The sequence below is a fragment of the Malus sylvestris genome, chromosome 12, assembly GCF_916048215.2.
Source record: "Malus sylvestris chromosome 12, drMalSylv7.2, whole genome shotgun sequence".
Lineage (NCBI taxonomy): Eukaryota > Viridiplantae > Streptophyta > Magnoliopsida > Rosales > Rosaceae > Malus > Malus sylvestris.
Genome location: NC_062271.1, coordinates 4,787,396 through 4,859,484, shown reverse-complemented (window position 1 = coordinate 4,859,484; position 72,089 = coordinate 4,787,396). Strand labels below are relative to the sequence as shown.

At 36.9% G+C, this 72,089-nt stretch overlaps 5 protein-coding genes and 1 long non-coding RNA gene across 6 annotated transcripts in view; 3 read left to right on the top strand and 3 right to left on the bottom strand.

Moving 5' to 3' along the window:
* The first annotated feature begins 18,001 nt into the window (after nucleotides 1–18,001).
* LOC126593914 (myosin-binding protein 7) lies at nucleotides 18,002–21,304 on the top strand. The gene is made up of 4 exons (XM_050260086.1): nucleotides 18,002–18,446; nucleotides 18,715–20,300; nucleotides 20,470–20,516; nucleotides 20,831–21,304. The coding sequence occupies exons 2-4, from the start codon at nucleotides 18,930–18,932 to the stop codon at nucleotides 20,928–20,930; spliced, it is 1,518 nt and encodes a 505-aa protein (XP_050116043.1). The 5' UTR covers nucleotides 18,002–18,446; nucleotides 18,715–18,929; the 3' UTR covers nucleotides 20,931–21,304.
* A 2,063-nt stretch (nucleotides 21,305–23,367) lies between these two features.
* LOC126593842 (arginine-specific demethylase JMJ22) lies at nucleotides 23,368–26,116 on the top strand. Its single transcript, XM_050259984.1, has 2 exons — nucleotides 23,368–24,760; nucleotides 25,702–26,116. The coding sequence occupies exons 1-2, from the start codon at nucleotides 23,451–23,453 to the stop codon at nucleotides 25,940–25,942; spliced, it is 1,551 nt and encodes a 516-aa protein (XP_050115941.1). The 5' UTR covers nucleotides 23,368–23,450; the 3' UTR covers nucleotides 25,943–26,116.
* Nucleotides 26,117–26,363: 247 nt separating this feature from the next.
* LOC126593841 (uncharacterized) lies at nucleotides 26,364–32,581 on the bottom strand. Its single transcript, XM_050259983.1, has 15 exons — nucleotides 32,373–32,581; nucleotides 31,903–32,017; nucleotides 31,326–31,393; nucleotides 31,122–31,251; nucleotides 30,917–31,005; nucleotides 30,680–30,830; nucleotides 30,418–30,602; nucleotides 29,402–29,616; nucleotides 29,217–29,315; nucleotides 28,650–28,771; nucleotides 28,101–28,202; nucleotides 27,720–27,829; nucleotides 27,525–27,612; nucleotides 26,970–27,166; nucleotides 26,364–26,734 (listed from the first exon to the last, which is right to left on the bottom strand). The coding sequence occupies exons 2-15, from the start codon at nucleotides 31,999–32,001 to the stop codon at nucleotides 26,506–26,508; spliced, it is 1,884 nt and encodes a 627-aa protein (XP_050115940.1). The 5' UTR covers nucleotides 32,002–32,017; nucleotides 32,373–32,581; the 3' UTR covers nucleotides 26,364–26,505.
* Nucleotides 32,582–47,450: 14,869 nt separating this feature from the next.
* On the bottom strand, nucleotides 47,451–49,575 carry LOC126594304 (uncharacterized). The gene is made up of 3 exons (XR_007613204.1): nucleotides 49,360–49,575; nucleotides 49,172–49,283; nucleotides 47,451–47,829 (listed from the first exon to the last, which is right to left on the bottom strand). It is a non-coding gene; the product is annotated as an uncharacterized LOC126594304 (long non-coding RNA).
* Nucleotides 49,576–54,397: 4,822 nt separating this feature from the next.
* Nucleotides 54,398–54,805, bottom strand: LOC126592887 (VQ motif-containing protein 8, chloroplastic-like). The gene has a single exon (XM_050258682.1). It carries the CDS (start codon nucleotides 54,803–54,805, stop codon nucleotides 54,398–54,400), a length of 408 nt encoding a protein of 135 aa, XP_050114639.1.
* A 10,503-nt stretch (nucleotides 54,806–65,308) lies between these two features.
* Nucleotides 65,309–72,089, top strand: part of LOC126591914 (calcium-dependent protein kinase 20-like) — a 7,616-nt gene continuing 835 nt past the window's right edge. Inside the window, exons 1-5 of the mRNA XM_050257624.1 lie at nucleotides 65,309–66,953; nucleotides 68,958–69,101; nucleotides 69,201–69,353; nucleotides 69,952–70,067; nucleotides 71,195–71,362. Coding sequence (XP_050113581.1) covers nucleotides 66,041–66,953; nucleotides 68,958–69,101; nucleotides 69,201–69,353; nucleotides 69,952–70,067; nucleotides 71,195–71,362 — 1,494 coding nt within the window. The 5' untranslated portion in view covers nucleotides 65,309–66,040. The remainder of the gene's footprint in view (nucleotides 66,954–68,957; nucleotides 69,102–69,200; nucleotides 69,354–69,951; nucleotides 70,068–71,194; nucleotides 71,363–72,089) is intronic.

Sequence of the window (72,089 nt, the reverse complement as noted above, 5' to 3'; positions counted from 1 at the left end):
ATATGGCAAAACCCAAGATGGGACAAAAGCCCATAGTCAAAGGAGAAAAGTGAAAAATTGCATTAAGTCAAAATTATACGTCTTCGTGACACAAGTAGAACGTACACAAAGGTATAACCAACCCAGGATGGCTGCCTCGTCAAAACCTAGTCAGTAGTAAATACCCAGTGGGAAAAATGCTCCTAATCGTAGGAAAAATAGTACATTAAGGTCAAGTGAGTATACTTCTGGATACTCCCCCTGAGTTTTACAAAACTTCCAAATGAAACCACAAGCATTGCAAGTGAGAAAGTTACGCATACCAATTCTTTGGACAAGCTTATGGAAGATAGACTTCGGCAATGACGTCGTGTAGACGTCGGCAAGGTTGTCTGGGATCGGACTACTTGACTTCAATCTTCTGATGCTCATGCTGATGTAGACATAATATTTTTGGCATTGCCTTGTTGGATGTATCATGATCTGGTTAATACATACTACGTTGTCTTCATGCATCGTTATTGGGACTTAACGATAGATGAAAAGTGCAGGGATTTTTAATATGCTCAACAAGAGTTCTCGACTACATCTCTCAGGTGATGAGATACAGTAAGTCTTGGAATGATTCAAAATGTTTTGCAACAAAGGTGACCTCCAAGATATTATGGTGTTCCTTAATGGTAAAGAGATAACCATTCGGGAATGTACCTTGTGCGGTCAGATAGTTAGTCTGATTCAATGAATCCCACAAGGTAGGCATCATTCCAAATATCAAGGGGGTGTGATCTATTATGAGATGCATAGGGATAGATAAGCCCAAATCCGTAGTAACGGAAAAACGTCTTTTACACCAAATTTGGCGGTGGTGTATAGGCGCAATGCTGCTTTATGCTAAAAGATTATCAGCACATAAGATGTCCGCTTTTAGTGTATTGAACTAAGTACAACAAATGTCAATGGTACTTAGATATGGTTGCCTCACGTTCCAATATGGAACCTTATGCTTCATACCTTCCGTAAAGGTCTATTTGTATCTAGCATACAGATGATCAGGGTATACTTAGATGTAACATCTTCTGGGTCTAGTTCGAGAGGTGGACTAGAATACCATCAAAACTAGCTTGAAACTTCAGGTCGATGTAATGTCGAGTTTTCCCAAGATCATTCATCTTAAAGTCCGACTTTAGGTGCGAGTCAGTTTTCTCAACTTTAGCAATTTCGAATTTTGTACACATAAGGGCATATATCCCTAACTGATCAAATATTCACTTAGACGAGTATACCATATCCGCCCAGATAGTTATGCATCCATAAAGTGAAGTCCTCATCTAAACCAAAAGGGTGTTCTTGTGGTCTAGAACTATTTGAATCAGTACATGTAAATCCTTTGGAAACTTTATGTAGTTTTCGTATCAGGATCCTAAAGATACTACAACCACATTTGTAATGCTGCAACCAATTACATGGTGTATGAGAGAAACCTTGCGCCACAAGACATCATTTATTTCATTCATCTCATTCGTCATTAATTGATTCTTCTAGTTGACCAATCAGTTCTATGTTGATATTAATCAACAGAACACGGTTTGTTATCGTCGTTTTTCATTTATGTCAGTAGTTACCATATAAATGAAACATCATCTATGATATTCTCATTCCAATTCCATATCTTATCCAAACTAGTATCATGGACCAAGAACTTCAGGTCTCGGGAGTAATCCGAATTTAATCTCATGAGATAAAAAGGATTAAGACAGCGACCATTTGTTCGTGCCACGTTCCTCCACTTTTAGGGGAAGTGAATACTTGAACCGAGTGATCTTCCATGCTTCTGGCGTAGGGCAAATTGATTGGCTAACCATCAATGTACGAGGGTCGGCCACAATAGCGGTGTTCCTGCTTTTGGGATGAAGGTTCATCGTACATTCGGTACATTTATCTTTGTAAGCACATTTGCAGCTGGTATATGTGATCTCATCACTTTTGCTAGAGCAGAGGAAGTGTCTGTTTATACTTTGACGATCTAGATTGGGATTGAGATGAGATATAGTAGGGATGTCCACGATAATTCGTGTTGTTCTTTTAGGAATGTTGACGTTCTTATCTCCCCCTAACGACCGGAAGACTATTTCATAAAAATGATAATCCACAAAATGAACAGTAAAGAGATCGCCTGTCAAAGGTTCTAAGTATCAAATATTAGAAGGAGAATCATAACCGACATAGATTTCCATCCTTCCCTGATGACCCATTTTTTTCTTTTGTACGTAACGGTGATGCAAAATGGCACATAGACCGCACAACCAAAGATGCGCAGATGTGATATGTCAGGTTCGTATCTGGTAACCAGCTAACATACGCTTTATAAGGTTCGATCGTGACGGGCCTCAGGCGAACCAACATGGTTGCTTGTAATATTGCATAGCCCCAAGCAGAGATCGGGAACTTGGTACGTATGACCAATCGATCGCGTAATCATTTGAAGGTGTTTAATGAATGTTTTTGCTGGGTCGTTCTGGGTATGAACATAGGGTACTAAATGTTCGGCTTCAAAACCCAACCGACATGCAATATCCATCAAAAGTTTTCAATGTAAATTCTTCAACTTATCTAATCAAATAGAGTTGATCAGATAATCAGGGTGGTGAGCCTTGAGCTTGTTAATTTAAGCCACCAGTGTGGAGAATGCAGTTTGTGGACAACAACCACACGTGTGACCAATGTGTAGAAGCATCAACCAATACCATAAAGTACATAAATAGTCCGCAGGGTGGTTAAATCAGTCCACAAATGTCCCATTTGAATCCTTTGTAGAAAATATGAAATGTGCTAAGGTATAGTAAGCGTCCAAGTATGATGTCTTTCCTTCTGGTAAAAGGATGCCCAAAACGGTGCATCATGAATCATCCTAGATATCCTAAACGTACATCCATAGCGAAAATTTCTTTGGAATCGTGGGCTTCTGGCCGGCCACATGGTAGGCCTAAATGGGTGTAATCCACTCGTTAAACGTTCCATCTTCTCTACAATATGCTTTTGGCAATATTTGTAGGAAGTGCAATATGGTAATATGCCAAGGAATTTTACTCCATTTTCTACATTGGTTTCAATATGGTAATAATACTCTCGAATATCCTTGAAACTCAAAAAGAGCGTTCCTCATAAACGAAGTGAGTATAAGGTTTCCCTTTATGGTAAATTAGTACCATTGGACAATATAGGGCAGTGCCATGCCCCACAATCAGGTTGAATAAGCTTGAAAGGTTGTCAGATGATGATTAGGTATGAAGTTAGCATAGAACCAGACTGCTAACTTCCCAAGAAAACATACCTAAGCATGAGTTAATTGTAGTCGCATGTGGTAATTTTGGCTAATTAACTCTTATTCGAGAATAATAGTGACATCCAAACACCAATCTTAAATCCAAGAACAAAAGAAATTATTCACAAATTAAACCAAATATACAAGGAGGTTCAGCTAATACAGTCTTCCATGTCAAATTTCACTTTTCCAAATATGTTAGGTGGAGCAAAATTAGTCTCACAGATCGACTATGGGAATGGTACTCCTGAACAACATTGGTAAAAGCACATAAAAGTGCATAACCAATGATCTATTCCGTCAAAATGGAGTTAGATTCTGCAAGGTTGAGGTTCGGGAATACTATCCCTTATTCTTGAACTTTTAGGTGTCAATGATCATACTTTAAGCATGATACCACCTCTTGGCAGGCTTGATTTTACCATATGTTGTAAAACAAACTCAAAATAGGATTATGAGAGAGAGACAGACCCAGACTTGGGTTTGGTAGGTTCCAGCCGAAATTGGAGGGGTATGTTCGGTAGCCTCTACCAAAGCAGAGCAGTACTGTTCGGTGCACTTCTGCCAAAGTAGAGCATGCTCTTCGGTGCACCTATGCCGAAGCAGAGCATGCATGTTGGTGTATCCCTATTGAAGTAGGGCACCACCATTCTGTATACTCCAACCGAAACTGTGTTTATACCGTTCGGTAGCTTCCAACCGAATTGTTGGGGTACCTTTCTCTCACAGGTATGGTAGTAATCAAATCCGAGAATTTGGTAAACTATGGTTCTCTATATTGCTACCTCAAGAGCAATTTAGATATAGAAGGACAAGAAAGATTTTCTTCCAGTCAAAATTCGATCGGATATAAACTTCAGAATTGTACCTATTCATGGACGTAAAAGTTTCAATCATATTTTGCTTTGAGCAAGAATTCATCTTTGCATGATTTGAAACGGTCCATAGTAAGTCAAAGAGCCATGAAGTCCTCAGCAGTGAGGTGCTTCTATTTGATATGCTTCAGGCATAAGTGTTCGAATGAAGATCATGACGGAGGCATATTCAGCTCTTCCACACCATAACTAGCTACAATGATTTCGCAACTAGTCGTAGTCAAGCAGGGTGTCACGTCTTGTATCCACATACAGTAGTTTCTTATTTGAAACTTCCAAATCAGTGAAATCAAACTTGTTACGGTTCGATAATACGCTGAATGGCGGAAACAAGAATGTGCTTGGTGTTTTAGGAAATAAAATTTCCATAAACATCAAAGTTAGAACATTCGGGTTCTAAGACATGGTTTGGTTTAAATGGATTTAAGCATAGAGAACTTCTGTTCTTAACATGAGTGTTGCACGTTAAGAAACTACAGGTTTCTATGGCAGTTTTCCAAAACTTCAGGTTCGGAAGTATGAACTTCAAGTTCATAATATCTGCAAACAAGCTCAAAATATACAAAAATATACAACAAGAAAATAAGCAAATATGTATAGAATTTATAATATAATTATTTGTAATTCAGGGCAAAATTAAAAGGTGGGAAAATAAAGCCTAAAAAAAATAGGCAATATAATTGGTGGCCTAAGGTATTGGACCAAAGCCCTAATAGCCTTTTTTTTAATTTATAAATAAATAAAAAATAAAGCCATGAATGAGATTTAAGCCCAAAAAATTGGGTAGGAAAAGCTTAGTCCATGTGCACAGATATGGGTTGCAGAAGCAAGCCCAAATAGAGCACAATCCTGTGTGTCACGGACACAGATGGACCAGCACAGAGGCTAGGATCCAGTGTGTCGTGGACATAGGAACTGTGACAACCCATCCCTAATTTTAATTTTTATAAATTTTAAAAGCGTGAATTGACGAAAATTCCCTAGAGGCAAGGATTTTGACTTTCGTTGGCCATTGTTTAGAGAGACGTATGGGTCATTCTTTTGGAGTATTTGAGTAGTAATCATTTCCACGAACGGACGTTTGAAATCGTTCTACTAAATTATAGGTTTTGAATTAATTAAACTCCCACTATGTGGGAATGAGAACCAATTAGAGGCTTGGTTTCGGCCCAATCAGGTATGTGTTGTTGAAGGGACCAATCAAATTAAAAGAGTAATGGACCAATCAGAAATTAGGGAGGAAATAAGGACTAATCAGGAAAATGAGAGAAAGCTCTCAGCTTTCCCTTCGACCTGTACACCCGCACAGTAACCCAGTTCGACCCGGAGTGATTCCGGCCACCTCCATCATTTTTTCAGGCCAACCACACCCATCCATCACCTGCAGCCTCTTTCACAACCTCTCGTCTACCATTTCCGACCAAGATCAAAGGATTTTAGGTCCTATTTCGTGTAGAACTCCACCAGAACACTGTAGGTGCTCGACGGCGATTCCTTCATTCCGGCGAGTTGCACCACCCACCACCACCCTTAATCAACTTCCTTTGGACCTAAGAACAAGACCCAACCAATGGTAGGGGCGTTGGAACACCAAGGAATGAGAATCGAAGAACACCCACCTTAGGGTTTCCAGCAGGATCGAGCTAAATTGGGGCTTTTCCTGACCAAATTGAACTTGGCCACAGGTATAAAACTTGCTTTACTTATTGAGATCTTCATTTTTATGGAATTTGAGAATTTTTAGAAATAGTTGATTTTTCCGGTGAGTAAGGGCAGCTGACCGCTGTGTGCGGTGGTGGCGTGTGGGTTGAGACCCCACCTACCCATACCCATCCTAGGCTAATTTGGATGCCCTAATTCCATATGTGAAGTCCAATTAACGAAATTCCATTGTTTGGGTACAATTTTGCTAAGGTCCGCCATTTGGTGATTATTTGAATCGACAATCTGACCGTTGGATCGTCACCAAACTTTAGTAAGTTATTATTCATAATATTTGAGGACCTTGGAAACTTACAAATCAATAATCCAATATATGGATCTTCCCGAATTGGATTTGTAAGTTCGCAAAATAAAACGTTGACCGCCACTTGAATTTGCAATTGGCAGAGATCTAACTGTTGGATTTAGTATGATGTTTTAGAAGCATAATGTGGATCTTTAGAAGTTACGAATCAGAAATCCGAGGTTTTGATCTTCCAGATCGAGTTACGTAGGGTTATGGAACCTACCGACGATTGACTTTTGGTCAATGGGTTTCAAATCATTTTAGACGTCATTGGGGATGTGTTTTATGTAAGGTACGTGTCCTATCAAATTCCGAGATGTGATTTGATAATTGTTCTAGGCGCCGATCATTGGTGACGCATCGATATTCATGCTAGGGAGTTGTAGCACGGACCTCAGGTGAGTGGGTCTTTTCCTTTTTATAGTATATATATAATTGATAGTTTCCACAAATGCTTTTAAATTGATTTATGCATTTTATGCCATATCTTATATATATTTTAAAATACTATGATATGGTTGAGTTTTAGATTGCATCATGGCATATCCATATGCATATTACCTGCATATAATTGTTGTGAATGCTTTGAAACGCTAAGGTGAACACGGGACACGCAGGTAAATCTAGGTAACTTTATGTGGTGGATTGAAATGGTTGAATCAATTTGGCATTCATATGTTCATATAGTGCTCATCATTGCTACACCTTGGTGTTAGTGCTCTCACCCAGGGCCAGGGCACAGCCTTCATGTGTATGTTCACCTCCCGCACCGCACACTCGTCTTGGATCCAAGTAAGTACTAGCATGTCGTACAGACTACATTAGGCAATTCCGACTCGTAGGTGACCGGCACATAGCACCAGCTGCAGGTGATCGTAATACTAGAGCGTTTATTATTACACCTAGTATAGATAACTGTTGAGCTATTCTGCACGTGATCGTAACAGACTATATTACTGTTGAGCTATTCTATTGTGGCATATTTCTAGACTTACAGTTAGCGTACATTTGATTTTCATACCTATACTTAGCATGATATTTTGGAAACTATACATGTTTTACGGCGAAGGGTTATAACATTCTCAAAAAGGTTTTTATAAAACTTTATTTTCAGGCCTACTCATCCTTGTTTTTCGCCCCTCCAGTTTTTAGCTGTTGAACGGTTGTATTGACGAGGATTCTTAGTGAATCTCAGTATTGGTGGCTACTTTTGAGGGTATAAACCTTATCCACTCTACTGTAATTTACTTATGTTCTAACGTCATGTATGAAATGGGTTCATTCTCACTCACCAGCGCACTCTTATATTTAGGCACTTTTAGGTTTAAATTTATTCACATTTTCCACATCACTACACATTATAGCTTCGTCACCTTCCAGGTGTCGACCATCATAGCTCGATTCGGAATCTTAATAGACATATCAGGTCGGGGTGTGTCAGGAACACTAGAGTCCAATTGGGCTAGTGTTGTGTGGGCTGAGCGAGGGGTAAGGGCTGCAAGCCTAGAGGGTTATAGATGCAAGCCAAAGGAAAAACGAAGCCCAATTTGGGCTTGTACTAGACCAAAGAACACCCCAGCGTTGCTGGGAGTGATCGCCAGAGAGGGAATCCAGCGTCGCCGCTACTAGCGACTGTGTTGAAGGTCGAGACCATCGACGAAAGTTGGGTTCCAACAGAGGGCCATGCATGAGTGACAGAGAGGGTTACTTTCAACGCCCAAGAGCAAAAAAAAACACGGGTTCGAAATCAGGATTTCAAAATATGGTGAGATTCGAAAGAATCTAGACCAAAAACTCGTCGGAAATCTGGTGAGATTCCAAAGAATCTCAACCAAAAACCTGTCAAAGACGATTTTCAGATTGTCGGGGATGTTGACCCATAGTGTTAGGGTGGCTGCAGGCCAAACTTGGTCATGGTTTTGGTGATAGTGACACCATTCATGGTGTCAGCTCTGGGTTCAGGCTTGGAACATTCGTTTTGTGGCTTGGCTCGCTGGTTGGCTCGGCTCCAGTGGCTTAAGCTGCTGCCCTGGCATGCTAGGCTCGACAACTTAGCGGCTTAGCGACTTGACGGCCGCAGCTCGCTCAGTGAGAAGGGTTTTAACCCTTTTTTTTCTCTCAAAATTCAATTATGCATATATAATTTCATGCAATATCAATTCACATAATTTAATAGGATTATGATTATAATGCATACACAATTTATGTAGAATCTAAATTCAAAAAACATAAAGTTAGGTCATGTATTATGGTGAATGTTCATGCTATCAGGGCTGCAAAAATATCAAGATAAAAATCGTTGTTTTGGAAGAACCTAATTGCGTGATGATATTGGTGAATTAGTTTGATGCAGAAAATTCTTTCTTCAATTTCGGGTTTCCATCTCCAAAGCTTATATCATGTTCAACATAAGAAAAATAAATTGAATTAATAAAAGTAGATGAATTCAATAAAAGTAAAATTTAATCAATTAAAAAATAATTGAAACGTAATTCTCCCCTGATTGAAGACGAATAAATTCTCTTTAGCACAGCGTGAAGAGCGTGCTGATAACGTGTTGTGACCTATATTTAACTGAGGGGTGCGGCAAAGAGAAAGAGGGTGGAGAATAGGCTTGAGGAATTGTGTGTTAATTCCCCAGTCCTTGTGCCTTTATTTATAGTAATAAGGAGGAGAGAAACTTGCTCTCCAAGTAATTCAAAGTCTATTAGGAAGGATCTTCTAGATCCCAAAGGATTCCTATTTTATCTTTACTTAGGATTTACACAATCACAATATTGATAAGAACATATGTCACAACACAAACGATATTATCTACACTAAAAGGGTGAGAGAGTGAGCTAAGCCTCACGATGGGCTAGTAATAATGTGGTACAAATTCGCCTATGACGAGAATTGAACCACTAGTGAATAGGTGTAAGACCCCATACTTTTTAATTTTAATTTACATGTAGATATTATTTTTAATTAGGGTGAACCTTAGATACTTACCTAGCTGGTACCGTGTTATGCATGTAACTATGCATATTCACACATATGATTACCTTTATGACTAAACCTTTGAGTTGGAAGGATTAAGGTGGAGGTGTCTTTTAAGTTTGCATATAATGGACAAGTGTATTTGTGATTGTCGAAATATGGAGAAAAGTTATCAAATATGAAGTTACCTTGTGGACATGTGCCCCATATTACTATGCAGTTGACACCTCGTTACAATACAGAAGAACCAGTCCTATTAAATTTTATCCATCTATATTATATTTAATGCATTTACGTAGTTACTAAGTCTTGGAACCGACTTATATTGCTAGAAATAGGAGATCATCTCCATTTGTTTTCTAAACGGAGCTAGCATGCAATGCATGCTTTGCAACCCATGTGTGTATGTATATACATACGTGTCTATATATTTTGACATGATAAATATGTACACATACTTGTATACGTACTTACATGTATCTATATATTTATATATGATATATATGTATGTGTGTGTGTATATATAGTGAGATTAGAAAATAAAAGAGTGGAAGAAATACATGGTATTAGGTGTGGTCAAAAAGCTTATTCAAGTATGTGGAGCTTAACTATTCCGGTAGTGACGTGGATCTTCGTTTTAGCTTTGGAATCGAGGTAGGGGAAATACGGTAAACCTTTACGGAAATTGATTTTATTAAATTTTGTGAAGTGTTATAATATTCTTGATCTTTTTTATTGATTAATGTAGTTGGATATTAATTGGCTAATTGTTTCAGTTGAGTGTTGACTTGTTATTGGTTATGGAATTATTGCTGAAATGTTATTCGTTGAGAATACACTGTGATACATGTGAAAGATGGAATGATATTATTTGTGCATTATTCATGTTGATGTGGTTGGAACTTTAGTGTTGAGATTGGCCTAGAAATGAGGGTAATTGGAAAGGATCTTTTATGTAGTTGAATCTATTAATTGTGAACCAGGTCCCAGGCGAGCCCAGTGTGCACATTAGAATAGGATATCGGCGGAATAAATTGTCAATGTGTGCAATTTGGGCTGGAGATCAATAAAGTAGATAAGATGACTAACAAAAGGGGTTTATGAACTTGGGATATCTTATGGGAGTTAGTTTGTATAATAGAATATTGGAACCACCATTGCAGTGGTAAAATGCACTGTACAGGATGTGCAAGTCAACGTGTTTTATTATATAAATTAATGGGTGTAGCTGAAGAAGTTGCATTGCATTCATGCATTGTTATCAATAATGATTTGATATTTGATTATTGATGATGTCATGACATACTTAATTTAATATTGTCAATTTACTATGATAAGGTTATGTCCCTACTGAGCTGTTGAAGTTCATCCCTCTATTGTTATACATGTTTACGAACTAGACATTCAGAAGGGTAGGCAGGATGAGATCGGATTAGATGTGAGAATATAACGTTTATTCATCTTTTTACTTTAGAATTGTAAAGACTTCTTGATTTGTTTACGAATCATAAGTTATTTTATAAGAAGAAACTTATTTTCCAACCGGTTTCAATTTCTTTTTATTCATTTAGTTTTTAACTCACATTTCGGATTCGGGTTCAAATTTTTCTATCAATCTTGGGTTCAGGCTATGACAATAGGAATACTACTAGACCGTAGTATTAAGTAACATAACTTCAAAGTTCTGATGAGATTTGGTGCATGTGAACTAAATCCTCATTTGACTAGTATTTATCTTTATACTTGAGATAGTGTATATGTGTGTGTGTGTGTGTAATCTCTCCAAACCCATATGTGTGTGTGTGTGTGTAATCTCTCCAAACCCAAAGCATGTCCAACATCGAGTGATGCTTCATGGGATGATTGTTCCCAAAAACTGCAACCAAAAGCAATAATGATTACAATTTATATGTGTTAAATTGCGTGAGTGTATTGAAAGATATATATTTTTTACAACAAATTTTCGTAACGGTGAAAAGTTATCTCCACTGAAACAGCAGTAACCTGTATAACTAAAGCTAATGTAATTAGCAAATACACATGATTATATACTTTAATCTTCCCCGTCTCCACTAATTTTTTATTTTTTATTTTTTTGCAAGACTACCAATTCCTTTCAATTGAGAAAATACACTACTTGAACGCATATCAAGAATATAATGCCCAAGTTGATCTTGAAATGCCAAGAGTTGACAAGTAGAAAATTCATTTGGATAAAATGAGCAAAACGAATTAGCTTTTCTTCATCAAAAGCCAAGAATGATTAGTTCGGACTCAAACATACCTAACAAAGAAGCAACATTGTATTTACCTCATCAAAGCGACTATTTAATTCCATAAGTTGCTTATCAATGATAGCAATAAAGAGATTTACATGATGATGATAGATGTTTGTGATTCTTTGAGCTCCATGCCGTGATCTCCCTTGAGCAATGTATCCATCATCCATGCTAGGAATTTCAATATCATGCTTGTGCAATTCTTCTCTTTGTAAAAGTTCTAGTGCATTTTTTTTTTCTGCTGCTTTTTTTTATTTTTTATATAAAGTAAATTGGCCCAAAACAATGTTGTTTTCAGCAGTTAATATTTTTTTAAAAAGAATAATAAGAAAAACAACTCTTCTTTGAGAATTTTATCAAACGGTATGAGAGCATTTATGGAGGCTAATTCTAGCTTTCAAAATGACAACACTCAAGTTATCTATAAAAATTCATCAAAGATCAGAAGGTCGACTGACACCCTTGCCCCTTAGTGCGTCCACTTTTTGCTACCAGTCAGATGATATCATAAGCAAATAAATGCTCTCTGCCTAAGTTTGATCGATCAAAAACTCCTGCAAAATTCGAAATCTCGCACTTTTTTGAAGGTGGAGTTGTGTCCATTCGGTTTTAAACTTTGATACTCAGTGTATGTTATCAATATCACCCTAGAAACATGTTCTAGAAAATTTGAAAGTAAATTCAAATGAGTAGACCTTTCTTGAAGTGGTGTCTTCTGATCAAAGGATAAGCTAATTGATGTGAGGCTTTGAATGGTTGTTTAACCATTTTAGAAAGGCACACTTAAACCTCTATAAATAGAGAACGATTTCTGGAAGAAAATAATAATGCAAATAACTCTACAAAATCCCCTTCAAGTATAAAAAAAATAGTCTTATGATTTATCCACCTTTTATTGACAAACCAAAGCACTAAGAACAATTTTATGCAGATTTTGTTCTTGATATAAACTAGAGTATTCCTCGTGATCTCGTGTGTGTCTGGGTTTTATTTTAAGAATGTGTAAAACTTTGACAAACAATAGGTGTAAGGCCATACTTCATTCTATCTACAAAGCTATTTGGATATCCCCTTTTCACTCTAGATGTAGGGGCAAATAAAGTCTTGAAGATAGCGTATTTATACGTGCCTTGAAGCAATCTTTCATCCTTTACATCACCATACCACATGTTTTTAAAATTTTCTCCAGGACATAAACATATTTTTGTTTTCTTCTTGTGCCGGTCGAACTAATGACCCCGTGGACCTCATGTGAAACACGTAACCACCAGGCCACAGAGAGACCGGCGGACATAAACATATTTGAATCAGTAACATTTTACCAACCCTCTATTCCAAAGTTCTAAAACTGTAATATGGGTTTTGTGAGCGTAAGACACTCCTATTTTCCTCCTTGTTTATTTAAACATATATCACATGCATAAATAAATAAATTTGCCAACAACTAACCTAAACTGGCTACAAAATAATTTGAACTTGGTATTTAGTGAAGAGAAAGTTACTCAAGTAACTCAACATAATAGTAATGTGAAGAGAAAATTACTCAAGTAACTCAATATAATAGTAATAACAAACAGTCAAAAGTCAGTTTGGAAAATTACCACTTGTAATTTCTTTTGACTGTTTGTTATTACTATTATGTTGAGTTACTTGAGTAACTTTCTCTTCATTTAGTATAGGATAGGTTAGGAGTGGATTGGATTGGATGGGACGCATGTGTAATGTTTGGTGTAGACAAGACAATTAAACAGGCAAAAAATTAATTTGCTTGAGAATAAAAAATAAAATAAAAAACCGTTGCATTTGAACTTAGTGCAGAAGATCTTGAACTTCGCAATTACTAGTAATCTTATCTTCAAGTTCTAGGACTCAAGATCGAGCATTCCTTCCTCAGCCGTGATCGCTCGAGTACAAAAGTTAGCAGTGCATTCGACACCACCACCACATCCATCTACTCATCGACCGTGCTCAAATGCGAGTTGGCATGCCTGTCTTTGCCAAAAGGACGTAATTAGTTATTAGTTACTCGATCTGTGTACCACGTATGCTTGATAGTTTTTAAAGTCAACAATTATGACTATGTCCTTAATCTTTGACCACGCCTCCGAAACAAGATGCATCGTTAAGACTAAGCTACCTAATTTGATTATGACTCTTCCTCAACTCAATTTCTCTATTACGAAATTATAACGTCACGAACGGAGCCTCTCTTTCTTCTTCTTTCCTTTGACAAGCACGAGCAGATCTTCTGTATTTATAGGTTATGTAGACCAGAATATTCCTTCCTCCCGATTCAATGCGATGTGTTTCGGCTAGCCGATTTTGTTTGTGAATTTTTATTGTTACAATTTTAAGGCATGGTTACTCTGTAAACCCTAAACCTAGTTATTACAATTTTAAGTGGAGAATAATTAGTGTTAAATTTAACGTATTTTGACTTTTAGTTCTACTTTTAGGAAAGGGATCCGCTCCGGATTCCTTCCATCAAATCTTGTCAATTAATAAATCCGGACCCATGAAATTTGATCCAACGACTAAAGTTATTATAACTTTTAAAATGACCCTCTGTTTTTAACCGTTGGATCAAATTTCATAAACCTGAATTGCTTGATTGACAAGATTTGATGACAGGGATCCGGAGGATTTATTTCCTTACTTTTATTTTTACCTTTACGTTGCTTTACGTCAGTTTTGCTCACTTCGATGCACACAACAACAACCAAGATCAGTTTCTTCTTTGGTTATTCGTTTACCTTCCATTCATTTTTCTGATTCAAATTCTTTCACTTTTCTTATTTTCACTCTTTCTTTTAATTTTACTAGTTGTTGGAGGTGTCGATGTTGATTTCACGCCGACAAGGAAGAACAAAAGCTTCGCGAGGAAGCTGTTCGGGGTCGAGATATATCGATTTTACACCGATGAAGAACAAAAGCATCGCGAGTAGTATGCATGGGCGTTTGAAGGAAGACTCACACTTCGACATACGCAACAACAATCAAGGATTTTCTTCTCCATTCAGTTTTTTTATTCAAATGTTTTGATTTCAAAATCATGAACCCAGATTTGGGAAAACTTACGTGATTAGGTACCGGACCAAGCACTGGGTGACGTTTGGGCTAACTGTACTGTTAGATGGGCGTACCATGAATGTTTGCTTCGTAGGGTGTATTTTAATGGTATTTGTTAGTCATGTTCTCTTTGAACTTCACTCTCATAGTAAGTAAACATACCCTTATCTTTACTACTTAAATGTTAATTATCAATTATCTACAAGAAGTTGGCCCGCCCAATGGAGTACCAGAAACTTTAATGATAAGTTGACCCTGTTCTCTTAATAATAGTATAGATGAGCTTGCAACATTTGATAAGTTGGCCCGCAAGGACGTGAAATTAATAGTTAGGGCTAATCTCAGTTTACTATTTTGAAGTTTCTTGATTTTCAACATTTGATACATGAATTTTTTTTCGTCTTAGTCTAGTACCTAAAGTCATATTATGTGACACTTTCATATATCTGTTAAGTTTTCCATCCAAATATCCGTTAACTGATGACGTGACACATATATGGACAATGAATGGGCACCACGTGTCACTATGGCCTATTTTGCAGCTGAAAGTGAGAGCTATCGTTGTCTGCATTGTTGTCTACTGCGGCGGCTTCACCAACGGAGGTGAAGAGGGTGGAGGTGGGTGGGGTATAGAGGGTTGGGTGGGCGCAGAGGGGAGAAGGGAGTGAGTGGGGAGGTGACGTGAGGTAGGATAGGTGGGTGTGCGGGGAAGGTGGGTACAGATGGTTTCGGTGCAGATAAGAGAAGGGATGGAAGGGGTTGGGGAATGAGGAGTGAGGATACAGCCCAGGAAAAAAAATAATTAATTTTTTTAATTTTTTTAATTACCACGTGGGCTCATAGTGATACGTGGTATCTTGTCATTATCCACCTAGATGCACGTCATCAATTAACGGATGTTTGGACCGAAAACTTAATGGATGTATGACAATGTTAAAAAAATATGACTTTAAGTATCAAACTGGAACGAAAAAAAATTCATATCCTAAATGTTGAAAATTAAAAAATTTTAAAATAGTAAACTGAGATCTAATTTAGTTAAAAATATTTGATAAAGAGAATATGAAAAGAGTGAGGCATTGCCCTACATTTTTTTTCCCGATATAATTATTTCGTGTAATTTGAAACCCACTTGGTCCATTAAAATATATAAATTATGATCACTTTTACCAACCTTTTGTTTGATCACTATTTAATTGATGACAATGACGGCGGCGGTCAAGTGGTTTCCACAATTATCTCTATCCTCAACCTGTCAACCACCCACAGAATGTTTGGTCCAATAAGGAAAAAACCAACAATAAAATGTGGATTGAGCGTAATTTTTGAACTCGGGTATTATCATCGAATTGGTGGGTCTCAGAGGTGCCACACTAGCGTATAAACGTGATAAGGGCATCTTCAAAAGAGATGATGAATTCCAAATATTACATTTTAATTTGATGTTTGATTTGTCAATTTGACATATTGTCAATATCTTCCATCCATTCGATATGTCAAATTTTATTGTTTCATTTATGTTTTCTTAAACAAGAATAACAAAAGTTGTTTGGTTACAGTTTATTGTTTTGTTGATGTTTCAGTTGAAATAATATGGTACGTCATTTGTTACTATTATATGCCTATATGTCATTTTTTACATCTCTTTTTAGAGATGGTCTAAGAAAGTCTTGATGGATTTTGACGGTAGATACCCAAGTGATTTCAAAGATAAACGATATTGACAATGGGTGTGCTATCCACACATCCCATTTTACTTCTCACACACCCTTTGATAATTTCTGTCCAATGATATTCTTCAATTCATCCGATCCGAAGGTCGAAAATTAAAAAGCTGTGTAAGAAGTAAAATGAGGTGTCTGGATATCACACCCCTATTGAAAATTTTGATCGATTTGAAATGTAAATGACTAAAATGATGAATTAGTCAAACTTTAGGCAGCTACTTGGGATTAAAATCTTTATGAAAATTGGGGTAGTTTGTACACGAATTAATGAAGATACTATAATGACTCGATCATTTTGATTAGGATGTGATTTCAGTACTTATAGTTTAACATCATCTTCTTCTTTTTTTTAAATGAGAGAGGATCCTTGTCAGATTCTCTTTGTGATGATCTTAGAGATCCTCTAATCACATCCGTTCATTGTGTATCATACGGTCAGTTTTCGTCAAGTACTGTTTATATTTAATTTTAAATAAAAGAATTTACAATGATCTCTAACCGCATGATGTATGATGAACATATGTAATTTAAGGATCCTCATAATCCTTACAAAGAGAATCCGATGAGAATCCTCACTCATTTTAAATAGCTTCATACATTTTAAATTGAGTATTTTATAATTTGTATAATTACAATATTTGGTGTCAATATTAAATTAAAAGTGTCAAAATCGCTACCATTTTAAATATGAGACTAAATCAACAACAAGAGATAAGCTAGTGGTTTTGCCACCGTAATCCATTTTTTAGAAGTTGGAAAGACTCACAGAGGTACTTCAATCCCCTCTTGATCATCATCGTGCGATTCGCCAACATAAAAAATAAAACTTAAAAGGTGTCGTGTGGAATATAAGCAGAGAATTTGTCCTCAACTACTGTGTCACCTCTTTGCATCATACTCAGTTTACCAAATCCCCATTAAGTATGTTTAGTCTCTAGGCTATAGGCTATAGGTGTACCTAAATCTATATTGTGATTATTTGTAAATATGTGTCCCCTGAAAATACAAAACTTCAACGTGTAGGTTTAAAATGGATTTGAATCCCATTTAGATTCAAATTGTGGGGATCATAAGGATTCTTACATTTTAATCATTTATTATGCATCGTACGGTCAGAAATCATCTGATTTTTTTTATTTAAAATTAAACACAAATAGTATCTGACGAAAACTAATTACATGATGTATGATGAACGGCTAAGATGTGGAGATCCTTAGGATTCCCACAAAGTGAATCCAAAGTGAATCCGGAGAGGATCATTTTCCGTTTAAAAATTCAAGACTCAACAAAATCCGTACTATTAAACATATAAAAATCTAAAGTACACATCGTTTGTCATATAAAATATAATACAAAAGGGAACTCCTTCATACTATTCAATATGACTCACAACAAATTACTAGAATGTATTTTGATAAATTATTTTTCAACAAAAGACTGGAAAATGCATTAGCAGGATTTCACAATGTATTAGTAAACTAAAGTGCATTATCCCAAATTAACCATCACAACCACACAAACAAAAAGTTTACCACGAAATGGATAAGGTAAAGGTCCATGTAAATCCACCAAGGTAAACACCTCACAAAGCTGATGATTAACAACAGTCCTTAGTGGTTAACCACGGTAATTATCAAGCTGTATACGTGTTTTGTTCGTGTTGTATCGGATTATGCGAATAATAGTAAATCAGAAAAGTAAACAAAAAATTAGAGGTAATGAGGAAAAAGTAACTATAAATTGAAAGGGGGCAGGGTAATTAGTTGGAGAGGTTGGAGTTGGACAAAAGCTGCCTCCGTCCCCCAAACAAACAAACAGAACCAGGCAGGTCCTCAATGAGAAATTCCAATCAAACCGTCCGTCTCTCTCTCTCTTCAAACGACATCACGAAATTCGAGACGAGTAAAAAACAAAGAGGGCAAAAAAAATTTAAATAACAAAAAATCTAGGGTTTGCTTAATTTTCTCTCTCTTTCTCTTCGATTTTCTTTCCCTCCAAACAGCCCCGGGAGCGCGGGTGGGGGCGAAAAAATCATTTTTTACAGCTCGGCTTTTTTTCGTTTTCATTTTTATTCTCCTGTTTTTGGTCCTTCGTTCCTCTTCAGATCCTAAGTTTTCTCGGGAAAAAACTTTTTTCCGGGAGAATTTGGCCTGCACCTCCTGCTCTCCGCGACTTTCAACGGTTTTTTGTTCTTCAAGCTCGTCCAAGGTAATTCTCCCTCTCCCCCTCTCTCTCTCTCTGCGACTCTGTTATTTCAATGGAATTTTCCGGGAAAATTTGTATCTTCAGTTTCCTAATCCTCCAATAGGTAAATTTTCAATTTCTTCCCAGATTTTTGGGGAAAGTGTAATTTTTATGCATGCTTGATGGTAGCTATTCATTTTTGGTAAATTTTTTTTTTTTTTGAATTAAGGCAAAACAGAATTTATTTTGGTATTTTTAGGTTTAATATTGTTGCAAATTTTGCTTTTTTTAGGAGTTTTATGTGTGGATTGTTGATCTGAGAGGGACGATAGCTCGTAATCGGAGTGCAGGAAGGGAGGGAAAATTGTTGAAGTTCTTGGATTCATTGAGAGAGGATTTGGGAGCTCCAGGATAAGATTTTTGATATTTAGATGGTTGGTTTGTTCAAATAGTCGAATTTACGGTCGCTGATCTTGAATTGGTTGAATTTTGGATGCACGTTGCTCTATGGATTCAGAAGCATTTCCATCCTCAAGGCCGACGGTGAAATGTTGTAATTGTGAATGTAGTTGTTCGTTGGTGAGTGTTTCTTCAGGGGGGACTTGGCTTCGGTCTGTTAAGAGAAAGTATGGCGAGTTTGAGGATGGTAACCGTTTCTTTATACCCGGGATTGAACTTTATTACAATGCACGAGTCCATATGGAGAACGAATGTGTTGCACTACGCGAGACGCTCAGTAGCCAGCAGAACACGATACAAGATTTGTATACTGAGCTGGACGAGGAGAGGAATGCTTCATCATCCGCTGCCAATGAGGCTATGTCAATGATATTGAGGTTGCAGGGGGAGAAGGCTGAAATACAGATGGAGGCCCGGCAATTCAAGAGTTTCGTTGAGGAGAAGATGGCACATGACCAGCAGGAGCTTTTGGCACTGGAAGATTTTCTGTATAAGAGAGAACAGGCGATTCAGGCACTCACGTGTGAAGTGCAGGCCTATAAGCATAGAATGATGAGTTATGGGCTCACGGAGTCTGAGGCAGAAGGTGAGAATGGTTCCTTTAGCCGTATCCAGAGTGTGGGTGACTTTGAAGCCCAGTATGAACTTCCGACAACGCCCACATATGAATACCCACCTTTGAAATGTAAAATAAATGAGACCCAAGGTGCGTTGGAGTGTGATGATGATGCAGATGTTGAGAAATATGCATTTGGTGAGACCCCTCGTGGGAGAGAGCATTTGAGAAATTTGGAAAGCAGGCTCCATCAGATGGAGAGGAGTCCGAGTGGCAGTTCGATGGGAGGGGATTTTTCAGGTTCCAAGAACATTTTTGAAAAGGTGGTGGTTGGCCATTCTCCTCGGCGGTCAAGACATTCCGGAAGACTTTCAAGTGACTCACCTATGTATACGGTTAAAGAAACTGGTCCAGATTTTGCTGAATCTCCTAGATATAACAGCAGCTTCAGGAAGGCAGACTATGTCTCACAGTCTGAGGACTACCCAAATACAAGAAAGTTTGATAATATATCAGAAGTTGGAGATGACACGAGTGATAGAATTTATACCATTGACTCTGTTCATAACGGAGCACCTTACAATGGTTATACAGAAGCCAAATCTGGAGTAACTCCGAGGGGACTTACTGGGCCTGATTTTGAGGATCCTGATGTCATGAAGCTCTATATGAGGCTTCAGGCACTTGAGGCTGACAGGGAGTCAATGAGGCAGGCAATGCTTTCTATGCGAACAGATAAAGCTCAACTGGTATTGCTTAAAGAAATAGCTCAACATTTGTGTAAAGATATGTCACCGGAGAAACAAATGATTGTGAAGAAGCCATCTCCCGTTAGAAGCTTTTCTTTCATTTCTGTTTTTAAGGTAATTTTGGATTTCATCTATTGGCAATTGAAATTTAATTTCTAATAGTGCTACATGGTTGATTATTTTCATTTATTCTTATGTTTAAGCCAGAGAATGCTATCAACATTATCGTTTCCATGGACCATTATGTATTAACACTAGTTGTCTGTTTAATTGTTGTGTTCAGTGGATCATGTCCTTTGTTTTCTGGAGAAGGAGGGCACGCCGAAGCAAGTATGTAGCTCATACTTCTTACTATCAGAACAAATATAAATCAGTAGTTTTACCTTTGTTATACAACTGACACAATCATTTTGTTGACGAAATGAAAACCAATATGTTATAATTTGGAAAAGACGAAGGCATACTCATCTAAGCAACAAGCACTGTTTACAGCAACAATTATAAGCTATGCAGAAGAATAATTTGAAACAAATAATTCTAGTCTCACTACGATGTATATCCACGGCACTATGGTTTTTTTTTCCGCATTGCTGGTTGTTTATGCCCATATTATGGTTTTCTAACATCTTTAAACATAATTTCAGGCATATGTTTGGGCTATCAGCCAATGTGGGTTTGCTTATGCTTCTAGACAAGGGTCCCCATGTAAGGCAGTGGAGATGTCTTACAAGTACACAAGTGTAAAACCAGTTAGCAAACATCCGTCATATCCATATCAAAAGCTATGCTCACATGTGGACACACGTACCAAAGGGCATTTTAAATGACACTTCTACAAGTAGTTTCGGCATTCTTTTCCTGGCTTGGTTGGTTGTGCTGCTGAATTTTGGTTTATGTGCAGAGTGTTGTTTTGATTCAATTTTTCTTTTCCTGGGGGTTTGAGTGTAATTTTCTGGCTGACGGACGAACCATGGCGATGTTTTGAGCGTGCTTGCTCTCATGTATGGTTCCTTGGAATTCAGCTCAAAGCTGTGTCATTTGACAGTCCTCTCCTGTACATTGCAGATGATTGTATGATTGATTTCCAATTCAAAATATGCAAAAGGCCTATTCTTTTAGCCCTAGTTTTTGCAGGTTTTTACGGTTTTACCATAAAGGGATTTCAAAATCTTCGTTCTTGTTGGAATATAATTTGGTCATTTACCCCTATATTATTCCTCTTTGAAACCCAACTGCTCCCTAAAGCATGAGTGGATATGCTTTTTTGGACCACCACCACGCAAAAGTGCTTTCAACAAATCGATTGGTTTGCTTTGTTTAAATAATGCTGGTTTGATAGGGTCATGTGTATTGTCCTTCCCTTTGTCATAATTGCTTTTTTTTTCAACTTTGTCAAAATTAAGGTAAGATTTCCCCAAGTTCCAATTGTACGTTTTCAGATGCTTTCATGTCAGATTTGGACAGTGATTTCTTATTCTAAATTACTCTAATTTACCGAAGGGGATTAGAACACGGTATAAAGTTGTCCTACACAGTTAGCCTTGCGCTCGTTTTCTAATTACACTTTTTAACTTGGGTTTTATAATAGATGATTTATAACAACTTTCATCAATAGTTATAACTACTTAGCAGTACGAAAAATGAATTGTCAGAAATGAATCAAGGAAATACATTTTTTTCCTCAACTAACAATCTAATGGATAAAAAGTCGGACATACTGAAGACAAACTTGATCCTTAACAAAGTTCTATGGGAATGAGACAAATTGTAGCCTGCTGAATTAATCTTGTTACTAAACATGCTGATTAAGTTTAATAAGGTTTGAGGAGCACATTGTTTGACCATTCTCATGGACCAGTTCAATGGCAAGGCAGCCAATGGTGGGTGGGTGAGCACATTCTTTCAACCTTAAGACATATTCCTCGTGACTACTCATCCTTTTTTCTAGAGCATTAAATCCACTAATTCTAAATCTTCTTATTTTCGTAAATGAGAATAGTTTAGAATTTTGTTTTACCAAAAATAGCTTGTGTGGCTAATCCAGTTAGTCAGATCAATGTGCTTGTCTTTTTGCCTCAAGTTCAAATCTCCTTCCATTTTCTTGACAGAAAAATCATTCGATTTTATAAGAGGAAAACTAACGAAAAGTCCTCAAAAATTTTAGTTTTAATGAAAATGACAACATAAAGGTGTAAGTGATTAGTACCAAGAAAGGTAAAAATGTCATTTTTCGTTAAAAGTGAACAGTATCAAGAGTGTTTCGTTAAAACTCCATTTTATAAGTTTAGTTTTTTCACCAATAATTAAATTCTCTCTCTCATGCCGTATTGACAAATACAACTCCAATTTCCAATGAGCACCACATTCGAGGCGCGCTGACCATCACCCGTTTATATGACGTAGTCATAACATGCATGAAAATATAACTAAAATTATCAACTGACAAGTGAACTCTAAAGTCCAATTAAGTTCTCTCTTGTGCCATTGTGGAAAAATATGATAACATTCCAATGCAGGATTTTTGGTCCCCCAAATCACCTTACGTCTTCAGGACGATGTTGTGGGGGACAAGTTCTACCTATAAGATTGTAGTAGTGTCATATTTATTTTCCCCTATTACATGAAGATTTCAATCTATAACGTTGTTCAAGATGGGTTTTTTATTTGGGAAATTGAAGGTTATAGAACAATTTTAAACTTTTATGGGAAAGTCAATATGACCGACATGACATGATCAACATGAATTCTCACACAATAAATATCCAAAATGCCTATGCATATGCTGCTTTCAATACTCAACATGATCGATAACCTTTAGGTCCATTCCATCCTCCAAATGCAAAATCTTAATTGTCAATCGTATTGTTTAACATGGTATACATAGTGGGGTATTTAAGACATTTCACAAGTGTTTTGTACAAACAATGCAGTTACAACTTGTTCTAGTACAACCGGTAAATCATAACTTTTTTTTTTATACAAAGATATATTATAATAAAGAAGAATATCATTAAATTATAGTATTAAATGATACAATAAAAATAATTTGTATTAAACCTATTATAGATAACTAACATTGTACGGTTATATTAGTACGGTAACATCCCGTGCCAATAAAATATAAACGTGTAATTTTTATTCACATCTCTTTTTTTTATTGGCATAAGACGTTAACAGGCGCGGTGTAGCTACACCAATCTAGCTAAAACCCTGCCCCATAACTCAGCCGTTGTCCAGTATCAGCAAAAACCCTCTCCATTCTCCATGCTTAGCTGCAAAACCCTATTGTCCCAAAGGACCAAATCCATCAGGAAGAAGAAGAAAACCAAATCCAAAAACAAGAAAACAACCAAATCTGTATCCACAAAACAAAACCCCATTTCCAAAAACTACCAAGAATTAGAGGAAGAGGAAGAAGATGAAGATTTTGAACAAGGTTTCAATCTCAAGGCCTCAGCTCCATCGAGCTCCCATGGAGTTCAGCCACTGGGAAATCTCTACCTCAGCCCAGGTTCTGTCAACTCAAGGAACACTGGATTAGGTAATCTCCAAACCCTAACAGATGAACTTGTTCTTGAGATTTTGGGGCTTTTGGGTGGGACCCACTTGGGGGTTTTGGCCACTGTAAGCAAATCTTTCTATGTTTTTGCAAATCATGAGCCCCTCTGGAGGAACCTTGTGTTGGATGATCTAAAGGGTAGGCTTTTGTATAATGGGTCTTGGAAATCTACTTACATTGCTGCTCATTGCCCTTCGTTTGATGTGTCAAGTATCCGTGTTTCGGGTTTGAGAGTTAGGGACTTTTATTCTGACTATCTCTTCCAGAGCTGGCTTTGTGCCAATCTTGAGATGAAACCCGAGTGGCTTGAAAGGGATAATATAATCAGGAGAAGGGGCATTTCGGTTGAGGAGTTCATTTCGGTTTTTGAGGAACCGAATAAACCGGTGCTGTTGGAAGGGTGTATGGATAACTGGGTTGCATTGGAGAAATGGGATAGGGATTATTTAGTTCATTTGTGTGGTGATGTTCAATTTTCGGTTGGGCCAGTGGAGACGAAGCTTGGGGACTATTTTCGGTATGCTGATCAGGCGAGAGAAGAGAGGCCGCTGTATTTATTTGACCCAAAATTTGGAGAAAAAGTAGCAACTTTGGGTTCTGAGTATGAAGTTCCGGTGTACTTTAGGGAGGACTTATTTGGTGTTTTGGGCATTGAGAGGCCAGATTATAGATGGATAATAATTGGACCAGCTGGGTCAGGTTCATCATTCCACATTGATCCTAATTCGACTTCAGCTTGGAATGCAGTGATCACGGGGTCAAAGAAGTGGGTGTTGTTTCCTCCTGATGTGGTTCCTCCCGGGGTGCATCCCAGTCCAGATGGAGCTGAGGTGGCATGTCCTGTTTCAATAATTGAATGGTTCATGAACTTCTATGGTGCAACAAAGACTTGGAAGAAGAAACCCATTGAATGCATTTGTAAGGCTGGGGAGGTGATTTTTGTACCTCGTGGATGGTGGCATTTGGTGATCAACTTGGAGGAATCAATTGCCATTACACAGAATTATGTTAGCAGGTTTTTTTTCTTATATAACTCATGGTTCATAGTCTATAACTTTTGTCGTATTTCTTGTTATAATGGTGAACTCTCTGCTCCTACTATATATTAAAAGAACAGATTACATAACACCATTTTTCAAAGGCCACGTGGAAACCCTGTGAATTTAGGGGATTATTAGGTGAAACTTTAAGCATTCAATTGTGATATTTCTCATTGAGTGATTTAAGAAGCAGTAAATGATATACCCTAAATTGCTGCAGCCCTAGGTTGTGATGAGAAATTTGTAGGTGCTTGAATCATGGCCATAGTCCTAGGGGTACAAAAGTATAATACTTTTAGGTAGTCCTGAATGTTGGTGTCTGATTCTTTGTTTTCCCCGTTGTGTGATTACCGAATTTGTTTCCTTTGGAGTACCTTTAACCATGCAATTTGAAAAAGATTCTTTTAAGGGAGGGATATTTGATATCTTTCTGCTGTGTTGACAAGAAAGCAAATAGATTTAGTTTACATAAAGATGCTTGAAGTAGAGGCTTCATCGGTCAAGTTAAATCTGTTAAAACTTTTTTCGAAACTGAGAGATGTCTAATAGGCATGACGGAGATGAAGTTAGTGAATCACAAGGGTTGTGTATATTCTTGATCCCACATTTCTAAGAAAGTAAAACTTTTTAGTTACTACTGCCCTAATGTTTTGTACTTATGAGCAATTAGCTCACTGTGGAATATAACGATGTGGAGCAGGCGTGTCATGTGGCTTATGACAAATAGGTATTTGAATTCAAGCATATGGGAGAAAGCAGAATTGTTTTAGCAAATAGATACATCATGTTCATGTTGACAGGAAAACTATGTCAATGTGTACAAAGATTCTTACCACTGACCATTCATAATATCCACTGTTTTGGAACAGAAAAGGGTGGTTTGCCGTTAGTTACCTGGCTTTTTTTGTTTTTGCAGGAGAAATTTGTTGAACGTCTTGGATTTTCTTAAGAGGCCAAATGCCAGCACTCTGGTATCCGGAACCAGAGATCGAGTGAATTTGTATGACAAGTTTAAAAATGCCATTGAGGCTTCTTTTCCTGGAACTATTGATCACCTGACTCGGAAAGCAGAGGAGAAGAATGCCCAGCAGAAAAAACCATCCTTCTGGGATTCAGTTACGGATTCAAAGGCGGGTGCTTTCAAGTTCTCTTTCTAGTCGAAAGAGACCACAAACACAGAAACTGCAACAGTCCTCCCTCCAGAAGAAAAGCGAAAAGAACAATTTTGACACTAATTTTTTTGGTTTGACATTGTTGTATTTCATTCCTTGACCCTATGAGCTTGCACCTTTTTATTGTTCCCAATTTTCAAATATCAAATTCACTAGGAACTTGCCTGTCACCGTAGTGGCGCGCCCGTGCCATCGATACGTCATATGGAGAAACTTACATGTCTTTCTGTCGTTGGCACAAAATGCCATAGTGCAGATGTACTTGTGCCGTGTAAGTCCTCAGAAGTATCCCAAATGGGGGATATTTCCACTCGCACGTTAACTCTGTTATAGTCAGTCTCAACCATTCACAGGGAGAAAAACTGGATAAATTTTATTGAGGCGTTTTATTCCTTCACAGGGAGAATAACTAGGAAAACAACCAAATAGTTGGCAGATTTCTCATAAGTTTTGTCAATAAAACCATTCAGTATTAAAGTACAGAGAAATTAAGTTAGGATCAAAGACTGATATAAAACCATCACCGTGGCGAAAATATACGACTATTTCTAGTCGGCTTCTAAGGTAGGAGAAAGGGAAGCTGAATAACAACCATTTGAGAACTTCAAAGTTTTCAAGAAACCCAAATGCAAGTGAGGCGTAACGATGGCTTCTGGAATACCAAAAGTAGAGGTGCTTTTGTGCAAGTCTTCAGCTGGCGCATCAGGACAATCAGATTTCTCAGGAACTGCTTCTACAGCAACATTCAACCCGTTTGATGTAGGTTGGTTCATAAAGCTGGAAGCAGGTCAAATCAAATAAAAGAACTAGTTAAGATCGATATTGGATTAGTGTGACAATGCCAACTGAATGCAGACTAGTGTAGTGCAATCTGTAACAAACTCCAGATTGGAGATAGGCTCAATGCAGCATGGCATCCAAAGGTTATAGCAAAATCCATCGTTTCACTTGGCCTTAAATTTGTGAGTATTCATCTACTTACGGAACTTGGTGCACACACGTTAATGTTTACCTCGCCTCAAAGCTTCTCCCTTCAGAACCCAGAAGGGCACATAGGCTGCAAATAATCCATGGTGGAAGATATGCATCCTTAATTTCAACACTCGAGCAGAGACCAGCGGATGAGCCTTGCATGGATCCATCATCTTTTGTGGTGGTCTTTTTGGGAGCAACAATATGGTCTGCTCTTTTCAATTCCGTGCATTTAATCTGGAAAAAACGGTACAGTAAAAAGTTCCATTAGTATTTCTGAGAACATTGCACCGTAATGAAGGCAAGTACACACATTCAGAACAAATGGAAGGGGGGAGCATGAAATTGTTCTCTCCATGGGTCTGGGAACTATATTAGGTTAAAACATAGGGCCAACAAGTCACTATCTATGATACGCTTTAAATCAGGAATTCACTCTAATACGTTACAATAGCACGAAGCTCCAACCAAAAGCACATAACTGACGTAGAATTCAGGTTTTTGGTAACAAGACATGCTGACTCTGTTGTCTAGGTACAGTCCCTGGCACAACAATTAATGGTGCTAAGGTACCCCAAACATTTTTCGCACTCACCTCTGGAGAAGAAATGGCAGCATTCTGAAACGGCACAGGTGAATATAACACAGGGACATCCATTACCATTAAAGCAGTCAACAACGACCTGAACATGAAACCAGAAGCAAGGTAGAGTGAGATGATAAGGATCCAAAATACATATTTAATCAATTTAGCCAGATGACATGGAATTGAAAAGTAAGTATAACATACCTATAATTTAACAAAATATCAAACACTCCATGTACATTTTTATTGCCATTGAAAACTAGCAATGATTCCGGGGTATTATCTATATCAGAAGAGGAACTCAAGCGCCGTGTCTGCAACAATTTTAAATGGGGGCACAAATAAGTCGAGCAAAAAAGTGATATTTGAAACTTGTAACACACAAATGATGGATGCAAATGGTTTGAGAAGAGAAACTACTGCCCAGTATACCCAGTTCAGTAAAACAATATAGCACCAAGTCTTACCCGCCATCAAATCCCACAACAGGCAGGTAAAGGTATTCCATGACCCTCACCATGCCTACAATCAGATAAGCAAAACTAGTACAAACTGCAAATAAGGGGAAGAACAACAGATATTAACCTGGCCAAAATTCTGTTTCTCCATCTCTGAGAGCTCAACAAGAACATCTGGAGTGACTTGCTCTACTTTAGAACGGCAAAGAGGCATAGAGAAAGAAACATCCTAATGGCATTATTGTCAAGAGGCAAAATGTCAGAAATGATAGACAAAAGGGCAGTACAAGGTCCATCCTGATATAAAAACACACTACACAGACAAGGCTTAACCTTCAGAAATTAGCCATGGTCCATAATTGTGTGTGAAAAGCAATATTGAACCAAGAGCAAAAGCTTGCAGCTCGAGTGTTATATACATTTTCAAAGACTTTGTATGAGGAAAAGGTAGAAGCCATAAATTGGAACCCTAGTTAATTATTCAGTTCAATGATTTATGACTTTCATCTAGTAACTTAGTGAATATCTAAATGCAAGAGAAAAACGTTCAAATGAATAATGATATAGATTACACCTAACCAAGACTTCTTTCTGTAAATGCTGTAAGCATTACAATAAAAGTACAAATTACAGAAAAAAAAACAAAGTTTTGAGAAATACTACAAGTAAAACTTACATGCTCTCTTAACAATGATCGTATGGCTCTTGTTGACTGGGAGATACAAGCATTGCTGATGCGTTTTGAGCCCACAGAGACATTACAAGCCGTGAACATTACCACAAAATATGGAGTACACACTAGAAGAATTGTACATGTAAACAGCAATCAGTGTGGAGTCCATGTGGAAAGAAAAATAGGATCTAATTGGTTCAAAGATATTGGGATGGAGCACAAGACTCCGGAAAGGGAAGTTTATGCCTTCTTGATATGAATGGTAAGCTGTAATTTAAAAAAATAATAATAATAAAACAAATATAGAATTGTTTTCTGTTTGATGGTTATAATTCTAATTACAAGTGTCATCATGCAAACACTACCATAACACAGAGGGAGAAATCAACCCTTGTAAATTGAATAAGGCAGAATACATATGTATCCCCACTCCAAGAAGGATGGGTACCTCAGGAGAGAGAAACAACTCACAATCAATGATAGTAATTCATCCAAAAAGTAGTACATATATAGTCAAAACATAAGCGAAAGTGGCTTGAAAAAACATAATATACAGGCAAGAGAAATTACCATAAAAGATATCACAGGTACCATTACGAAGCATGTAGTATAGACTCTGAAATGAGTCATCCCATGCTACCTGTCGTTTTCTCAAGAATTCTGTTTCCACTGCAAAAGGGAAAATGATTGATGAAAACATGTCAGGAAAAAGATACATTGGGAATAACAGTATACTAAAAGCTTATGTAGCACACCTCCCTCAACTGTTGATGATGTCAAAACTTGTATGAGAGAAGGCGGTAAGGTAGATTGAGGGTAAACCCACGAATATAATTGTTTAGAACTAATGACATGGGAATTCGATATGAGCCCTGAGCCATGGCTCATATTTTGATCCTGATCATGATCGGATTGGAACTTGAGATTCGGTATACTAGTGTAGGCACCGCATGCTATTGTCCTATGAATCCTAAAAATGTGAAAACAATATAACCTGAATAATCAATTACCAACATCCTGCCAACTGTAACCAATCAAAACGAATAGAAGTAACTGCAACATTAGCAGAGTATGGGTGTGGCAGGAGCATAGTATGTTGGTGAATTTAAACACTAAAGACAAATGATATGGGCAGTTTCCTCATGTTTGCACTACCTTTTTTTTTTAAAATCATTTATTTACTAATAAAAATTAATGTATGGCTTGAATCCATATGATACTTGCATCTGGGCAATTCTTTTAATATAATACTTGTATATGAACCATCCATAAGCATAATATGATGATTTGACTAAGCCATCAGCAGTGGCCAATGCCTTATATGCTAAAAATTCATTTTTCTAACACTTTCCAGACTGTCTTCAAGAATGTTGAAGTAAAATGTCACATATTTGCACCCGTTCTTCAATATTATTAAAGTGAAATTAGACTGAAGACACCTGATTAGGTTGAAAACTTATAAACATGATCATGACAAAACAAGTGAACATACACTACAGGTCACTACAGATCATCTTAGTTAAGTGTCTTATGCACGCACCTAAAGAATTTAACTAAGCATTGGGAGAGAATAACAAATCAAAAGGAATGAAAAAGTAGTGACCGTCCTGTCTTAAGCACTGGAAACTAAACTAACTGTCTTTTTAATAAACACATTTTACTAGCAATTCTAAAAGAATACAAAACTATGTAATCAACCATGGAGATACAAACTCAAGACTAACTAACAGAAATGAAAACTAAACAGATTTTATAGCAGTTGTACATTTACCAATTCACCGGGGAAGAGGACACCACCCGCATACTACTTTTCAAAGAAAAATCCAGAGGAACCTTTCCATCAGGCAAGCAAAAGTTGCCGAAACCAGGTGATGTAGGATTGCCACTTCTTTCAGAAATATAAGCGGATGAGCCAATTGTAGATTCCTGGGCATCTATTCCTTTTAACGCTTTATCCTGTTAAAATTAGCATAAAACTGTTAATAACAGATTCTTTTAACTATGTAGATAAAAGGAAAGGATACTAAGTATACCACATCGACAGCTGCAAAGTCCGATAATCTGTCACCGCCTGATGAAAGCTCAGTAACACTACGGAAAGTAGTTTGACTACACTTTTCAATAGTTCGAAAAACTTTTGCCGCGCCTTCTTCAGTATTTTCAGCAGAATCTATATTTTGGGGACTTCCCGGAAAAGAAGATGGAATTGATAAGAAAATAAGAATGTGCCTGTTTTTCATAAACCAGATAATATTGGAATAAAGGCATACCCAGAAAGTTGGTGTTTCCTCTTGGAAGCCAAATTAGAAAGCATAGAAAGATTCTTCACACTGCTAGGTTTCTCCATTGAATTACTTTCCTGAACAAAATATTAGGGTATTTTTGCATAATACTAACCACATTTAAAATTGAGTAGTAAAATAAGAGGTTTGAAGAAAAATAAATAGAACATCTTATTTAAGATTATGTGCAAACCTTAGCATTCTCTTTTCCAGAGAGTATCTTGAACCTAGATTTTTTTGCAGGGTAAACTTCATCCATACGAATGTCAATGTATCTAGGATTCCTTGACGGTTCTTGTTTCTTTTGCCCATTTTCTGCCTCACTAATGTTGCAGAAAGAAAATAAGTCGGTGACTTTCAACAATAAAAAACCTAAAAAGAAGTAAGAAAATCTTACTTTGTAGAACCAAGCAAAGGGGCTGGAGATTCATCACTTATCTCCACAGCAGTCATCCGCTGCTCTCCCTGTCAAGCATGCTTTATAAATCAGAACCTTCTTACTAATATAGCCTGTCAAATTATATGACAAGCTTTTGAAAATCCACTTCAGTTAAAATCTATGCGTGTAAGAGCACTTAGTCATACATCAGTGTTACTTTGTAAAAAGTAGATGTAGCACTAGGCCTTAAAAACTATACTGCAGCCTACGCATAACCCTATGCGGCAGTGCCAATCCCACTAAACACGGGGTCCTAGGAGGAGAGATCCTCTTAAACTGTTTTCAAAATGTTTAACAAAATAACCAAATAATAAGAAGATCGACGATACAATGATGGCATCTCTACATATCCAGCCAAAAGTTGAAAAAATGTATCAGGACAAAAGCCAAAAAAAGTTGAAAAAAATGTATCCAGACAATGCAACGATAAGAATTAAAATCAGGCAATTAAATAAATTTCTGCAACCTCCAAAAGTGCTAATAATAAGAAGACCAGAGTCCGGACAGAAGCAAAACCATGAGTTCAACAACTTACTCTCAGTTGGGATGGTGTCTTTCTCTTGACTGTTGAATTCCCACCACCAATCTTCAGAGAAGTGGGAGGCAGAGAACCGGGTGGAGCAACCATCGCCATACGTTAGTCTCAAACACTGTCAACAGCAGATCTTTTACTTACAGTTCGAGCATCGATTCAATATTCATGAGTAAAATAAAACCATTCAAATTCCCAGCTAGCTAACCCTCAATTTCTTCACAACAAGAACTACAAATGAATAAATTTAAGAAATATACCTTTCAAAAGGAAAAAGAAATCAGTTTTGTAATTCTTCACCTATCTAGCAGTTGATATTGATTACCATTCCAGATATCCCAATCTCAAACTTGATTACCATCGAACACGTTATGAACCCTAATCAACTACTGAGTAAAATTACCCAAAAATAAATTAATTGCGTCAAAATCTTGAAATTTTGTAATCTGAAGATTGGTAGAATAATGTCTAACCTCAGCGAAGGAGAGATTTCCAGGGCAAAGCCATTGGCAGCCGATGAAATCTCAGTGCAGCGTAGCGACGGACGGGATTAATCAATCCGGCGTGTCGATCGATTTGCCCCCGAAAAATTTCGTGTTTCGGAGAGTAGGGCAAACCGAAGATGCGGAGAGAGAGAGAGAGAGAGAGAGAGAGAGAGAGAGAGTGGGCCGATGAAATCTCAGTGCAGCGTAGCGACGGACGGGATTAATCAATCCGGCATGTCGATCGATTTGCCCCCGAAAAATTTCGTGTTACGGAGAGTAGGGCAAACCGAAGATGCGGAGAGAGAGAGAGAGAGAGAGAGAGAGAGAGAGAGAGAGTGGGAGGAGAGAGAATGTGGTGGGAAAATGTGGCAAAGTGAAGAGATTTAAGAATTTTGTTTGAACAATTTGGAGTTTCCCTCCTATTGCTGACGGCGTCAAATCTGACGTTAGTGTCCGTTTATATTTAATTTTTTTAAGTACAACAATATATTTTTAACTAAGAAGATAAGTAGTTCAGCTAAACCACATAATAGACAATCTAATTTTGTATCGATTTCGCTATTTCGGATTCGAACCTAACAATGCAGTACTGAGTGGCTAGTATCCGTTTATATTAAAACACCAAAATATATATATATATATATATATATATATATATATATTCAGCAAGGTTCTAAAAGTCGCTAGGCGGGCTGGTGCCTAGTGCCTAGGCAGCTAGGCGGGGCCTAGGCGGACTAGGCAGATTGAAGTAAATCTATCATATTTCAGGTAAATAAGTGTCTGCTTCTACTTGAAATATATATAATTTCATCATAAACTACAAAATAGAATGCATATATATCATGAAGTACTGGTACATAATGAAAACATGTGAAATAAGGATATAATGTTTGTTCATTCAAGTATGCAACAAGTCTCTTACAATTTATTAGAAAAAAACAAAATGCAAAATGAAAGTTATGTATTTTCTGTCTAAGTGAGTTGCAACCTAGGCGGGTCTAGGCGGGTGCCTAGGTGGTCTAGGCGGTGACCTAGGGCCTAAGCATTAATCGGAGTGGTGGGCTGGGGCCTAGCGCCTAGGCGGCGCTAGGCGGGGATTTTTAGAACAGTGATATTCAGTACACATCAAACACCTTAACATGATAGCAGTATTTTATTGACATTATTTGCCACACATATTTAATTAACTTCTAAAAGCCAACAACGCAATATGGGAATATATTTAAGGGCTTGTTTGGAACTGTGTTTAACATGGCTAAAAAAATTTTTGTGAAAATATTATTTGAACCAAGTTTTAATAAAAATACAAATAAATCTTGAAAAATATTTTAAGTGTTTCTTACAGAAAACACATAAGTGTTTTTGGATCTTATAAATATTTTATTTAAAAGCGCTTTCAATCATTTTAAAAATGTTTTTTAATCCAACTCTTAATCTTTTTGCATATTGGTTAGGCCAATGTACATGGATGTACAAGCTCGATTACTATTACTATCAGACATTGTACAATTTTTTATGATAGAACTTTAAGTGTCTTTATTTTATGTAACACAAGACATGTGAAAACACTTTGGTCTCGTTTGGCACATCGGACTGTATTAACTATTTCAGTCGGACTGACTAATTTGTGCATCAGATAGTATTAACTAATAATCAGGCGTTTGGGGCAATGTCGAATTAATTTGTACATCGAATAGTACGTTGAACTATGATAATTTTTCACTTAATAATTGATGTTAAAATGAAAAAAATAATTAAGGAAAAACAGAACAAAAATAATTAATCATAGCACATACAAAAATACATGAAGGGTGAGAATATGGAAGGAAAAAGATAAGGATTGCTCTGCACTGGGTAATCTCTTTGAAATCTCCCCAAACATTCTGGATAGTTTTGCTCGCGAAGATCTGAACGGAAAATAGAGAAAGATAGGAGACTAGGGTTGGCGGCAATTGGCTTTTGAATGACTGCCGGAATCACTCCAATTGCTGCCATGGTTGGTTGGGTAGAAGGAAAGACCTTGGTTGGAGGAAGAAGAACGAGGACTAATTAACCTTCCGTTTTGGAGTGTATTAGTTAGCAGGTATATAGACCGGATAAAATAAGTGAGTCCGGATAATTAGTCAGCTGGCTATTTAATATGAAACTGCACCAAACACTTGACTTCGTACTATTAATTCAATCCGGTACTTTAAATGGTGTGCCAAAGGAAGCCTTTGTGAACCAACCGGGTAAAAGATAAGACATACCTAGGGGATAGGGTATAGCGAACAAAATTTCTTGTAGGGGAAATTTTATTTGAATCCATATAACCTCTTTTTACACCTAATTTAAAATTTAAATGTGAATTATCTTTTTTAACCTATTGCATAATTATCATTAAGTACAAAATAAAATTAACAATAAATATAAAATTTATCAATAAATCCACACTGAATAATTTTTGAGCTTGTTCCCTAATTGAATCGGGTCCAAATTAGCTTTGGAGTACATGATTTCTTCATCTTTGAGAACAACAATAGGGAGCTTCTCTTGCCATTCTTTGTTCTTCTTAGTAGCAGAGCTATGGATCTCATTCACAACCCTAATTGATAGCTAATTAGGTTGGGGTTGAAAGTTTTATTTTTTTTCTTTCTACTTTCTTCATTTTCTGAGTAGGAGAACACAATTGTGTATAGTGCCGGATTTTTCTTATTTGGTTCATTTGAAGTGTTGTGCTTTGCAATTTATGTTGTTTTATTGGCAGAATCCATGGACCTTAAAAACCTTTGGAATCGAACTAATGTTGCCCTTAACACGATAATTCGACACTATGAGACTAATAAAACTGAAGAGTTTCTTCAACCTTGTATTGAAAGTAGCTACAACAGTTTTGGATTGCATAATTTCTTCTTATTGTTTATTATTTGTTTTGGGAATATGCACATGCAGTTTTCCACTTAAAAATGTTAACTTCAATTGTGTATAAACGTTTGCATTTACCTCTTGATTTTTCGTAAAACAACCCAGCTGCTCTCAATTTGGGGTGCATAGCAAGAAGAGCTACAATGTCAATGAAATACTGATCCTAGGTATTATATGATGCCCATCATTTCCAATGTCCCTATTGTTTCTCCTAGTATGGTAGAGGATCCTAATAAAAAAAGGATTACGCGTACAATTCACAGTATAGGCCATATTTTTCAAGTTATGTGAGACCCAAGAATATGGAAGAGTCATAAACAAGTAGAAACTTCATCAAATTATTCAACATGTTCACAAAATTAAACTTCATAAAACTTTCATTCCCATAAACAAGTAGAAACTTCACCAAGTTATTCAATTTGGGGTTTATTTTCTAAATGGTTGTAAAGATAAATTTACATTTTGAAATGGAGTTGTGAGAGTAGTTTAGATAATAAATTTGTGTTTAAAGAGATATTAATTCTTTAATTAAAAATAATATAGGTGTAGAGAGTAAGTTGAGTATAGAAAGAAGTTATATGAGTTCAAATAAAACTTCTCTTCTTATTAACCGGAGGTGTTTTTCATTACTATAATGAAGTATCTTGGGGAAAGGGATCCTCTCCAAATCCCTTCCACCTAATCCTCCTCATCAAACAATCTAGACCCTTAAAATTTGATCCAACGACTAAAAACACGGGCCCACTCTAAAAGTTATAATAACTTTAGCCGTTGGATCAAATTTAAAGGGTCCGGATTGTTTGATAAGGAGGATTAGGTGGAAGGGATCGGGAGATGATCCCCTTCCCATATCTTGGAAATGACTAAAGTGGATTTAGGCATCAAAATATGTTGATAAAAATACATTATTAGGAAGCTTGTACAATAATTTCGTTTGTTGTTTGCGTGTTACATCAGAATACATTGACAAAAAAGAGCTCGTTTGTAAGTGATTTTATAATGACTGAAGTATTTTTAGTGTAAATGTTTTTGAAACAAATCTTTAGTAAAAGTTCGAGTGGATCATGAAAAACCACTTTAAATATTCCTAGCACATATCTATTTTTTCTTCCTTTAAAAAAAAACTACTTAAAGTGCTTTTGGAACTCAAAATCAACTTGATCAAAAATATTTTCGGTCATTTTAAAAATACTTTTAAACAAGCCCAAAATTTATTGGGACATTTTTACTAATACTTATTTACATTTTTGGGGCACATAATTCATATCAAGCCATAATATGAGTTATCAAGTCCATATGATTCTCGTAATATGATTAGAACACCTTTCTCATTACTCATAGCCAGCATTTAGGCAAAAGATCTCTAAAAGTATATTTTGGAGCATGTTTCCCTCTTTCCTAAAAGCAGAGTTCTTTTGTTAGAAATTCATGTCTCCCATGAATCAATCAAGGACCCTAACAATATTTTGAGGCACATCCTTGATTGGGACGTGACTCCATTATCAAAGATTTGTTGGGAATTTTAATTAAAAAAATTATTTTATGTTAATAGAAATTAAATTTGATGAGTTGGGACTATTCATGAATAAGGTTGTGATTGTTCGATTGAAGAAAAGATACAACTATCTAAGGAGTCACCTTATCCTATTGAGTCATAGGTAAAATTAAGGGAGTTTTAACAAAAAGCTCACGGTACTGTTCACTTTAACGAAAAACCAAATTTTAACACTAAAAAGTCAAACCTGGTACGATTCACTTTACCCTTTATTTTGTCCTTATCGTTAAAACTCAAAGTTTTCAAGCCTTTTTCATTAATTTTCCTTAAAATTAATAGGTTGAGTCCTGTAAGTTCATATGAGCCATATTATACTTAGAGATTAAGTGAGTCTGAGAGAGTTCAACGTAATTGTGGTACACTGGAACCTTTGGTGAAAGTCGTTGTAACTTGGAAGATAAGCGTCAAACAACCATGATAACTATAGTTGAGGCGTAAAATGAGAACTCAAATAAGTTGAGTCATACAACACTACAAGGGGGTGTTTGTTTCCCTTCACTAAAGTTTACTGGATTAAGGCTTAGTCCAGTCCCGTGTTTGTTCCCCATGGGGCTTAGAGTTAATGAGATTAGCTCTCACTCGTCCCGACTAAAACAGGGCCTAGCCAGTCTTAGCAAAGCCCCCCCCAAAAACCATGGGATTGCTAATCCCGTCTCTAAACCTGCGTAGAACGATCGCATGCAGCAAGGCTTGTGAACTACAAATCTGCAAAAATGCTTCTGGGCGACTCTGTTTGCCAACCCATGTCCATATTTGAAACCCAGCCCCACCCACTGCCTAAATCTCAACACCAAAATTCAAAAACATATATGCAAAATGATGATAAACAACAATCCCAATAGCAAAATTCTTCCTTATTTTCGAAAATTCCCAGAAAATTTCCAAATTTTTTTCCTTTTCTCCAGAAAATTTCGGAAATTATGGATAGAGAAGGGGATAGTAGCTTTGAGACAAAGAGATATGGAGAGATAGAGAGGGAGAGAAGAGTAGCATGGGGACGATTTGCAAGAAGAATGATTTGAATGATGTTGTGCTGCAGGAAAAAAGATGGAGAAAGGAAGTGATGGGGACAAAATTAAAGAGGAAGAAAAGGGAAGAACTCTCTAGAGAGAGAGAGGTGGTGTGTGTACTTTGGAAATAAAAAGGAAAAAGCTTGATTTAGTAATAAAATATTATTGAATTAATAATGAAATATTATTAGATGTGTATTATATAATATAATATTATAGTTATTAGTTATCCTGTTTTTTAGTCTGACACTGCACCAAACGCATCACTAAATCAATCCAGCTTGGTCTAGTCTAAGCCAGTCTAACTTAGTCCCTAAAATTAGTCCAGTCTGAGATAGTCCGGTACAACAAACGCACCCCAAAAGTACCCAATAGTGTCATTTAAAAAAACAACAAGAAAAACCCATTCCTGTCGGATATTAAGGAAAAATCCGACAGAAACTCATGTAATGGCGGATAGAAGAACCGACAACATTGATAGCGTCATGAAAAGGCTTTTGCTGTCGGTTAGTTCCCTTAATCTGCCAAGAAAAAGGAAAGCGTTTAGAAATTAAAAAAAAGGACAGTAGTGTTAGATAAAAGTGACATTCAAACTCCCTTCGGATAATAAAAAAAGCAGATTTGTGTCGCTCATAACTGACACCACTAATGACACACTCCGACCCGAAATGTCCACTTGAACACTCGAATCGCGATGTGTTGGCCGACACCTGGAAGGTTACGAAGCCATAAAGTGTAATGATGACATGCCCTAACCCAGATATTCAAATGAAACCTGGATGGCACGTGCTGGCCGACACCGAAGGGTGACGAAAGCCATGAGTGTGTGAATCAGTGAGAACATGAAGGAACAAGGAACACAAAAATTATGCAAGAAACAACATTTATAAAGAATACGCAACTTTAAGAAGCAATAATAACAATATATTTGATTTAAGCATGAACAAAACAAGGTATTCAACGATCATGAATATGTCCAGAGCATACTACTAAAAGAAAGTGCCAGAGCAAAGTAAAACAACAAGTAACAATGATCGTAAAAGGAATCCATACTCAAGTGGAGAGATGCAAGGTCACTGATAGGGAAATGCCTCGAAGCTTGGGTTGTACTCTTCATCATTATGTCCTGAGGGGGCATAAAAACAGAAAAGGTGAGTGGACCATAATTTATCATAATACTAATAATGGGAAAACCATTTTATTTCTGAACATAATAACCCCCTGATTTGAAAACTCGTGTATATATATATATAATACTACATATAAGTTTTTCCGAAAACTCTACATGCCATGCACACGTTTATAAAATCAGTACGTATAAAACTGTGCTCAGAAATGAATATCACCACCCGAAGGAAAATCTGTAAAATATATCACATTGTACTCTATAGAGGTATCATAGTTGCCTGAAGGCAGTACTTATCCATCACCCGAAGGTGAAGCTGTATGACACTGGGTTACTCCAATGAAGAAGCCATGGTCCATTACCCGAAGGTGAAGTTGTACGACTCTAGGTTATGCCGGAAAAAAGGATATATAACATCACACACCGACACTAGCCCTGGGCTAGTGAAGCTGGGGGTATATCATCAATATCATCAACTCCTTATTCGCCCGAAGGCAATACCTATCCATCATCCGAAGGTGAAGCTATACGACATTGGGTTACGCTAGTGAAGAAACCATGGTCCATCACCCAAAAGTGAAGCTGTACGACTTCGGGCTACGCCGGAGAATATGATATATAACATCACACACCGACACTAGCCTCAGGCTAGTGAAGCTGGGGGTATATCATCAATATCTCACTTTTTATTCACCCGAATGCAGTACCTGTCCATAACCCGAAGGTGAAGCTGAATGGCACTGGGTTACGCCAATGAAGAAACCATGGTTCATCACTTAAAGGTGAAGCTGTACGACTCCCGGTTATGCCGGATAAGAGGATATAACATATATATATGCTTAACTGTGTCCTATGGCCATAGATGTCTAATACCCATGTTGTGTGGATGTGCTGTATGATAACCCACTAGATACGTATCAAAAGCATATCTCAAAATCCCACATCAAATCTGAAGCTTAAAAGCTCAAAGTCTCATCTCATAAATCCATAATAATAAATCATAAATTCGTAAAGTAATCCTATTCGAAAGCCATAGAATTTCATATACAAGAATCATTTCATATATGAGAATCCAATAATTCATAACCTTTCATAAAACGTAGTTTGATAAATTCTAAATATTTCGTAAAAGCAATTTATATAAATCATAAATTCATAAAAAAACATGAATATAGAATCCATAAAACATAATTGAAAACATGCTCATTTCAAGAAATATGCAATGCATGCAAGCCTAATATTTTATAAAAACATGCAAGTTTAGAAGGGCTTCACTCACAAGTATTCCACTACCGGAAAGCCGCTTGAACTAAGAAGGATTGGATCACTTCTAACCGTTGCACCTAAACATAAAGAGAGTACATTTAATAAAACTCTACTAAAATGATGGAATTGCAAAAAAAACGGACAGTGGATTCAGATTCGGCACGTCGAAAAACCCAAAAAGGGACCTCGCCATAAAGTTCATTGAAAAAGTCATCGGCGCCGTTGTCATCGCCGTTGTGGACGACGGCGGAGGCGCATGTGCTCCACGCACCAGCCATGACATGCACCCACTCACAGGCCACGCGCCAGCCCAAGAGGTTGGGTTGGGATTCGGGTCAGATTCGGGTTTGGGCTTAGGTTCTGGGTAACTGGATTGGGCCGATTCTTAATTTAGGTTTTGGGCTTGAGTTATTTGGTTTGGGTTAAGCTTGGCTCTGGTTTGAGCTTGGGCTAATAGGCTTAAGGTTTTGGGCTGGGTTTGGAGTTGGGTCATAGGTTGGGTTGACCTGATTCCAGGTTGTGGGTTTGCACAGAATTTGGACCCGAGCTCTGTTCGAGCTCAATTTCACACCATTTTTAATGATTCAAAAACCACAATGAAGATATGAAAATAAGGAACAAGAATATAACAAGATGGGGTTGAGTCGATGTCGAGATTAGCCGGAAAATGACTTGCAATCCACGGTCTTTCGTGGGAAAACTAGAAACTGTTTCTTTGAGTTGTTTTCATGTTTCAACCTTCATCAAAACCATTTTCTATTCATCAACTAAGAACCTTAGACTACGAAGGAAGAAGATCGGAGGGTGGTTCGACTTACCTTGTCGAAAAATGTTGAAAACTCGCCGGATCAACTTTGTGCACAGTGAAGGTACTGTGCAACGAGTGAGAGAGAGAAAGATGAAGGGTTCTCCTTATTCTAGGCTCATAGGACTTGAAGGGAAGGGAGTGATGTTGGTGTGGTGGTCGTTTGAGGGGGAAAAAGGGCTGGTGATGGTCTCAATGATGGAGAGATGAAAGGGAATGAGAATGGTGAAGGATAGAGAGAAAGAAAGTGTTATAAAGTGAGAGAAAGTTCACGGAAAGGAAAGAAAAAGGCACCAAAGATGGGTACCACGTGTCGACCATGCAAAGGCCCAAAGCGGGGAAAAATCTCCACTTGTAAAATTACCAAATTACCCTTATCGCTAAAAAATCATAGAAGCCTCGTTGTAGCTCCAAACTCGACTCCAATTGCACTTACGCATTTGTATCAATGAAAACTATGGAAATAAAATAAATGAAAAATTATAAACGAAACTTAACGAAAGTCAACCTTCCTGTCAATAGGGGTATTTTAGTAATTTTAATTAATAAAAATGAAATATTCGAAATAAGTCGTTACAATCTACCCCTTTAAGAAAATTTTGTCCTCGAAATTTCATTACCTCAAGTAAATACGAATGGATACTGGGCCTACTTTAATTCATTTGTCTCCCACGTAGCCTCTTCGGCTGCATGATTCGCCCATAACACTTTCACTAGCAGGATGACTTTATTCCTTAACACATTATCCTGTCGGTCAATAATCGCTACAAGCTCCTCCACATAGCTCATGTCCGGTCTTACCTCCAATGGTTGTGGCTGCAGAATGTGTGATGGGTTCGATACATACTTCCAAAGCACGGAGATACGTCATGTATCTGGAATAACTCTAGCGGTAACTCCAGTCTGTAGGCAACAACTCAAATTCTCTCTGTAATTCTGTAAGGGCCGATATATCGAGGACTTAACCTTTCTCGCTTGCCGAAGCGAACTACACCTTTCCAAGGTGATAACTTCAAGAATACGAAGTCATTAACTTCATATTCTTGATTCGTAGTTACACGCCTGACCTCGATATTCTCCAAACACCCGGTTAAGCACGTACTGGCTAACACATGAAGGTAACAAAGCCATATTAGAATGCATGAGAAATAATAATTATAGACAATACTTATAAATTTAAATACAATGATTATGCAATTATGGAACGTGTTCAAAGCATACAACGAATCCTAGACACTAAAAAGGAATAATATAAAATTGAATGAACAAAGAGATGCGTCATACACCAAGAGGACTCGAAAATGTTGATGTGGGAGTGCCTTGATGCCGGAATTGTACGCCTTGAATCTAAGTCCTGAGGGGGCACAAAACAAACCATGAGTGGACCAAGCTGATATATAAGTAATAAGAAAAATAGTTAATCTTTAACGTACTAACCCCCAGGTTGAGAAAACTCGTATAGCATAATAGGTAATAGGTTTTTCCGAAAACCCTAGCATGCCATAAAACCTTTCATAAAAATATATCATATAGTGTGCGTGCTAATGATATCATATATCAGTATCTCCCGGTTGAAGCCACCAATATACACCCGGCCAAAGTCATATATAAGTATCATCGCCCGTAGGCAGAACATTGACCACTAGATAAGCACAAAAATCATTGACATAATATTTCCAAACATAATACATATATCTCATTGGAGCTAAGTAGCTCAAACATCATATCTTAAAACATCTTCATAGTATATAGTCATAAATCATATATATTACAAAGAACGTAAAATCGATAAAGCATGAATGTCATAAAGCGTAAATCCAATTTACTCATAAACATTTCATAAAACGTAACCAATAAATCATGTTTCTCATGTATGCATTTCTAATAGTAAAATATACATTTTAGAAGGGGTTTACTCACATTGCACTGTTGGCGAAGAGCTGTGCAAACAAGGGTGGATGAAAACGCCACAAACAATTGCACCTAAGCACATAAAGGTACCAATTAATAAAACTATACTAAAACGGTTGAATTTTGAGAAACAAACGTCATAAACGGACATCGAAAAACATAAAAATGGACTTTGGGTACCCCCTTGCGCCATCGCATGTGCTGCCACGAGACGATGGCCCCGATGGCCACGTGCCATTTTGGGTGGCCGAAAAGTTCGCAGGCACCACCGTGGACGGCGGTGGAGCACCGTACCTCCGATCGAGGATCGTGGGCTCCACGTGTTAGCTAAGTCATACGCCCACGCGCCGATTGGGTTCAAGGTTGGGCCATTCCGGTTCTGGGTTTTGGGCTTGGGTTATTTGGGTCTGGGCCTAGAGTTAAAGGGCCAAGGTCTGGGCGAAGGTCCATGGCCCAAAGACTTGGGCCAGTTTTAACTTAGGTTCTAGGCTGAGACATTTAGGTTGGGCTATGAACCGGGCCTGGGCCCAAGTTTGGGACTTTGGGGTAAATGGGTTTGGGCTGGATATTGGGTTGGGTTCTATGGCCTACAAGTTGGGCCAATCTAGTGTTCCTGGGTAAGGTTTAACTCGATTTCAGGCTAGGTTAGCTGGTTTCAAGGAAGAAGAAAGCCGAAGCTTCCCGAGCTCCGTTCAACTCCAATACCCAACTAAAACTAGTCCTACAATACACCAAAATGAAGCCCAAGGAATAAGGAAGACAATCATACCTATCTTGTGGCCAGAATTGGCCGAAAAACGACTTATAAGCCGTCGGGTCTTCGCCAGAATCTGGGGAAGTATCCCAGAGGTGTTTTCAAGTCGAATCTTCCCTAAAAACTGTTGGGTTTTTGGCTCAAAATTAGGATGATGCAATAAATTAAGTTTGTGTTACCTATTTGGTTTTGGTGTCCTATTTGGGTTTGGTTTTGACTTCTTAGTTAGTTTCCTTGGTAGAGAGATTTTGTTAATTACCTATTTGATTAGGATTTGGATTTATTTCCTATTAGGATTCTTATTGTAACCTAAGTCCTATGCACTATAAATAGGACCTTAGGGATAGTGTATTTAGTGTGGCTCATTCGTATGGCAATTTGGTGAGAGTCAATTTGTGAGTTTGTGAGTTAGAGAGCAATTTGGGAGAATCTTCTCCGTTAGTTTTGGGTTCTCTACTTGTTTGGTTTAGGGTTTGTAATTTGTGGGATTTGGGTTGTGAAAGTTTAAACACTCTTTTGTAATCTCCATTTGTTTAGTGAAATTCTTCGCCGTGCTTCGCTCGTGGACGTAGGCTTTACGCCAAACCACGTAAATCTCTTGTGTTAGTTTGAGATTGTTTGTTTTAGCTTTCACCTACGATGTTGATATTGGTACTTTGTTAGAATTTGTTTCCGTTTGCGCATAAAAGTACAACAAAAACAAGTATACAACCTTAGAAATCAAAGCAACATTCATTTGAGATTAAGATGAAGGGGCTCCGAGGCTCACCAAATCGGAGGTGGCCTAACTCGCCACATTTCCCCCGACTTTACACTGGCTCCCATGGTGCTACGTCTTGGTCTGCACTTGCAGAGAAAGAAGAGGGACGAGAGAGATGATGAGGTCCGAGGGAGATCAGAGAGAGTAAAAGGAAGGTGGGTGAGTTGGTGTGCTTAGGAAGGAGAGAAGGTTAGAAAGGGTGAGCTGAGAGAGTTTTAAGAGAAAGAGTTGTGAGTTTGCATGGGAGATGAAAGAAAGAGAGAGAGGGGGAAAAATGAGACGGAGGACAAACTTGTAAGGGTGGGCCCCACGTGGCTCACCAATTAAGACCAAAAACAAACCTTCAAAATATCTAGCCCAATCACAAGGAAATTACCAAAATACCTTTCCATTCTAAAATCCATAAATTTATTTGGGATGGGTTGTTACAATCTAACCCCGTTAAGAAAAATTTGTCCCGAAATTTGAAATAACTTACTATACTGAAATACTCGAAAATAGGAAGAAGAAAATATATATAAAGAAGAAATCAAGTTAGAACGGTCGCATAAAAGAGAATATGGCACACCGTCGTGAGCGGGTTGCAATGGTTCCTCTTTGATGCCTCCAGGCTCATACCTTCTTCCTCCATCAGTACATAAGTAGAAATATACTTTATAAAGATATAAAGTTGAAAATATATAATAACGTAAGGTCAAAAGTACGTACGTAATATACAATAACGTCAAAATAGATATGTAATAACGTAGAGGTCGAAAAACTCGTGCGGAACTTAAAATTGAAAACGGAAAAAAACTTCCCCCAAAACATTTGTAATGTTAGAAAACACATATATAACTATAATAAGGTAAGTTAAAATACTTGTATTGAAAATCGAGATTGAAAAAGTAGCATTCATAACGTCACGTACTCCAATAACAAATGTGTCTTTAGGCTGAGCCCCAACAATAACTAAACAGTAACAACTATCGTAGACAGGTCTACATGTCCACTTACTTAATGAACCCAACGGTTATGCCATCGATATTACAGTCGGCCGCCCACGATATCGACAACACATGGCTATCTCGATAAGCAAGTGGTAATCTCCTAAGGGTGCAAACATACCAATTTGTCCAACACTAAGTCAACAATAACAGAAGCACACAATTTCTCATATAGTAAATTCAAACATCCAAAAACCAATTTGCAGAACTCTACTGTCCAACCAGTAGAATCAATCAAACCAAGTCTCAGATAGTGCCATACACAAACTGGAAACAAAAATTATCGTTGTAACTACTCCAAAAGAGATCGGTGCAAAATCTAATCATTCAGAAACCACAAATCAACAAAACGCAACGTGTCTTTCAAGATACAAATAGTTCGTTCAGACTATCCAACAGTTGGCAAATATAAATGATATACAAGACAAACAACTTAATACTTAAGGGCTTCACGAAAACTTCACAGAATTAGAAGTGAAACGCGCATCACGATGAGGTACAAAAGTGACAATGCATTGAGAATTTCTCTCGGATTCAGCGAAAAGGCTAAAAGAACACTCAAGAATTTAAGGGTCAAGTCAAGTCCATCAAGTCAAAGGTACAAGATAACTGGATGGAAAGCGTAACTTTGATGTAAGAATACATGTGAGTACAAAACTTGATTCTGTGGTGGTAAGTCGAGATGGTTGAGTGCGCACTCGACTCAGGTGGTAGTCTAAAGTGATTTGATAGACGGGAACTCTAACTTTTTTCCCATTCCAAAATTCACAACAACTTGTTTCAACGATAATCTCAGGGATATTTAATCACTGGTGCTAATGATTCGCTCGATAGGACATTAATGGGTGATTGTATGACTGGTGGTTCCGGCTAAAACTTTCAGATTTGAGTGGCCTTCCAGAACAATCTGTATGCTTGAGAATATAATATGAAGTGTCCTAGGGTAAGCACGAACCCAAAGTTAGCTAAAATGCTTTCTAGTACCAGGAGGTGAAACCAGGATTACAGTCGCAATTGATGTCAATCGAGACGTCAGTCAAACAAAGTCTAGAATGAAGAATTCTACCAAGTAGTCAAGAGAATAGTCCTCACGGACTAGTAGATAATATGCTGAGTGAGTTGACCATCAAGTACAGAAACGTCATCATAGTCTCCATGTGTACAAGGTGGTTTGTATCGAAAATCTTTGGTGACACTCACCTGCATCTGTTCGCATCCCCGATGGGTCATCGATAACCCAAGAAGGGCAACCATGAAATTTCTTACTAAAAGCATTAGCTACGACAGTTGCTTGACCATGACAGTACTCAAAGGTGCAATCAACTAACCGATGAGTTCCATCCACCTCTTCTGTCACCAACTCAACTATTTCTGTGTGAAAACACACTACAACTTCTTTGGTAAAAAAAAAAAAGATGCAATATTTCTCACTGTACAGAAAATGTCACCTGATTTTACAACAAGAAAGATCGTTATCAGCTCTAGGTCAAAGATATGATGGTTCACATCATGCGGTTCCAATCGTCAAGAGGTACATGCATTACTCGATCATGTTGCATCAGTGTGCAGCTAAACATTTAAAAATACACCACCGTAGAAATTCAAAAAGTGTAAAAGCTATGATCAGATGAGACAATACCCTGTTGTCAGAAACTTCATTCATCGTCAGCATCGTAACAAAATTGATTGGTTTCTTAGCCAAAAAGGAAATAGGTCTAGCTTAAAGAATAGTTAAGAATTACTGTAAGGGTTTGACAAGACCAATGACATTTCGTATTTCACAACATCTTGTGAAGATTTTCCATTTCCAACGATCGTAACCTCTTTTGGAAATTGATGAGAATAATGTCTACTACCAAAGGATTTCATCACCGAGGAGGCACAATCCCGACATGAATCCTTGTATTTCAACCAGAAAGTGACAATTCAAATAGAGAAAGGTTTGCACAACTGCGCCGAATGACACCAAATCTGGAAGTCGTGTCCACATGATGTCATGACTAACACATTACTACAGTAACCGAAGATCCTAAGTATGCTCTGAACAAACCACTCTCTGATACCAAATTGACACACCCAAACCTGATATTCTCCGAACACTCGGGTATGCACGTGCTGGCCGACACCTGAAGGTGACGAAGCCATATTAGGATGCATAAGAAATAATAATTATAAACAATACTTATAAATTTAAATACAATGATTATGCAATTATGGAACGTGTTCAAAGCATACACCTAATGATAGACACTAAAAAGGAATAATATAAAATTGAATGAACAAAGAGATGCGTCCTACACTGAGAGAACTCGAAGATGCCAATGCAGGAGTGCCTTGACGCCGAAATTGTACGCCTCGAATCTAAGTCCTGAGAATGCGCAAAACAAAACATGAGTGAACTAAGTTGATATATAAGTAATAAGAAAAATAGTTCATCTTTAACGTACTAACCCCCAGGTTGAGAAAACTCGTATAGCATAATAAGCAATAAGTTTTTCCAAAAACCCTAGCACGCCATAAAACTTTTCATAAAACATGTGTCATATAGTGTGCGTACTAGTGGTATCATATATCAGTATCTTATAGCCGAAGCCACCAACCTATGCCAGGCCGAAGCAATATATAAGTATCTCTTGGCCGAAACCATATATATAAGTATCATCGCCCGTAGGTAGAACATTGATCACTAGATAAGCACAAAAATCAATGAACGTAATATTTCCAAACATAATACATATATCTTATCAGAGCTCAGTAGCTCAAACATCATATCTTAAAACATCTTCATAGTATATAGTCATAAATCATATATACTACAAAGAACGTAAAATCGATAAAGCATGAATGTCATAAAGCGTAAATCCAATTTACTCATAAACGTTTCATAAAACGTAATCAATAAATCATGTTTTTTATGTATGCATTTCTAATGGTAAAATATGCATTTTAAAAGGGGTTCACTCACCTTACATCGTCGGCGAAGAGTTGTGCAAACAAGGGTGGATGGAAACGCTGCAAACAATTGCACTTAAGCACATAAAGGTACCAATTAATGAAACTATACTAAAACGATTGAATTTTGGGAAATGGACGTCATAAACGGATTCAGGATGTTGAAAAACATAAGGGGGTACACCCACGCGCCGCCATGAGACGGCGGCCCCGATAGCCACGAGCCGCCACATGCCATTTTGGGTCGTCAGAAATTTAGCCAAAAAAGTTGCCAGCGCCACCATCCACTGCGGCGAAGCACAGTACCTCCGATGGAGGCGCATGTGCTCCACGCGCCAACTGGGTTCAGGATTGGGCTAATCTTGTTATGGGTTTTGGGCTTGGGTTATTTGGGTCTGGGCCTAAAGTTAAAAAGCTAAGGTCTGGACCGAGGTCCATGGCCCAAAGACCTGGGCTGATTTTAACTTCGGTTATGGGCCGAGGCATTTGAGTTGGGCTATGCAACAGGGCCTAGGCCCAGGTTTGGGACTTTGAGGTAAATGGATTTGGGCTGGACATTGGGTCGGGTTCTATGGCCCACGAGTTGGGCCATTCCAGTGTTCCCAGGTCAGGTTTAACCCGATTTCAGGCTAGGTTGGCCGGGTTCGAGGAAGAAGAAAGCCAGAGCTTCCCAAGTTTCGTTCAACTCCGATACCCAACTAAAACTAGTCCTACAATATACTAAAATGAAGCCCAAGGAATAAGGAAGACAATCGTACCTATCTCGTGGCCAATCTTGGTCGGAGTTGGTTGAAAAACGGCCTGCAAGCCGTCGAGTGCTCGCTGGAATTTGGGGAAGTATCCCAGAGGTGTTTTCAAGTCGAATCTTCCCTAAAAACAAGTATACAACCTTAGAAATCAAAGCAACATTCATTTAAGACAAAGATGAAGGGGCTCCGAGACTCACCTTATTGGAGGTGGTCCAACTCGCCACATTTTGAAAAACTGACAGCTCTGATTTTGATTGGGCATGTCGAAAAACTCAATAAGGAAAGAATGAGAGAGTGAGAAGAGCTAGAGGGAAAAAGTTGGAAAAAGAAGAGAGAGAGAGAGAGAGAGAGAGAGAGAGAGAGAGAGCGCGAGAGAGGGAGAGAGAGATAACCGGTTAAAAGAAGAAAAAGAAATTAAGATGTTGAATATAATAATGGTTGAGTGATGTAAGTAGAGAAAGCTGAAAAGAGAGGGAGAGGGAGGTAGAGAGATGTGGGAATCGGCCAAGAAAGAAAGAAAAATGATGGTGATATGTGTAATGGGACAAGAGAGAAAATATATTAAAAAAAATAAAAAAGAATGATGTCTTACGGGACTTATTGACAAGAGTGGGTTTTAAAACCCAAAATAACTATTTGTTTAATACAAGGTCAGACCAAGCAGTAATGCATACTGCACGAGGTCAGTTTTTAGCATTTAAACTTATCTCCGATGAATTTAAACTGTTTCGAACATAACTTCTTTGTTATAACTTTGAATTGAGTTCTTTCTGTGGTCACATGTTCGTAAAAATGAGTACTATTTGAAAATAGTAAAATAAGGTTGGAAAAGTGAAAGGAAAATTGAGGTCCACGTGGAAGGCCTACATGACATCTAGACTTGGCATTCATGTTATGTTTTCCATGTTCGTGTCATACCTGATATCTTAACAGGTCGTGTCGTGTAACACCTGTTAAAATAAATAAGTAAAATGACCCGATCCGAAATTACCGGATAATATTAACGGGTAATATGACCCAACCCATTACTCGTTATGGAAAATATATTTTAAACCAATAAATAATCAAATGAAAAACATAATACTAAATAAGTATATACATACCATATTGTCACATCCAAAACATAAAAACGCAATTTTCTTTTAAGCATATTTTCGCTTACCTAAATTGATTGTTCTAGCCTTTTTCTTTACAATACTCGTATTTGTATTGTCCATACTTTTACTTCCAAGATCTCGTTATGTTCCCATTATAATCTCCACAGACACCTCATCACTAAGGTTTACTGAATCTGAATCTCTGGCATCCATTGCTTCTGAAACAAAATGGGTATAAATTAATTAATAGCTTAATTAATTAAGTAAAGCCTTTAATAGTTTTTTAATTAATGTAGAAGTGTAAAAAATATAGAAAAAGTATATAAACACTCGTAATGACAAGCTTTACAACTTTCATTAAGAGCTTAACTTTGAAATTTGCTACTATAATCATATAAATCATATATCAAAATTTAACCGTTGATTGTTGTTTACATTTACAATTCATTGTTCTCATCAAATTTTGTTTTTTGAAAACATGATCTATTAGAGGATGCTTGAAGATAAACGGTTTGGATCATTGATATTATATTCAGAGTTTTACGGTTAGTGAAAATATTGCTTGATGTTTATAAAGTTTCTACAAACTATATGACATCGACTCATATTTTAGTTAACCGTAAATATCGAAACGTGATATCAAATATCTGAATCGTTCATTTTCTTACATCCGGCAAATGATCATGTTTTCAAAAAGGAAAATTTTAAAAATGAAATTCAGTAAGAAGAATAAAGCGTAAATGACAATCGACGGTTAAATATAAATTTAAGGTTTATGGATTATAGTGTTGGATTTCAAAGCTGACCCCTTCATGAAAATTGTAAAGCTTGTCACTATGAGTGATTGTATATTTTTTTTACATTTTTTACACTTCTACAATAATTATTATCAATTTTGCCGTCAAATAAAAAAACATTATTCATGAGGGTTTGGAGGATTTTAAAAATCTAAACGATAATGTAAGTGTAACCATTATCTACTCATGGAGGAATAATGATGAATCACAAGTGTTTATACATTCTTCCACATTTTTCATACTTGTATGTATATCTTCTTAGTTCTTGCCAATACAAATACTATACTAATTTATTTTAATTTTGGACAACAACATGTTAAGTAAAATTTATCCTAATAATGATAATAAGGAACTCTCATAATAAATATAAATAATGACCAAAACTTTTTTTTTTCACTTATGCATAATAATAATACAAAACTATATATTTAATATAGAATATATTGTATATATTAATATGGCTATTGTATTTTATAATAAATCTTTTAGTAATTAAACTTTAAAATTATCAAAATAATTTTTTTCTTAACGGGTCTAAACGGGTTACCCACGTGTTACTCGCGTGTATACCCGTTATTAACGGGTCACCCGATGATGACCCGAAACCCGTTATTTTCGTGTCGTATCAGAAACTGCTGGGTCTAGTGGCATCTCGTTAGCATTTTAGAAATTTAATTGCTACCTGGAATAAAATACAATAAATTTCTGGACGGAATGTCACAACTAATCATTAATAATAATAAAAAATATAAAAAGCCTATTCCAGTTTTTGATTAAATAAAATAAATAATTAGCAAAATCTAAAAACACAAACCACAGAGTTCAAAATTTTAGTAAATCATAGAATATAAACTAAAAACCAACTAACAAAGTCCAACTTCGCAATAAATTATGGATTCTAATACAAAAACCAACTAAGAAAATTCAAGACCAGTTAAGCGAATTTGCAGAAAACTATGGATTTTCAAATAAAAAAAATTCATTTTTGTAGTAATTTTCAAATCAAAACAAAACACAATTGATAAAAAAAAATTCACTTATGCATTGACTCTAAATCAAAATATAATCTAAAAGAAAAAACAAAAACTTAACTGTCAAATTTACCTGATAAAGGCAAAGAAGGTAGAGATTGGCATTAAATGCAAGTATAGATTTGTGAAGAAACCTAAAACAACCAAATTACCAGTCATTAAATCGAAATTAATCAAACCCAAGTATCGATTTCCATCAATAAAGAGACAGAGATACATACTTGCTCATTGACGTAATTTTTTAGATCGAAAAGGATGTTAGAGTTGTAAGGATTTTTGTCGAGCAGCTGCTCCACTGCAATGCCACCTCTTGCTGCTGTAGAACCAATCTCCACCTCATTCGAAAGCCAAAACCTTTTTAAATTCGCAATCTAAGGACCAAACCCAGAAATAAAATTTCAGGGATGGGCAAGAATTCCAGAGAAAAATTTAAACATTTTCTGCAAAGATGGTTTTTTTTTTCTTCTAGAAAATAAATAGAGAAAAAAGAGATTGAAAGTTTTGAGGAGTAATGGAAAGAGAGCCACAGGGATGCTTCGAAGATAGGGTGAAGGGAGATGAAGGGAGAGTTGTGCTATTTTGAAGGTAGATGAAAGAGAAAGAAACAAGGAGGGAGAAGCAGCGCACAAATGAAATGGGGGAAGAGAAGACTTTTATTTAGGGTAGAAAACTAGCGTCGGACAAAACCGACAACATATATTAATTCCGTTGGTTAAAACCGACACCACCCTACGCCCATTGACATCACTCTATCCAATTCCGCGTGCAAAACTAGTGGGAAAATTCCCGCCCAAATATTCACACCAATTCCGTTGGATAAAACCGACATTACGCTATCCGACACAAGTTTGAAAATATTTAAAAAAAACAAAACAAAAAGCAATTCCTGTCGGTTATAAGCAACAGTACTGCCAAGTTTGAAATATTTAAAAACAAAAAGCAAGTCCTGTCGGTTATAAGCGACAATAGTGCCAAGTTTGAAAATATTTAAAAAACAAAAAGCAAGTCATGTCGGTTATAAGCGACAATATTGCTTTGTTTTTTGACATCATCTAAACAGGCTGTCGAAAATGTCTTATCCGACAGTACATTGTATAAAACTGCCACCAGTCTTCGACACAATAAGCTACTTTTGTAATAGTGCATAAAAATATCATATTTAGAGATTAAGTGAGTCTAAGAGAGTTCAACACAATTGTGGTTCGCTGGAATCTTACGATTTGGTGTACTACTATCGTAAGAAGGAGGTCGTTTTATCCTGAGAGACAAAGGCCGATCAATCATGAGCACCGTAGTGGGGGCGTAAATTATCTTAAGGAGAGAGACCCAAATTCTTGACTAGACCGTATTTTTTAGGTTTTTCTAATCCAATTTCATGTGCATTAGCATTGTGTTTTGTTTATTTGTATGCATTAAATTGTGTTTGTACTTGCATGAATTGTTCCTTAATTTTCTATGTGATTCATATAGCAGTTAGATTCTAACTTTTCTAACAAGATCAACATCGGTACCTCATGTCTAAGGGGTATTTGCATTATTGCAACATTTTTTTTTTTAAACCAATTAGTTTACCCAGTGATCATCATTCGGAACCTACACATTTATGTGTTCCTATCAGAATGACGATAAATTTTTGGGAACTTTAACGAAATGCTTCCGATATTGTTTATTTTAACGAAAAATCATATTTTTGCACTAAAAAGTCAATCATGATATTATTCACTTTACCCTTTATTTTGTCCTTATCGTAAAAACTCAAAGTTTTTGAGCCTTTTTCATTAGTTTTCCTTAAATTTTTCTACTGAGAATAGGGTTTGGTACACCAAGTGTTACAATACAAGTGGTTGGATACTTGAAAAAAAAAATCCAACTACTTATATTATAACACTTGATGTACCGAGACGTGTTTCTGACATAGTGAAAAATTTATCCAATATGACTTGGAACTTTTAAACCAATCTTTTTGTCAATTAAACAAATATAGTGTGTACTAGTCTTTGTCGTTTGACAAATATAATGTGTAGTGTGTACTAGTCTTAGCAAAAGAAAATCAAAAACTAAAATTATTTCAAATAAAAAGTGTCCAACTAAAATAAAAATCAAACATCCTACAAAACTCATACATGAAAAAGATGGCTTATATGATATCCATCAAATAATCTTAACTTAACTAATTCTGGTATACAAAGCTAAAAGCTAGACTGTAATATATGAAACGTATTGTATGCTTATCTCGAACTCAAAGTAGCCCAGATAGCTTACTTTTGAATTTTGATCTTAACATGTACATATTTCTGCATATATATATAGCTAGAATTTTTCGGCAAAGTTGGAAGTTGTTGTAGTAGGTATTCCAAAAGGCACACGATCACCATAGAACTCATCTGCCCTATTATTGTTGTGCTTCTCTCGGCTCTCCTTCACGAAAGCTTCTTGGTTGATCGAACAAAAAGTGGTGGAACAAGAAGAGCAAGACAGAGAATTAGCAACCCTATTGTTACTAACCTTGGATGCTCGATAACCTTGATTATTATTGTTGCCAGTGAGCCGTTGAACCAAACCCATAAACTCTTCAGGTTGGACATGAATAATCTTGGGAGAGATGAGATATACTACGACTGGCTTCTTCTTCATCACCTTCTGTGAATTCTTGCTCACCATAAGAGGTGCAGGCCTTGGACCCTGCAACTCCAAATGCCTTCTCGACGACTTCATCATCCTAATTAAAATCGAATTTCAATATTAAGTGATAGTGCATTGGTCGTGAAAATTTTAGAGGTGCAAAACATTTATTTATACTTGGTTTTAAGGAAGAAAGGTGCAATATTTTATTTATTTGTGACTTGTCAGCTTGCCTTGGGCTTGATTTGTATCATTGAATTGGTCTTTTTTGAGATAAAATATGTTTGCTGATTCAGTAGAGTTTGCCGGCTGTCTCTCTAGATTACATAGAAACCAAGAATTCTGGTGACTTTAATATTAATTTACATATGTGGACAAAAGATTATTCAAAAAGCAGGAGAATTAAAGCAGGCATTAGGGTGTGAAAAAGTCATAATATACTAATTAGTCAAGGTCAAAGTCATACGATCGTGTACTATTCTGGAAAGGCAGGACCAAGGGAAGATTGGAGGAGGGAGGAAGATTGCAACAGAAATTATGTAATATTTTGAGGCCTAGGTTTTAAATTTTAACCCCGCAAAGATGATGTAATTATATCTACACTAGTGAATTCAAGTCTCACTTAAGTTTTAACTCCTCTAAACTCAAATGTTGCATGTTCCCTTCAAATCAACTTGTGTTTCACTTTTGCTCATACGGTTCAAATGTTATCTTCTTATGTCAATATGCTGTTAATTGTTGTAGTTCTATTGGATTAAGAATGTGATTGTGTAAATCCTAGTATATCTAGGAGTATCTTGTATATTCCTTTTAGTAGTTTAATTCCTGTTAAAGTTGTAATCCTAATAGGGTAAGGATTTAACCTTCCATACCACTATAAATAAAAGCACAATGGGGTGATATAATACACACCTTAGAATTACATCTCTCTCTTCTCTCTCTGTTGCCGCCGGCCTCTCTCCCTCTCTATCCTTTATACAGTTTAGTCAAATAGGCCTACAACACGTTATCAACACACTCTTGCCGGAAGCTAAGGAACTGAAGGATCGTGGAGGAGGCTTTCTTCTACAAAATCAAAGGCTTTCAATTATTTTCTACCAATCAGGTTATTCTAAAATAAATTAAGATATTTAAAAAAACCTTGAAGCATGAAAACATTCCCCATGATGCATGAACCCCCTATATTTATATTTTCATTTCAATTATATATATTGTATATATGTTCTTATATTTTGTCAATATATATGCTTGTTTATGCAATACGCAATTATGCTATGTGGAATTTGTGAGTCAAAGCATCGAAATTAATTTAGAAGCAATTAGAGTTTTTAACCCTAGAAATTCGAAAATAAAAAAAAACAAATTGGGATTTATGCGGCATAGCTGCCACACCACCGTGGCACCATCGTTGGACCACCACACTGCCTGCAGCTCAACCGTGTGGGGAACAATGTCGTTTTCGACACCCTAGACCAAGCATAGAAACCCTTTGGGCTTTGGGCTTGCTGCCATTAACCCGCAACCATATTTTGGCCTAGGTTGAATTGCACACGGGTCTGAAGCCGCGGTCCACAACCAATCCCACTCTAGCACAGCTCAAAGCTATGTTGGGCTTGTTCCTGATCAGGCCTTAAGCCCCTGCCCAAGCCAGTATGCTAAAAGCTTGCTAGGCTTTGCCTTTGCCACGACCCGCAACTCTATAAGCCAGCCCATGTGGCTGGGCTTGTCTATATGACCCAACGACCCAAAACCCAGCTTCGGCTGGGCTTCCTCGCACCACCTGCAAGCCAGCCTTTGGGCTAGGCTTGCCCCGTGCACTGATCTCGGCCCACATTGCCAGCAGCCTTATTGCTGGGCTTCCTAGACTCTCGACCCGTGGCTTGCATCCATGTTTGGGTTGCTCCGCAACCACCCGAGGCCCATATGCCCCTTTAGGGCTTTGCCATACTCACGGCACCCAAGCCTAAAGTTATTGGGCTATGGTTTTTCGAATCCAATGCTATTTTTTTTGGCATTCCTTATAATTTAAACCTGAATGTTATAATCATTTTCACTTCTACGATCAACCCCGAATGGTCCCGATCTATTGAATTAATTAAAGTGACTAATAGTCTATTAATCTGACAATTAATCCAAAATTATTGGCTTGAAGCTCACTTTTTGGCAATTAATGATTCAATCAATTATATTATTTCTTTGAACCGTTGACTATCTTTCGTAGTCTTGAAGCACTCACACTTGGGTTCCTTAAGCAATCCACAAATCCATTACACTTTATTGTATATTGTATTATGTGTTCTTGTAGGTACCCCTATATGAACTAAATGTTCATAACTAAATTGAACATGTAGTTTCAAATTTAGTGCCTTTGAAACCTGAAGTTTTCATTCAAAACTTACCACATGAAACCCATAGCTTTCATGCTTAAATTAAACTAACACATGTCTATAGAACACGAATGTTCTACGATATATGTCTATGGCTTTTCATATGACTAACCACGTTTTGGTGCACCCTCCGTTTAGGGACATGTCGAACTTGAACAATCTCGATTTCACCGTTTTGGAAGTCTCTATAAAAAACTACTTGAAGTGGGTTTAAGATGTGAAGCTTCATCTTACTACAAAGAGTCTTAGAGTTATTATCGAGGAACCAATTGACGATGAACCCGCCGACGAAGCTCAGAAAGCTACTGCTATGATCTTCATCCACAAACACATCCATGATGCACTGCAGACTGAGTACCTCACAGATGAGGATATACATACCCTCTGGCTCACTCTGGAGAATCGCTTTGATCACCAGAAAGACATTTACTTACCTGAAGCAAAACACGACTGGCATCATTTATGCTTCCAAGACTTTCAGTTTGTGAATGAATACAACTCTGAAGTTTGTAGAATCCAATCACAATTTAAGTTCTGTAATAAGGACTTAACCGAACATGATCTAATGGAGAAGACCTATTTGACCTTCAATGCCACCAATATTGCCTTGCAGCAACAATATAGGGTACAAAAGTTCACTTAATTTTTGGATTTGATATCTGTTTTACTTCCCGCTGAAAGCAGAACTAGCTTTTGATGAGAAATCATCAAGCTCAACCCACTAGCTTGAACGCCGCGCTTGAAGCGCATGCAAGCAATTTTAGCATCCATAATCTACAGAAACCCCGTTGTGGCTGTGGAAAAAGGTGGCAAGCCCCACCATAGGCCCAAGGTCAACAAAACAGAGGTCCACCCAAGGGAGGAAATTTGACCCATAAGCGCCAAACCCTTGGACAGGTGCTACCACTGTGGATAAAAGGATCATTGGTCACACATATGCTGAGCTACCCCCGAGGCTATTGCCAAGTTTCATTCCCGTCGTGAGTCTAACTTTGTGTTTGTAGAACATCCCAAAGATGCTATTACAACTCTAGAGGTTTCAGATTTTAAGGAGGCATATGCTCTTATGGAAGAATAAAGTTTTATTTTTCAAGACATGTTTTTAGGGCGTTTTACCCCTAGTGACCGAACCACTAGGAATGGCCGAACACCCCCCGCTAAATTAGGTTTATGGTTTAATATTCGGACAATTTTTCAAAGTATTTGGAATTATTTGTTTGGTTTTGGTTTGTTTTTAATTATGGATAATTATTTTATGGATATTATTTCTCAAATTGATTAATTGAACTATGGAATTATATTTATGCATGTGACCGATTCAATTAATTTATTTCTAGGTATGACTAGTGGGGAAGTTAGTTGTTTGGCTGATAGTGCCACCACGCACACCATCTTGCATGAGAAACACTATTTTACTAACTTCGTACCTAAAAATGCACCTTTGACAACCCCATCCAACCTGATAGAATGATATGGAAATGCCCGTATAATGTTGTCCAATGGTACTGAATTAACCATTAAAGAGGCACTTTATTCTCCACATTCTGGAAGAACGTTGCTGAGTTTTAGAGATATTCGAGATAATCAATATCATGTTGAAACCATTGAAGAGAATGATTCTGAATTTCTTTGTATCACTTCTTACAAATATAGCCAGAAGCGTATTCACAAGAAGCTGGAACATCTCCGGAGTGGGTTATACATAACAACCATTCAATCCGTGGAGACCTATCACATGGCTAACCCTATGGTCGAGTTCCAGACCACTTTGCTGCTTTGGCATGATCTAATGGGACACCCCGGACGAGATATGATGCGCCGTATCCTCAAAGCATTACATGGGCATCATTTAAAATCTTATCCCAACCATCCGCTTTGCAAAGCATGTTCCCTATGGAAGTTGAACATTCAACCCTCACTTACAAAGATTATGCACGACCTTCTAAGTTTCTTCAGAGAATTCAAATGGATATTTGTGGACCTATCCAACCATCATTCGGACCATTTAAATTCTTCATGGTGTTGGTTGATGCATCGACGCGATGGTCACATGTCTGCTTATTGTCCACATGCAATGCTGCATTTGTAAAACTCCTAGCACAAATTATTAAATTTATGGCTCACCACCCTGATTATCCGATTAAGTCGATTTGACTGGATAATGCTGGAGAGTTTACGTCACAGAATTTTGATGATTATTGCATGTTTGTTGGGATTGAAGTTGAACATCATGTACCTCATGTTCACACCTAAAAACAACCGGGTAGAAGCTTTCATAAAGCGCCTTCAAACGATAGCTCGGACTTTGGTTATGTGAACCAATTTGTCGGTATCTGCTTGGGGCCATGCAATATTGTACCCAGCTATGTTAGTTCACCTAAGGCCCACCACTACCCAACCTCATTCACAATTATAGTTGTTTACTAGATACGAGCCTAACGTCTTGTATTTACGTGTGTTTAGGTACGCAGTCTATGTGCTAATAGCACAGCCACTACGTACCAAAATGGGTCCTCAGAGAAAAATGGGAATCTATGTCGGTTATGATTTGTCATCCATTATTCGCTACTTAGAGCCCTTGACAGGAGATCTTTTTACATCACATTTTGGGGATTGTCACTTCGATGAGACAATCTTCATGTCGTTAAGGGGAGATAAGATCACCAACGTTCCTATAGAACGCTGTGAATTGTCGTGGATTACTCCCACTATGTCTCATTTAGATCCCTACACCTATTAGTCTGAAACTGAAGTGTGACGTATTCTAGATCTTCAAAACATCGCTCAAATCATGTCGGATGCTTTTATTGATCAAGCAAAGGTGATGAGATCACATATACCCACTGCAAATGCACATACAAGGATGGATGTACTTAACGTACATCGTAACACCACTGTGGAAGGCTAGACCATCCCTGAGGATAGGGCGGCCGCACCTCCCACACGGCATGGTACACTGGTGGCTAGCTAATCATCTGCTTCTACCCTGAAGCATGGTAGACCCCCTAGTTTAAAGGATTCACAACCTTGGAAGAGGAAAACTGCACAAACTATTGACCTTAGTATGAATTTGACCATTGCTTACTCATCTATTCTAACGCATGAGGTTATTCTAGATTACGGTGATGTTTTAGATAAGACATACCGGCCTCTTGAGAATCGTGAGATTTCGGTCCATTATGTAATATTAGATAAGGTTTGGAATTGAAATGGGATGATTGTCAATGATGCATTCGCATATACCATTGCTTCCTACATCATGCTTATCGATAATATTGAACCACGTTTCGTTGATGAATGTCGATGTAGAACAGATTGGTCAAACTGGAAACAAGCAAATCAGGTCGAACTCGACTTCATCACATGTGAAGCTCATGGGCTACAAGTGGGTTTTTGTGACAAAGCGTAATGTGAAGAATGAAATAATGCGATACAAAGCATGCCTCGTAGCGCAAGGCTTCTCTCAACGCCCTGTGATTATTTATGAGGAGACGTATTAACCTGTAATGGAGGTCATAACGTTCTGCTACCTTATCGGTTTGGTAGTTTCCAAAAAATTGAATATGCAGCTTATGAACGTGGTAACCGTGTATCTCTATGGGGATCTAGATACATATATACATGAAAGTTCCATAAGAACTTCCATTGACTGTTTCAAATAGTTCTAGACCATGGAACACTCTCTCGATTAGATTGAGGAGATCACTCTACGTATTGAAACAATTCAGGCGGATGTGGTATAACCGTCTGAGTGAATATTTGACAAGTTAAGGTTATGTGAACAACGAATTATGCTCGTGCGTGTTCATTAAGACGTCACATTCCAGATTTGCGATCATTGCAGTTTATGTCGACGACATGAATCTCATTGGAACTCTTGCAGAGCTTGAGGAAATTATCGTTCACTTGAAATAAGAATTTGAGATGAAAGATCTTGGGAAAACTCAATATTGTCCGGCTTGGAGATCGAGCATTGTTCGGATAGAATCCTAGTACATCAATCGAACTACACCCAGAAGGTGTTGTGACATTTTAATGAGGATAAATGGAAGCCTTCGAGTACTCATATGGTTGTTTGGACCCTGGATGCTAAACGAGATCCCTTCTATTCAAATAAGGATGAAGAAGAGATTTTGGAGGCACGAAGTTCCATACCTAAGTGCAATTGGTGCTTTATTATACTTGGCTCAATGCACTAAGCCCAACATCTCATTCGCTGTTAATCTTTTGGCTAGATACAACAATGTGCCTACACATAGACATTGGAACGGTGTTAAAGAAATTTTTTGTTACCTCAAGGGTACAACGAATTTGGGCTTGTTCTACACCCACGAATCCTCGTGAGGAGCCGCAACCCCCCTTAATCCTCAGGTTAATTCTCACCTCGTTGATTACGCAGATGCTGGTTATTTGTATGACCCACATAGGGCATGTTCTCAAATGGGTTATGTCTTTACCGTTAGAAACACCGCTATATCTTAGAGGTCTACCATGCAAATGCTAGTAGTGACTTCTTCGAACCATGCTGAGATTCTCGTCCTGCATGAAGCATCGTGTGAGTTCTTTTGGTTGAGAGCAGTCATGGAACATATTTGAAGCACTAGTGGTCTTACTTACGTCGTTGACCTTCCTATGACAATTTTTGAAGACAATGCAGCATGTATCGAGCAGTTAAAAAAAGGATACATCAAGGGAGACAACATCAAGCATATAGCGCCAAAGTTCTTTTATTCTCACCAGCAACAACAACATCAGAACATTGAAGTCAAGTAAATCCATTTACAAGACAACTTGGCCAATCTCTTCACTAAGTCATTGTCCAAGTTTACTTTTTAGAAGCTTGTCCAAGGAATCGGTATGCGTAAATTATCTGAGTTGAATTACTTGTAGTTCTCTTATTTGGAAGTTATGTCTAACTCATGGGAAATATCCTGAAGCATACTCACTTGATTTTAATGTACTTTTTTCCTATGATTATAAGCATTTTCCCCACTAGGTTTTTGCTACCTAACGAGGTTTTAACAAGGCACCCATCCTGGGATGATCATACTCTATTAAGTTCATTACTTTCATCTTGTTTGACGTTTGTTTAAGACATTATGCATACTTCTCACTTTTCTCCTTAGTCTATGGGTTTTAGGGCTGGTTTGGTATTGCTGTGCTTTGAAAAAAAGCTGCTCCTGTTGTGCTGTGAAATAAAGCAGCAGAGTGTTTGGTAAACTTTTTTGTAAAAGTGCTTTTGAAAAAAAAAAAAAGCAATATTATAGTGTTTGGTAAACTTTTATGTAAAACAGATGTGATAAAAAGCCAGTTTTTCAAAGCTGGATTTTGCAGCTTTGTGTTTTTGGCTTTTTTTTCACCCAAAACTGTGAAAAAAAGCTGAAGCCGAATGTTTACCAAACACAAAAAAGCTCCCAGCTTTTTTTTATACCCATTTTTTTCAGAATCACCTCAGTACCAAACCATGCCTTACTATAGCGAGATTTTGTGAGTTTTACTACCAATACATACTTTCTTTTAAATTTGAGACTCGCATTCCCCCATTGTGCGGATAACTTCATCAACTATTTTACCTTATCTGCTGAAGATCTGATGCAATGTTTTGTTTGAGTATTTACACACTCAAGGAGGAATGTTGCAGTCCCCTTGAATTAGGAATGTGATTGTGTAAATCCTAGTGTATCTAGGAGTATCTTGTATATTTCCTTTAGTAGTTTAATTCATGTTAGAGTTGTAATCTTAATAGGGTAAGGATTTAACCTTCCCTACTACTATAAATAAAGGCACAATGGGGTAATACAACACACACCTCAAAATTACATCTCTCTCTTCTCTCTCTGTTTCCACTAGCCCTTCTCCCTCTCTGTCCTTTATACAGTTCAGTCAAATAGGCCTACAACATTAATGTTATTTTCTTGTAAAACTGTATTTTTGTGCTTTTTTTTGGGGACGGGGGAGAGGAGGAAGGAGGTTCTTCAACCACTAACGTTCAAAATTTCTCTCTAATATCACTTTTTTTTTAATAAAAAATTGTATAAAGTTTTAGTAGTTTTGATAGGATGGGCATCATACAACAAAATTTTAATAAAAAACATTTAACAAAATTTTATTAATAATAATGACAAGAACCTAAGTGACAAGCCATTTAGTACTATAGTATAGTCATATAAGATTGTTTGTTAAAAAAAAAAAAAAAAGTGACGAGGTCATGCCTCTTCAATCAACGTTTCAAGTTTTTCTCCCTGCAATTCAAAATTAAAGTAGTAATATCACTTCTTTCTTTCTTTTTTATAAAGTGTAGAAATTTTTAGGAGTTTTAATAGAAAGGGCTTCAAACAACAAAATCTTAGTAAAAGACACTTCATAAACTTATTAATAGAGAAATGCTAAGGAGATTCTCAATGTGGAACTCTTTATGGACTTTCTACCACGTCACAGTATGTCAATTTATGTGCCAACATTATAAAACAATGTGCAAAAAAACATGAGGTGCCAAAGATTCCATGGAGAGTCTTACTTTTGAGAGGGTCTCATTCGCAATAAAGACAAAACAAAGAAACGATGACAATATCGTAATCATTTGAAAGTTTAGTGGCTTTGAATAAAAAGGTACCGGTGCCACACTTCAATTTAATTACGATACTACCACCATCTTTTATACTTATGATTAAAAAAGGATAAATTACCGTTTAACCCCATGAACTATTACTCCAATTGAAATTGACTCCCTGAACTTTTTTTTTGGTAAATTGACCCCCTGAACTATTTGAAATATGCCAATTAACCCCTTGTCGTTAGATTCTATCCACTATCATGTCAAATTCAAGGGCAAATTAGTCTTTTTATCATCAGTTCTTACATATCACTTATAACCACCAATAAAATTATGACATGTGGACACATAATAATGTGTAATGACAATGTGAAATGGTCCGTTATGTAAACATTTGGTTTCTTTATATTTCTTATTATGTTATAAGTTTTTTGAATTATTTTGTGTCCACATGACATTATTTTATTGGTAGTTATAATTGAAAAGTAAGAATTGATGATAAAAAGTCTAACTTGCCCTTGAATTTGACGGAATAATGGAAGGAATCTAACGGTAAGAGGTTAATTAGCTAATTTTAAATAGTTTCAAGGGTTAATTTACCGATAAAATAGTTTAGGGGGGTCAAACCGCAGTTTACCCTTCAAAAAAGGGTAATGTTGGGGATCGAAATGAGAATTTTGAGCACTACTAACAATTTTCAGTTTTAAACCAAACTTTGTAAATCAAATGATGTGGTTGTTGATAATTGAATTATTACTCAAGTGTTGATTAACGTGTTTATTTTCTATTGGTGACTCATTATTTGGTTTGCAAATTTAGTTTAAATATTTGGTCCTAAAAAAATCGTAGTCACTGTGGTGTTCTCCATTAGTTTTGTGTAACTTTTCATGTTAGTTACTTCGGAACTCTAATTATCTTTACCTCGTTACCCCTCCTTGGAGGAGTAATAATAATAATAATAATAATCTCTACTAATTAATAAAACACTAATTGTCAACTAAAATCCTATGAAATTATCAGTTTAACCTTCTAATTAAAATAAAACATGAATAAGAAATATGGGGTAGAAATGTAATTTCATACAACCAAATTTTGCTGTTTTTTTTTCAAAGCTTCACCTACATGTAATCCTAACATCTCTCTAATTATAAAAACATCTCTCTAATTATAAAAATTAAAAAAAAAATTTCCCACTCTCACGTGCTCTATTACTCCATTCCTCTCTTATTCTATTTCAAAAACAAAAATAAAAAATTTTCTCACACAGTTTGTATGTACCCATATGCTAGTAATAATAATAATAATAAATATAATTACATTCTCGCTTTGTAATACTATGGTTTAAAAATATTTTTTTACTCATAAATAAATGATCTTTTATTTAAATAATGTTACGAATTTTATATTAGTTTATTTTCTAATTTTGACATTGTAAAAAAATATAAATAAAATAAACATGATTATTGAACTAGTAATACGAAAGTTTTTTAATTGTAATGAGAACACAAGTGGTACACTACGTGTTTTTATGTAAGTGGTGGAATTTTTTTTTAAGTTATTAATTTTTTAACACACATAGTACCATCCCGTGTGCCGATCACAGTGAAAAATCTCTCCGAATACGGTACGGGTTGAACACGTAAGTATGGATTTGTAGCGTCGATCACGATCTCTCTCCTCCTCTACATGCAGAACGCGGATATGGGGTCCCTTCAATTTTCGAAAATTATCCAGAACTTCAGAATCCCAGCATTTGAAACGTTTCAATTGCTTCTCATTCATCTTCACGACTCACCGAACCGCTCTCAATAGCTCAGTTTCCCACACACTCTCTTTCTCTCTCCCTCTCTCATTTTAGCCTTCAATTTTTCTCGTTTCCCATTTTTTAGGGTTTTCATTTTCTGTTCATTTTTTGGTGTTCTTGTTCCCGATTGAAATTTGTTCTTGTACATTTTTCTGGACTGTAATTCTATTCATTTTTGTTTTAATTTTCCAAATTTCATTCTTATTCCTCACTATTTTATTGTAATTTTTCCGATTTTAGAAGAAATTTTTATTCATATTTCATCATAGTTGATTCCCGTGATGCATCTCGAAATTTTGCGCGTCTCAATTCGTTTTCGGACCCAAATTTCTCATTTATGTCATTGAATCTAAGGAAAAAATCGATTTCTTGGAAGTTTGAATAGAACAGGGTGCAATTAGGGTTTCCAATCATATGCTGTTGGGCGCAAAGAATCGAGCTAGGTTTTGTTCAGGTCCCTGATCTGAGCTGCAGAGGTAGGGACTTGATTGGATTGCTTATTATTGTAGTTAATGTGATTGAAGAAGAAGATTGATTTGGATGTTGAAATTGATAGAAGGACCTGAGATTGGTGCTTTTATTATTTGATGGGGAACACATGTGTAGGACCAAATCTTGGCAAGGGTTTCTTTCAATCTTTTACTGCTGCCGTTTGGAAAAACCGGCCGCCGGAAAACCGGCTTCCTCCTCCCAATGAAGGAAATAGTAGCAAAAGTGGCCCAAGTTCAAATCATGATTCATCTAAAGGAGGTAATGAGGGGAATAAAGCTCCTAATCATCAGGCTCCTAAAGCTATTGAGATTCCTCCTAATCCGGTTCAAAGCACACCGCCTCCAGCTGTGAAAATCGGTAATGATCCACATCAAAAGGCAGAACCTGAAAAACCTAATACGCCGGAGGTTAAGGAGGAGGTGAGTAAGCCTCCTCAGGATGCTGAGAAATCGAAGAAACCTACTCATATGAAGAGGATTTCAAGCGTTGGACTGCAAGTAGAATCGGTGTTAGGAAGGAAGACTGGGAATATAAAGGATGTTTATAGCTTGGGCAGGAAGCTTGGACAAGGGCAATTTGGGACGACGTTTCTTTGCGTGGAGAAGGAAACGAATAAAGAGTTTGCTTGCAAGTCGATTGCAAAGAGGAAATTGACAACACAAGAAGACGTCGAGGATGTTAGGAGGGAAATTCAGATAATGCATCATTTGGCAGGTCACCCCAATGTGATACAAATTGTCAGCGCTTATGAGGATGCTGTGGCAGTTCATGTTGTAATGGAACTGTGTGCAGGTGGGGAGCTTTTCGATAGAATTATACAAAGGGGGCATTACACAGAGAGAAAGGCAGCTAAGCTTGCAAGGGTTATCATTGGTGTCCTCGAAGCATGCCATTCTTTGGGTGTCATGCATCGGGACTTAAAGCCAGAGAATTTTCTATTTGTCAACCAGGAAGAGGACGCACCCCTTAAGACAATAGATTTTGGGCTCTCAGTGTTCTTTAGGCCAGGTATGATATCACATTTATGGACTAGATTCATATCTGGAACCCGTATGGAGCAAATCAGATGCAAAGATATGTTGACCCTATTGGCATTAACCTATGAAATAAGATATATGCTTTTGGGTCATTATGCAGCTGGTATTTAATTGGTTTTTGGTAGAATTCTCTTACTATTTCTTCCTATTCATTGGTTTACTTTGATGAGTGTAAGGTTTCGATTTTATACTTCTAGATTGTAATGGTGGTTCTGTGGAACTGAATTTGTTGGACTTGACCATTTTTCTCTTACTTGATTGCTCCTAAGTAGTTACAAAAAACGAACATGTCTTCCTTGCTTTGACATGTTGAATGTTTATGATTGTGATGTTAGGTCTCATATTCATGAAGTGAAAAGTAGTCGACCATAAGTGTGAAAATATTTTATCCATATATAAGCAAACTTTATTTGCACATGTGAGATATCAGTTGAGAGAAAAAAAGAGGTGTGTAGATGAGAGAAAAAAAGAGAGGTGTGTAGATGGGGATATACTGGGAGAGGTAAGTGTGTGAAAGGTGGTGGCAAGGTAGATATCAAAATGTTTAAGGGTTGGGGTGTGTGGCTTTGGAGGAGGGTGATCAAAACTGCTTTAGAGATATAGATGGCCTTGTGCCAATATATGAGTATGAATAATTTCCAACTTCATCGTTGAAGCTTGAAAAATCAAGGATATGTATTGTTTGATATTAAAATTGTGGCTTTTTATCCAAAATGGTCCTTGAGATTTGCATAACTTCTCATTTTAGTCCTTGAGATTTGAAATTGATAGAATTGATCCCTCAGTTTGTTCACCATCAATCATTTAGTTATTTCGTGAAAAATCTCCATCAAATAAGGATAAAATGACAAAAATACCCTCATTTTTTGTCAAATCATTTTGGTCTGTTGTTTATTAAATTGAGGATAGTTTTGCCATTTTAATCTTTATTTAATATAACTATTCACGAAATGACCAAAATGATTGATGATTTCAAATATCAGGGATCACTTGTATTGATTTCAAATATCAGAGACCAAAGTGAGGTGTTATGCAAATCTCAGGAATCATTTTGGCAAAAAAGCCTTAAATTGTTTACTTTTGTAATGGAGTGAAATTAATTGTAGCAAAAATTTCAGGTTCAAATTTTTAGTTGAATTTGCTTTCTTTCTTTTTTTGAAGTCTGTCTTCAACATTTCAAGAACTGACAAGTTTGTTTGAGTTGGGTTAGTTGCTCCTGCCTCTAGCTTGTATAAGTTATAATTGTAATTTTGGGTAATTTTGTGGCTAACTTTTTGGAGCTATCTTAATGATATGATGTCATTTCTGGTAGACCAAAACAAAGATGTTATTTCCTCTTTCGAGTTTTTCACGTGCCTGGCCACAATATATGTTTTTTAATACATATGGTAAAAGTAAGGACTTGAATATGAAAGACATGAAACTAATGAAACTATTGAAACACTTTGTTCATTATTTAAGCAGAACTATGCTAGCTAGAGGGGAGAAGAAATACTATTTGTTTATTGTCTTTTGTTAGTTGGTTTTTCGTTTTCATTTCATTTTAAAATTATGTATACGGCGTGTTAGATGACTCATGTTGCTTGTGTAAATTGCTTGCACCCCTCAGGGCTGTTTTCAAAATAACTGTGAAGAGCACAAAGGATGCAATCCTAATTCACAGTAACTATTTAAGTGAGAATTCCTTCAGAAAAAAAGGATATAATTTTTAGTTAATTCTTAGAATGATCATGTTTCTGATAATCATGTTAATGTATTGTTTCCTACTCAAACGAATGATTCCCATGCCCAATAGCAGCTACAAATTAGTATGCTTAATATTACCAGTAAATCTCTGCTGTGAATGATATATTTTTCTAAAGCCAGCATGCTGTCTGAATGTTGTCTTTGCTCATTCAAACTTATTTGACCTACTTCACATTGTTAGACTGAATTCTTCCAATATCTGAATTATAACAAAAACCCATCTTCCCAGGAGAAACATTCACTGATGTTGTTGGGAGCCCTTACTATGTGGCACCAGAAGTACTACGGAAGCACTATGGTCAAGAATGTGATGTTTGGAGTGCTGGTGTGATCATTTATATCTTACTCAGTGGAGTGCCCCCTTTCTGGGATGGTGGGCATATCATGGCCTTGTCTTATTGAATATTCGTTAAATTTTAGCCATATAAAAGTTACATCTAATCGCTAGTTTTTTTATGATATTCTGGATCAGAAACGGAGCAAGGTATATTTGAGCAGGTATTAAAGGGCGAACTTGATTTCATATCAGAACCATGGCCCAACATATCTGAAAGTGCTAAGGATTTGGTTCGGAGAATGCTTGTGAGGGACCCAAAAAAGCGGCTAACAGCCCATGAAGTTCTTTGTGAGTAAATTTTCTCTGCAAATTTTGAACTTCTTGTTGCAACCTTTAAGCTCCATTATATCATGCTATATTGAATTATTTTGCAGCAGAAGCGTCTTTTAAGCTTCAATTTATATAACTAGATGGTTAAGTATGCATCAATATTTAGTGTGAACAAAGTGGTTTAGAATTAGATTAAGTAAGAATAATAAAATATAACATAGCGGGCGCATATTACAGTTAACCCAACGGGCTTTTTCTTTCCAAACATCTCACAAGAACTGATTTTGTGGCAAGTTGTAAACTTTTCAAATTAGAAGTATGTGTTAGTCCATTGATTAATTGGGTAGCTTGAAAGTGTACTACGTAGTTAGAAGTTAAATAGTCTATAAGCTTGAAAGTGTACTACGTAGTTAGAAGTTAAATCCCATGTTTATGCTTATAGACTATCTGTTTTGAGCATATCAACGAGTTGATAATTGAACATAGAATTGAAGGCAAAATTGTTGATGTGAGAGTCAGTTTTCTATTCAAACTGTTTGATACTAAATGTTTTCAGCATTTCTTCTATCACGTACCATATATAGCATTGCATTAAGTAGCACTTTTGTCCTTGCAGGCCACCCATGGGTTCAGGTAGATGGTGTTGCTCCTGATAAACCTCTTGATTCTGCTGTTCTAACTCGGTTGAAGCAATTCTCGGCCATGAACAAACTCAAGAAAATTGCCATCAGGGTGAGTATACTCATGTTGAGAATATCGCATTTAAGAATGGGAAAAATAGAACAATCTTCGGAAATCGAAAACAAATAACCAAGATAAATAACATCAAGAATTTAAGTGGTTCGGCAATATGTGCCTACGTCCACGGGATAGCAACAACAATCTTTCACTATATCAATAATGAGTACATCCAATAATCTTGCCAAATCTCTAGAACTAGGACTTGACGAAAAACCTGAAAGAACAAGAACAAGAAATACACTATCTCTTTTCTTTTTTCTCGCACACACAATATTTTCTCACTCTAATCCCTTGAGTGGTATACAATTTATTGTTTTGCTCCCTCCTTTAAAACTAGTACAATAGCCCCTTTATATAGACATAATAAAGGTCTTCTTCAATAAGGATTATTAATCCTAATTGGAATCTAGTTATGAATCCTACTCCAATTGGGAAAACAATTTAATCCTTTAAGACTATAATTCCTTATAGACGTATGACAACTTATCATGGGCTGGAAAAAACCGAACAACTCATCCTTAAATTTTGCAACAGTAAGGTTATGTTTGGATGAGGGCTTTCCAAATACCAATGGATTTGGGGTAAATTAGTTAGAAATGTACTATTGATAAAGGGATTTGAAATGTTGCATCATTACAAAGCATAAACATGGGATTTACAAATGACCCCTTTCAAGTAGTCATTTGCAAATCCATCTTAATGCTTTGTGTCTACAGTCTACTTGTTTCAAATCCCTTCTCCTAATCTTTTGTAGTGCATCATTTCTAACTAATTTAGCTTTAATTCATTGGTACTTGCAAATCCCTTGTCCAAACTTCAAACATATCCTAAAGGATTTTACAGGTTGGGTTTATATGGTTACGACAAAGTCATTAAAACTTCTGCAATAGTAATTTTTTTATTATGCAATTCTGTGATTTAAAACAACTGCAAAAGAAAGATCTTAATAGTTTGGTGAAGGAATCTTGGGTTGGTTGCATGGATTTTATTTATAACATGAAGAAGCAAACATGCTTGATATCATCATTGGTAGCCTAGCAATATTCCTGCTTGAAGACTGTTGTGATGGCTGGTTCTTCTGTTCGGGTATGACTTACCCATCTATGCTTGTTTTGTAGGTCATTGCAGAAAGCCTGTCTGAAGAGGAAATTGCAGGCCTCAAAGAAATGTTCAGGATGATAGACGCAGATAATAGTGGGCACATCTCCCTTGAGGAACTGAAGAATGGTTTGGAAAGAGTGGGTGCTGACCTCAAGGATTCTGAAATCAGTTGGTTAATGCAAGCAGTAAGTGCTAGTCTTTGATCCACATAGAGATTTTTTGTAATCTTGTAGAAAACATGATCAGTTTTTAGTTTTATTCCAATAATAGTTTTCCTTGTCCTAATGGATTTAATTAGTATAGGTTGAATAGGCTAGAGTGCCATAATATTTAAGGATGTGCACATCCAGAGTTATCTAATTAGTGAGGAAAATGCAAAAACGTATTTTTAATTAAGAATCATAAGATGACACAGATGTGGGAGTCGCAACATTGGCTAGAGTGGATGTGTTTTCCTCTGTGCACCCAAGTTATTTTGAATACATGTCCCTGCATTCTAGACTAGTTTAAAGAGAAGTATCTTAAGATTATTACTGTTAAATGAAAATTCTGTAAACATAGTCTATATCAAACTTTGTATAGAGGAATGCTAGCACTATAAACTATGACCAATAAGGAGAAAGGTTGGTTGTTTTATTTGGTTTCCTAGTATAATACTAGAAGCATTACACACATTCTATGCATGTGGAGTGTGATGGAAGTTATAACAAGGAGAGAAAGCGTAGGGTCTGCGAGAGAGTAGGTTGCCTTTTGATTACCATATTATCTTTAGTTTTGAATTTATAAATTTCTTAGTTTAAGTGAGGCATAGTTCATGTTTCTTACGTTCCAATTGATGGAGTCTCATGAACAACAGTATAGATCAACGATAATGTGAGGTCAGTTTTCAAGATCACCTGGCTGAATCCTTCC

Coding starts and splice junctions, on each gene's coding strand:
- LOC126593914 (XM_050260086.1), top strand. CDS start 18,930: ATGGATTCAGAAGCATTTCCATCCTCAAGGCCGACGGTGAAATGTTGT. Junction 20,301..20,469: donor CTTTCATTTCTGTTTTTAAG/GTAATTTTGGAT, acceptor TGTTGTGTTCAG/TGGATCATGTCCTTTGTTTT. Junction 20,517..20,830: donor AGGAGGGCACGCCGAAGCAA/GTATGTAGCTCA, acceptor ACATAATTTCAG/GCATATGTTTGGGCTATCAG.
- LOC126593842 (XM_050259984.1), top strand. CDS start 23,451: ATGCTTAGCTGCAAAACCCTATTGTCCCAAAGGACCAAATCCATCAGG. Junction 24,761..25,701: donor ACACAGAATTATGTTAGCAG/GTTTTTTTTCTT, acceptor TTGTTTTTGCAG/GAGAAATTTGTTGAACGTCT.
- LOC126593841 (XM_050259983.1), bottom strand. CDS start 32,001: ATGGCGATGGTTGCTCCACCCGGTTCTCTGCCTCCCACTTCTCTGAAG. Junction 30,603..30,679: donor ACTTTGCAGCTGTCGATGTG/GTATACTTAGTA, acceptor TAATTTTAACAG/GATAAAGCGTTAAAAGGAAT. Junction 28,203..28,649: donor GATCATTGTTAAGAGAGCAT/GTAAGTTTTACT, acceptor TAATGCCATTAG/GATGTTTCTTTCTCTATGCC.
- LOC126592887 (XM_050258682.1), bottom strand. CDS start 54,805: ATGATGAAGTCGTCGAGAAGGCATTTGGAGTTGCAGGGTCCAAGGCCT.